Below are 69,257 nucleotides of genomic sequence, written 5' to 3'. Positions count from 1 at the left end.
CCTGGAACAGGCTGTCAAGTGTACACAAATGACTCAGTGCAGAGGAATTACCTGTTGTTTCCTAGGCGTGTTTGGGGCGACGTGGCTGTTGCTCTTACAACACCTGCCTGTCAAAACACGACAGCTGCTCCTCTCCCCGCATGGGGACGGTTTCATAGCTTTGATGCAGCCTCACCTCGCTGCTCCCTGGGCTCCTGCTGGCTCTGTGGGTGGTGGTGGCTCGATGAAAGCCTTTGGGAGTGTTTGGAGGGGGCCGGTGTGCACCCATAACAACGCACTGTGGGAAGCAGTGGCTGAAAGCACCTGGGGGCACATGAAACCTGGCACTGGAGAAGGGGGTTTTGAGGTTGTGCTTCTTTCTGATCCCCTCTCTCCTTGCAGGCCGCCAAGGAACTTGGACTCCAGAACCTTCATCACCATTGGAGACAAAGTATGTGTTGATGTTCTTGGTTCCAATTCTGCTTGCCTCCTGTATGGGAGTAGCATGGATCAGGCTGCCATGACAACTTGTCAGATTGGATCTTTGTGATCCCAAGCATCCTTTAAGCTCCAGTATGTCCTCCTGGTGCAGCCTCATGGGATGCATCTTTGGAGAGGGATAAGGTGTCCTCAAGCAGGGGACCTTTCCCCTGTTGGCTGTGGGTTTGTGCAAGTATTGAGATCAGGGAAATAGGCACGTGTGGGTTGAGGCTTTGCCCTTAGTGGGATCCTGCTTGCTTGGCAGCCTTCTCACTTTTACCCGGTCTGGCTGTGCCCTGCTGTCCCAGCCCACGTCCCCTTTGTCCCTGTTGCTGCTGGCATCCCACCAGAAGCTGGGCTCAGAGTTCCTCTCCAAATCCTTTCCAAGCTGCCTGATGAAAAACGCTGCTAGAAATAGCTGCCGCCTCCTTTTTATTTCATTCTCTTGTTACAGGCTCTCCTGGGGCTGCAAACAACCTAAAAACATGGGGTGTTGGGTCAGTCCCATCCTTGGTGCAAGGTTTTAGGTTTTTGAGGGGAGAGAAGCAGCCTGGGCTGGGTGCAGGGAGCAGCCCTGCTGCTGGTGTTGTGTTCTAGCTGTTGTGTGTATTAGTGGCTTGGGGAGAGACTATGTGCACAGTGTGCAATGGGAGAGCTGCAGCTCTGCAGGCTGTGCCCTTCCTGCAGTGCAGTTCTGAGGGGTTCTGCATCTGTGCTCTGCCTGCCCTGAGATGTGCAGCTCAGGTTTGCTCTGGGTGCTTCAGAGCAACGCAACATGGGATGGAGGAGTGGTGGGTGCAAGGGCAGCTTTGGGTTGTGAGATGAAGGGTGACTGTGGGTCCATCTGATCCATGCAGAGTAGAGGGTAACGGATGCAGTGTGGGGTTCGGTTCTGTTGGTTCTTCATCTCTGCAGCTGGGCAGGGCCATGCTGGTTCCCAGCGTGTGCTGGGAACTGCCAGTGTCTGGGGAAGCCTGCAGGTAAATGCCGGAAACAAAAACACAATGCCCTGGAACAGTCATAGAACATATGTCCTGAAAAGCACCACTGGGTCCTTCCTGGAGGCTCCTGCAGGAGCTGTAAACCTGCACTGTGCCTCTGCCCAGGGCAGCGAGGTGGGGGCTGCGTGAGTCCCATAGTCCCATTGGATCCACTTCCTTGTGCCATGCAGCATAGCTTCCTGCTGAGCTCAGCCCCAGACCTCCCTCAGCTGCCCACCATTCCCATCTGGCCCAAATTAGTGGGGCTGGTGGTTAGCATGGCCACCAGCCTGGTAGCCCTGACTCCCAGCACGCTGCTGCCCTTCTGCTCTGGGTGCAACACTGCTTCCAATGCTGTGCAGTGCTTTTCCCACCCTTTGCTGCTGCTGGGTCAGTTTGGCATCCCGGTGTTATTTTTGTTCCCTGGGACCAGAGGGAAGCTGCAGGCTGGATGAAGTCCTGCCTGGTTGAAAGGAGGTCTGTAACTTATTAAGAGCGATGAATGCAGCCTCCAAAAATAGCCCATGTCTCACTCCAGCAGTGTATGCCCTGCCCAGCAGAGCAGACAATTACAGGGCAACGTGTGCTGGGGGGAACTTGTCTGTGGGATGTGCAGAAACTCACTGGCAGAGAGGCACTGAGCTTTGGGCCTCTTCCAGTGACATTGTGCCCTTTGGCAAATCCCAATCTCTAGCTTAAAAGGGGTATTCAGTGAGCCCCAAGGGAGCCAAAAGTACATCCATCTGCTCTAAGCATGGTGGGCTGCTGGAATCCTGTAGGTGCTGGGGTTTAGGCATGCTCTGTGTGGCTGAAGTGCAAGCAGTGAACTTTGCCTTTACAGTAAGTGTGCTCCTGCCTGATTTTTTTTTTTTTTTTTTTAATTTTTTATATATATATTTTTATATATTTTCTCCTTACAGAACTTTGAGGTGGAAGCTGATGACCTGGTGACTATTTCAGAGCTGGGCCGGGGGGCCTATGGAGTGGTGGAGAAAGTGAGGCACGCTCAGAGTGGCACCATCATGGCTGTGAAGGTGAGGATGGCTTCCTCCTGGTGGGGCAGAGGGGCTGTGGGGCAGAATGGGGACAGAAATGGGGGGCTTGTTGATTTGGTACCCTCCTGTGTCCCCATACAGCCCAACGTTGCACTTAGGTGGTGTCATCCATTATGGTGTTGTTTGTAAGAGGTCATCTGGGCATCTCTGAGGTCTGTGCTGGCTACAGAACTCCACCTACATCAAAACCTTTTTTTTTCCTCAATATTTCTCAGAGGATTCGTGCCACAGTGAACACTCAGGAGCAGAAGAGACTGTTGATGGACTTGGATATCTCCATGAGGACAGTTGACTGCTTCTACACTGTCACTTTCTACGGAGCCCTATTCCGAGAGGTGAGAGGCTACTGTTACACAGCTCCTTGGGTCTGTGCATGTCCTCTGAATGCACAAAACTGTCTCAAACCACCTGTTTCCTACCGCCGAAGTGGGCTGGTTGAGGTGGTACAAAGCCCAGCTATTGCAGGAGGCAGCAGGTCCCTTTCCATGCTGCAGCTGCAGGTGCCCAAGCATGTTGGCGGTGGGCTGGGCTGGATTTCAAGCAGGACGCTCTTGGATGTGGCTGTTGGGAGTGCAATGGGTGGTACCCCAACATCAGTGCCCACTGTTATCAGGTGCAATGCTGGTATGTGGTCAGCAGTGGCTGCACCATGGGGATGTTGGATTGCCCTGGGTGGAAGCGTGGTGCCCCTGTCTGCCCCCACCTGTGTCCTTTGGCTCCTGGGGAGGGTTGGAGAATTTCCTATAGCGACTTTCTCTCCACCTGCAGGGTGATGTGTGGATCTGCATGGAGCTCATGGACACTTCCTTGGATAAATTCTACAAGAAAGTACTGGAGAAGAAAAAAACAATCCCTGAAGACATTCTGGGGAAAATGGCCGTGTCTGTGAGTGCTTGTGCCACCCCACCCCCCCTCGAGCTTTGTGCACTCCTCATGCTCTGTGGTTTGCACTCCTACTGGTGTTTGCTGAGTGCTGAGTTATGTGTGGCTAATGGTGCTCTCCTGCTCTGTTTGTCTGCAGATTGTACGAGCTCTGGAGCATCTGCACAGTAAACTGTCCGTAATCCACAGAGGTGGGTGCTCAGTGGGATTCATGTAGTGTGCTGCAATGCCAGCCTTGCAGTGTGTTATGGAAAGGCTCCTTCCAAGGAGATGTGTGATGTGTGCCTCTGGAACACCTGCAGTTGGGGTCTGGTGGCACTTGGGGCCGTGGTGGACATGCTTAGATGCCCCAGGCCTGTTTCAGTGGTGTATCCTTCATGCATCTGCTTATTTGATGTTCTCTTTCTCCTTTCTACATGAGGGGTTGGATATAATGACTGAATTCTTTGCTGTCTGTATTTCTGTAGGCATCTCTGTCTCTGAGTACTGAGATGCATTGCAGGCAGCACTTAAGGACGAAATCACATACCCTTCTTGGCTGGGTAGTTCTGGCAAGGGGAGAGATGAAAAAGATCTTGCAAATCACTGATGGGCATCATAACAGCCAGGTCCTGCTCTTCATCTTAACACAGTTTGTCATGTACTTGCACACAGGTCATGATGGGCCTGAGACGAGCAGTCCTGAGAGCTTGGTTGAGTTTTCAAGGCTGTCTTTGCTCCATAAATTGCTCCTGAGGAACTGCATGTTCTGTGTGAAGCTTAGTGTTTTATTTCAACTGCATAAGGGCCAGAGTAGGGGGGGGGTTGCTCCTGTTTTTTCCACCACCATCGCTCCCATTCCCTGTCACCAGGGAGTTCCTTATGCTATCCCAGGCTCCATGATACCTCTACAAAGGCCCCATCTGTTCTCACATGTTCTTTGTTGTAGATGTGAAACCTTCCAACGTGCTCATCAACAAGGAGGGACACGTGAAAATGTGTGACTTTGGGATCAGTGGCTACTTGGTGGACTCGGTGGCGAAGACAATGGATGCTGGCTGCAAACCATACATGGCTGTAAGTGTGCTTATGTGCAATCCATCCAGCCTCATCTTGAGAAGGCTGCTGCTGCTTAGAAACTGGTCTTGGCTCACCTCTGTGCTAAGGTTGAAAGTGTGTTCTGGGTTTCCTGACTCAGCAGTGCCCTACAAGGAGAGGATTCCCCTCCCTGTAAGCCCTACTGTTTTAATAGACTCATAGAATCATTAAGATCACTAATGCCAACCCATCCCACCATGACACCAAACTGTGTCCCTCAGTTCCTCATCTCCATGGCTCTGGAATACCTCCAGGGATGGGGACTCCACCACTGCCTTATTTGTGTCCATGTTGCAGCAGACTCTTCCTGTGCCCCCTTTCTTTCACAAAAGGGTGAAAGTCTGGCTGGTGCTGGTTGTGGTGGGTGGAATCATAGAATCGTTAAGGCTGGAGAAGATCACTAAAATCATCTAATCCAACCATCAACCCACCCTATTGGGTTGGAAAGCTGCTCTTGACTAGAAAATGCTGAGGCTTTCCTTGGTGGGATCATTTCATCCTCATTCCATGGCACTGGTGTGGGGGATCTCCTGCTCCTGGGGCAGGCACCCTCCTGCAGGGATGATATAGGGGAGGGGAGTGCCTGTGGAGGCGATGTGGAGTGGGACATGGCACTTGCTGGTACTTGCAGATGTAACCTCAAAACCTGCCTTTGTGAGGATGTGAGCTAGGGGAATCTACCCAACCTGGGTTTTGGAGCCAGAGATCAGCTGTGTGTGGTTTGCACTGTGAAAACGAGACAGAACTGTAACATCTTCCGTTTTGCTTTTGCAGCCAGAAAGAATAAATCCTGAGCTGAACCAGAAGGGCTACAATGTGAAGTCGGATGTCTGGAGTCTGGGGATCACAATGGTAATGCAGAGGGCGGGTGCCAGCACTGTGATGCTGGAAGTGGGCTGGGGTCTGTGCTGGGGGCTCCAACTTTGAGGTGGTGTGTGTGGTTAGCAGCAGCCTTGCCTGAGGGGCAGCTCACAGCAGCTAACAGGAAGGGGAAATGCTTTCAGTTCCAAAATTGCAGCTGCTCAGGATGGTTCCTCTGCCTCCTGCAAGAAATGGATCTGTCAGAAAGCAGCTGAAGTCTTCTGGCATGGGAGGACAAAGGAAATCACAGCTGCTGGCTCAAGGGGAATGCTGCCTGGGAACAGTTCTGCTTTCCAGGAGACTACATCTCTTGCTTAGACTATTCCCCTAAAGTTTTTCTGCACCTTTTTAGCTGTGACCTTTGTTTTGGACACTGTCTCCTTGCATCTGTGTGTGCTGCACAGATCTCTGACAAATATTCCCTCTTGGAATCTCTGTGCTGTGCAGAGCAGAGCTGTGCTTGCTGCAAAAGCAATCAGCTCCAGCTCTGATCTGAGGTGCGGGAAGCTGTGGGATGGGAAATTGTGGCAATGACGAAACCTGAGCTCTTCCAGCACTGGATGGGAGAGGGGATTTTACTGAAAGCCTGCCAGCCTGCAGCTGGATGGAGCCCCAACCTCATTCCCTCTAATATCTTCCTCCTGGGCTGGCTTCCTATTTTGTTTACTAATTTCTGGAGGGGTTTGATTGAAGACTAGCCCTACTTAGGGCTACTGAGCTGCAGGGCTGATCCTAGCTTTATTCATTTCTCACTTCCCATCCCTTGGCCTGAGATGCCCAAGAGCTGTGATGGACTTTTTCCTGCTGGAATGGATGATGGAGCAGGGTTAGCTGCAGCGGTTTGATAAACATCATCTTAAGTTATATTCTAAACTTGCTTTCACTTGGGCTCATGGATCTCTTTGTGCCTAGATCATACAGCCTGTGGTCCAGAGGGCAGCTTATGTTGAGAAGAGCACTCCAGAAGCCAGTGCAGAAGTGGCACCTATGCTGCTTTGATTATCTTTTTAAATAACCCTGTTTTACATATATTTGTCTGCTTCCTGTAAATGCATTAATTTGCTGAGCAGGCCTCAAAAGGAAATATTTTTTGCCTCTAGGTTTTTGTATTTAAAAAAAAAAAGAGGGGGGGAGAGGGGGGAAGTAGTATGACCCAAATTGAAAATGGTTTGTTAGGACGGAGGCTTTTCATCTTGAACCCGCACTCGTGCAGCCTCTGATGTGGGGCAGCCCTGGTGTCTCACAGTGTCCTTGTCCCCAGATCGAGTTGGCCATCCTCCGCTTCCCCTACGAGTCCTGGGGCACCCCGTTCCAGCAGCTCAAGCAGGTGGTGGAGGAACCCTCACCCCAGCTGCCTGCTGAGCGCTTCTCCAAGGAGTTCGTGGACTTCACGGCACAGTGGTGAGTGTGGCAGAGGCTGGGCTGAGCAAAGTGTGGGGCTGGGGTTGGCTTTGGAGCCTGTTTATCTCCTGCTTGTACTGAGCTGGTGTATCTGCTGCAGTGGGAATGGGTTTTGTTGCCCAAAGGGGTTTTGTTCTCAGTGTGACTCATCCAGGCTGCTTGGAAGGCAGAGGTTTCTCTTCCCGTTTTACCATTGGCGCTGCTCAAGTGTTGGTGGTTTCTGGCAGTGTGGTGATGGAACAGCCCTCTGGCAGCATCTGGGTGCCTCTGGGTGAACCTGGTTTGTGGTTTTGTGGGTTCAAGGAGCTGTTCCCCTCAAGTTCTCTCTGCTTCTGGCCTGTTTGGAGGTGCCACGAAGCCCTGGGATGGTTGGTGGGAAGCCACCTCCTCTCCTTCCCAGCAGGGCTGCTTGCTTCTGGGTTTGGCAATATCCCAAATCTGTCCTTGTGGTTCCCTTCTTGGGTGCTTCAGGGCCATGTGGTTCAGCTCAGAGGGAGAGGAGTGGGTGCTGCCTGCCCAAAGTGAGGTGTGATTGGGGAAGGGGAAGGGGAGGTCCCTTCTGATAGACCACAAATAGGGGGAAAAAAAAAGTAAGAAAAGATCCTATAGCATTTTTTCTTTTTTCTTTTTTTTTTTCCCCTTCAGTTTAAGGAAGAACCCCGCTGAGCGAATGAACTATTTAGAACTTATGGTAAGTTTGGGGCCATCTCTGCTGGCCTTCATCTGGTACATGAAATATGTTGGAATAAAAGGTCCTGGACAAATGGTACAGCAGGACGCAGGGGTGATTTCCAGGCACACGGTGGGATGGGCGTAGTGAGTCTAAGGTACAACAGTGTATTGAGTTTTGTGGGTGTTAAGGGGATTCAGTGGTCAAGGTCAAGCTTTCTAGATGTTTTCTCCTTCTGTCCCACCTGCTCTTGGAGAGTTTAGGTCAACCACCCCAAATGGTGGTAGTGCAGCTGGATTTTAACCTGGAAACACCAAACCCACAAGTGTTCAGCTTTAAGCTGATTTAGTGGAGGGTTGTTAAGGTAGAATGGTTAGATCATGGTTGGACTCGATGATCTTTGAGGTCTTTTCCAACCTGAGTGATTGTATGATTCTGTGACATCCATGGGAGTCTGCAGGGGATGCTGCTGCTCACTTGGCCAGTGCTGTGACACCCCTGGGGCTGCTTTTGGACTGCTCCCTGCTGGGCCATGACTGATGCCTTGCTTCTTGTTGACAGGAGCACCCCTTCTTCACCCTACATGACACCAAAGAGACTGACATGGCCTCCTTCGTGACAGAGATCCTCGGGGATGACTCTTAACTGGAGCCCCACTGTTCCGTGCAGTCCCCGCAGCGGAGCAGATGCGGACTTGAATTCGTGATGGTTTGCACAAATTGTGTTCCTCAGCCCACGGACAGCTCTGGGCACAGCCCCATCGCAGCCTCTTTTCTCTTTGCCTGAAATCTTCAAGGAAGAGCCTTGGAAGCCAACACCTTCACCCCTTCAAATGCTGGGGGCACGGGGTGGGGATGGTGCCCAACCTTGGCACGGTCTGTGGGGAACTTCTGCCTTTCTTCCCCTTTGCTGCCTGGGGCTGGCAAAGAGAAAATGCTGCTGTGCTTCTTCCCCCTCCTTATCTGTCCCCAGCCCCTCCCCCAGCATTTCACCTGATTCTCTGCCTCATGTTCCTGAGCAGCACTTCAGGAGGCTGCAGGGCTCCATGGATACACCGCTGTCCCCGCACAAAGCCATCTTGATGACAGCTGAGTGACCCTTCAACACAGCCCCAGGCCTGACACCCCCTTCACTGCGTGATCTACTGCTCCCCTGCAGAGGAATAAAAGCGTATTTCTCCCCAGTTCACCCCACCACGAGCAGCAGCCCTCCCTCTCTTGCTTCCTTCATGGACCTTCTCCTCTGTGCTCACCCTGGGGCTGCATGACACTGGAAGAGGTGGGGATGGCTGAGCATCTACCACCACTCCTCATCCTGCAGGAGGATGCTGCCCCAGCTCTCCGTCCTCTTCCCCCTTTGGGGCTCATGTAAGACCTCACACTGTGACCCCATCACTGCCTCCAGCTGTGGCCACAGCCGCCATCTCAGCCCCAACCCCCCACAGCCCAGTGCAGGGGCTGCTGCCAGTTGTACATTTTGTGTCTATATATAATGGACTTTGTAACATGTTTCTGGGTTTTACTGCACTTGCTATAAATTAAAGCCCTTCTGTGTGGGTGGGAGGAGGGAGGAGCGCTTCCTTCTCCCCTAAAGCATCTGCTGTGAGCCCCGCTGTATTCCATCCACGTGTGGGACTGCAGACTGAAGGCACCGCTGTGGGTTTTTTATTTTTAATAGATTGAGTTTTCAGAGGGATTTTTTTCCTTTTCTAATATATTTGTGTGTGTGTGCGTGCTATATATATTATATATTTTTAAATCAGTGATGATGGTGTGAATGTCTATGTGAGCAGCAGTTCTGCTGCCATGACCAGCAGTTTTCTGGCTAGATTTGGGGTAGTGGCTGAGGCTTTAGAAGACAGACTGCCCTGAGATTATTTCTTTTTTTAAGAAGAAATGCATCTATTTTTTAATCAAATCTTAAAAAACAAAAACAAAAAAAAAACACAAAACCAACATACTTTTCCTGAGCTTCCTCCCCTGGAGGTGTGGATGTGAGGGTGCATTCCTGTTATTCAGGGTCCTCCCCCTGCTGAAGCACAGCATTCAGTTGACCCCATCGGCCTGCACCTTTGTTATGGAGCCAGACTGGGCTGTGCCTGGGGGCATGGTACAGCTCCCAGGAGAAGAGCTTAGGGTAGCACAGGGTGACTTTCCCCTCTCTCACCCCATCTGCTCAGTGCATGAGCCTGTAGGAAACAGCACAGATGGACACAGCACAGTGAGCAAACCCTGCCCTGCTTCGGTCTAACCCTTAACCCCTATCCCACCTCCTTGTGCACGATGATGTGGCTGATGCTCTCCACATCCTCCCTTCAGTCCCACTCCCCAAAACATCCCGTGCTCCCTGAAATTGCACATCACCAGCCTGGTAGGACAGCTTGGCAGCTGAGGTGCTCACTTGTATGCTTTTCCATAGTTGGTCACTTTGGATTCCTTTTGATTTGCTGTTAAGCTTTTGTTTTTCCTCTTTCTCCTTGCTTTTCTTCTCCTGGAGAAAGTCCTGACTTAGCTCAGAGAGCACCTTCCCTTTCCCATACTAGGTGATATAATGGTGGGGGGGGGGGGTTGGGACCTACGGATGGGGCTTTGCTGCTCGGTTGGGTCCTGTCTGCCCTGTGTGCTGAAGTGGGTCCTGCTGCTTGTGCCCTCCTGCCATGCACAGGGATGATAGATCTGGTGCCCACCAGCTTGGTCTTAGGGTGGGAGAGAATATTAGGAAAAGTTTCTTCTCTGAGAGAATGGTGGTGTGTTGGAACTGCTGCCCAGGGAGTGGTGGGGTCACCATCCCTGGAGGTGTTCCAGAAGCACGGAGATGTGGCACTGAGGGATGTGGTTTGGTGTCGTGGTGGGGTTGGTTTGTGAATCTGAGAGGTCTTCTCCAACCTGAATGACTCTGTGGTTCTGATGCAGCCCAGAGTCCCTCCAGCCCTGTACTGAGCACAGTCTGTACCCACGAACCCCTCCTTGTTTTCAATAAAATTCACCCCGAAGCACCTGTGTGCCCTCTTCGTGTGATGGAGCATCCTCGTCGTGTCAGGTCCTCTCACGACACTCAGGTGCTTTATACTGCTTGCAGTACTGGGGGTAACCCCAGACTGCCGGCTGAAAGACCCCGCGGAGCATCACCCCGGGCCGGGACTCTGCGGGGCTCAGCGTGTCGGGCTCTCCCCCCGCTATCGGGGTGCTGCCGGCGGTGCGCGGTGCCCCCCCGTGTGGGGCAGCGGCTCTGGGGCTGTGCTGCAGCACAGGGTCGGGGGCGCCGTCCCAGGGCCGCCGCGAGGGGGAGGCAGCGGGCAGCGCCGGGGGTCTGCGGGGCCGCGGCTCCTTCAGCCTCAGCTGTGGGATGATGAGAAGCAGGGGGGCTCCATCCTATCCCATTCCCATTTTTTCCCCTATAAGCCCTACCTCGATAGGAGCGGGGGGACATGGGTGGGATGCGCGGGGGGCTGGGAAGCCCCCTGGTGTTGGCCCGGCGCGGGGTAGGAGGGGAGGGGGGGGGGGGGGTGGGCGGCTCAGCGCTGAGCTTGCGGGCTCTTCGTTTCAATTAGCAGCTTAATGGCTGCATCGAGACCCATTAAACATGTAGCAGTGCCTCCGAGGAGAGAACTTCAGCAGAAGCGGAAAATTCATCACACTGAGTTTCCCAATTGGGAGAAAAGTTTTTTGTTTTTTTCTTCCCCCCCCCCCCCCCCCAAATTGGCTCAAATACAAGCATAAAGAGGTTATTTCTGCCGGCACGCTTCCCTGCAGGGACATGGCAGGGTGCAAGCAGGCAGTGCCCAAAGCAGGACAACCCCTCAATGCAGACAGCACAACTCATCACACCTCAGCCAACCCAGGAGAGCAGACATGGCACCAGGGGGTGGCATCCAGCCCTGCCCTGTGCTCAGCTGGCTGTGATGGGTGCCCAGTCTCCCCATCAGCCCTCACTGGTCATACCGGGAGCTGGAGCTGGTGGTGCTCCTGGAGAGCAGATCGCAGGGAGTTCTCTGGGTTATTTATTTTGCTTGGTTTTTCTTTCTTTCATTCTTTTCTGAAGGTGGCTGGGGCTGTATGTAGGGCAGGGTTGGGTTTTTTTAGGTTCAGGCAGCACGTGGGCACCTTCAAGATCGATAGCATAAATCAGCACAGGGCACTGGGTTGTGTGAGATGTGTTCCATCCTCCCCTAATAGCTGTCTCAGCCCAGAAACTTCCAATGCTCCAGCTCTGGTAGCACCTAAGGGCTAATGAGCTGAAACTGCAGAATACCAATGAGACCTCAGCAATATGGATTACCCTCCCCACCCCCAGCCAGGCAGCTGAGCAGCCCTGAAATCATCCCAGTTGGCCCCTGGGGTGCCCAGTGCAGCCCATCGAGGAGGAATGGCCTCAAAGTGAAGTGCATGGGGGCTGGGAAGTTCAGTGCTGCCCATGGGAGCTGCCGTGGATGCATCACTTGGTACTGCTCTGTATGCAGAATGTGGGTGCTTTGTTTTGGGGTGAGCAGAGCTCTGGTTTAACCACGGACATCCAGGTGGTCTCCCTGATAATTGGCCATAATATAAATATGAGTTCACAAGTTTTGCACTATTTTCACCCCTGTCTTGGGTGAAGTACCTCCAACTCTCCTCTCTCCATCTGGTTTGCAAGCCCAGCCCACACACGGGCAGTGGGCCCAAATCCTGTACATTTCTGCAGCTGCTTTCTGCTGCGTGCCCTGGGACTTACAGTGGGGTCAACAGCAAATCCCCCATGTTGGGGTGCTGGGAAACCAGGGTGGCTTGCTGCACAGGACCCCAAAGAAAGGATAAGGAGAAGTCAGGTGGAAGCTCCCACCCTGCCCAGCAGGCGCTGCCCTCCTCTTGGCTCCACATTCCTGCTGCTTTTGCAGAGGTGGGGGTAACGTGGGGGCTGGAGGAGGAGAGCAGTGCAAAGCCTGAAAATACTGAGGATTGAAGCAAGCAGATCAGGGGGGTGCTGGGGTCCCCACGGAGGTCACCTCCCACGGAAGACCCTCCAGCTTTGCCCAGGGCTGCCCAGCCCCACGCAGTGCTCCTGGCCCCTTGCACGCTGCCTTACCCTTTCTGCACTCCCCACGCGGCGCTGGCACCGGCTGCTGCCTTCCAGGCACGTGGGCAGAGTGCTGCCGAGGAGCCCAGGTGGCTTTTGTGCTTGATTTGCATCTCGGAGCTGCTCTGGGGTGGAGGAGGTGGGAACCTTGATGAAACCAAAGCAGTTACCTCGATAGCAGCTTGGCTTTGCTCAGTATAACTCCTGGCTCAGGGATGATGAGATCACTTCTAGAGTGACGTATTCCTTTCTTCTTATGCAAAATGAGATTTTGTATGTGATTGCTTGAGATGAAAGCTGCAGCCTGAGTTTGAGGTGTGCAATGCTCAGAGGAGTGATGCAACAGGTTTGGAATTCCCTGGGTTGCACTGACCCTCACCAAAGCCCCTGTGCAGCATTTCTGCTTGCAACAGGTCTTGCATGGTCTTGGAGTTGAGGAATGAGCTGAATCTGTGCAATGGCAAATGTGCCAGAGAAAAGGAAAATTGCTTTAAAACGGCAGCACCAGAATCTTCTCCCTGGCTTTATTTGGATCCTGAAACCCACCAGCTTTCTGTGTGCACACCAGAGGTCTGAGTTGCAAGCAGGGGGTGATGGCCTGCTGAGGGCTCCTGTGGGACTGACGTGGCACTTTTCTCCCCTAAACCTCATTTACTGGTGACAGAGAACTCCCAGCCCTGGGCACATGGTTGCATGTCACACATCCAAGAATGCAACCCCAGTTCTGTGTATCAGGATGGTGTCCAAACCTCTCTCCTCTGGCTGTGGCTTCTGATGAAGGTTGGCTCTCGTCTTTTGGAAACACATTTTGTGGAGTCTTTGTGCTGCAGGAGTTTTGTCCAGCTGTGTTTCTGACACAGGTGCCCGAGCTTTGTGGCAGGGCCACAAAGTTCAGCTGTGGTGTTCAGCTGTGCTCCTCTCACACCTTCCTATCAAAGAAGCAGAGCAAAAGCTCAGGTTAATGGCACGTTGTTGCTCTCTGAGTGTGTGCTCAGAGCAGAGCTTCTGCTGAGAAGTGCTGCAAACCCTGCTGTGAGCAGGAACACACATTTCCAAACAAAACACAGCAAAGACAACTCACCAGGCAGCACTTCCTCCTTGCAGCATTTACAGCTCCGCTTCCAACCAACCCCATGTGGCTTTGATATGGCATTTCACACCCAGCATTATTGATCATTTCTGCTTCTCTGGGGGCTCTTATTGAACCAGCATTAACCCCTACTGCAATGAGTGCCCCCATCCTGGGCACAGCACCCACCCTGGCCCCACTGCTGCTCTGGAATGCAGCATGGAAGCAAAGCTTTCCACTAGCTCCAGCACCCACTGCATCATGTACCATAGGAACCCTCACCAGCCCCAGTTGCATTTTGCCATACATCAGAGCCAAATCAATAGGAATTTGGCTTTTGATGTATTTTTAACCAGGTGGGAGCTCACACTCTCTCTGCCTTTAAGTCTCACTGGGTGTCTGCAGCAGCTCAATCTGAGGCGTGCACAAAGGCTGCCCCATCCCCTCAACACTGAGTGTCCCAATGGGGTCAGAGCTCACCCTCCCCAGCCACAGCAGGATGCATCCCTCCCCACCATCCTGCCTCACCCTGAACTTGTTTAATTCAAGCTTTCAGAATTATTTCCCCCCTTATTCCCCCAAATCTTTTCCTTAATTAAAATCCTAATCTGGGCCAGTGAGAAGCAGCTGTTGCCTCTTTGCTGTGTGCTCGTGTCCATGTGTTGCTGCTAACCCAAATGCTGGTGGTATGGGAACAGCATAGGGAGAAACACTGCTGTCACCTGTCCTCTTGGCACCCAGGTAGGTCCCCCAAAAGAGGGACGTGGGACCCCATGGACACCCTGCTGAAGCAGTGCTGGCTGAGGATCGCTCTCGTTATTACCTTTATCAGATGATGTGTCTTTTTTAATGAAACTCCTGGGGGGAAAAAAAAAAAGTGCTGACAACTGATGTGTTATTTCACCTCTGATTTACCAGTGCATGCATTTTTCATTCATGGAAGCGTCTGATATGCAGATTTATTCAGAGCAAAACAGGTACAGCACTTGATGGATCGGTTCTTGCAGTGTGCTTGTGGGAAAGGGACCCAGCTGGGCATGGCACTGCTCCCTATGCAAGCCCCAGGTGTTGTCCCCAAAGTGGGCTAAAAGTCTGACCACCCTTTTTCCCAAGTGCCTGCTGCCCAGCCCCATGGCTCACCACTGTGGCTGTGCTGGGTTGGCTGCTCCCCTCTGTCCCATGGGTGCTGGCTCCTCAGTCCCCATCACTGTCCCCTACACCTCGAGGCTCAGTGCTCCCTGCAGGGTTGTGGGTTTGGCCCAGATATGCTGGAGTCCCTCTCCGTCCTGGAGCAGCACACTGTGGTTCTCTTCGTGTTGGAGGAGCCCAACTCTCAGGTGCAGGCAGAGTTTCAGCTCCATGCACCGATGAAACTGAATCCAAGAAAAATATTTGAGGTCTTTTTCCATCTCATTAGGAATGGAAGAAGGGAAACTTCTCTCTTCTGGGCACTATACAACCAGCATAAATTATTTAGGGCAAAGCGTCTCTTCAACAAATATTTTTTTTAATGTGTGGAGATGAAATCTGATTTTTTTTTTAATGTAATAACAAAAGCAATATCTCTCTCATAAGTCCTCATATTTCACTTGGTAAAGAAGTCCCAGCTTTCATTTCTGTATTGATCAGCAAATAGGTCCTTGTATAGATTTAGTTCACCTAACCTTGTTTAATTTTGGATTCACTGATTCAATGCAAAGATCTAGATGAAAAGCAAGTGGGCTGTTTCCAGTGCTGGTGATGCTATTTTTAAATAAATCTAGTGCATGCTAAAATAAATATGCAAAGCATTTTGTAAGTCCGTAGATGGGCGGGGAAGAGGAGACTGGATGCACTAAAATATTTAACAAACTTCTTCTCAAAACGCATGTGTTATTTGGTAAATACTGCTGCTATTCCCCATGACCCAACGCTTGCCCACTGAGCATTGGCAGCCAAAGGATGACATCGGTGCTGCATTGAAATGCAAAGCTTATTAAACACGTCTGGGATTTTTTGTTTGCTTCATTCTTTTGTTTTGTTTTGTTTTTCACATTCATTACAAGAGCAGAAGATGAAATACCCATCTACAATTCCCTTTCATCTCCAGGCATGTGTTTTTTTTTTCACCATTGCTCAGATGACAAAGTTTCTCCTTCAGATTTTTATTTGATTTCAGAAGATGAGAAAGAATTAAAAGCATCTCAGGGCAGGCTGGGCTCACATTACCTCACCTGGGATCCTCTACAAGGTGAGGTGCAATGCCTGGCCACATCCATCTCCATCACCCATGAGTGACCTCACCATGGAGCCCACCCTGCCGTCCTCCTCCAAACCCTCACCTTTCAATCCAGTCAAAACTAATTGAGTTGTGGTTTTGATCACATCTGATGGTGCCAGAGATCTTGTCAATAATCACATTTCCATGGATGACAAGAGGGAGGTGGGAGTGAGCTTGGCCTCGTGTCCTTGCATTTGGTTCCTGTGAGACACTGGAGAAGCTACACCATGGATTCACAGAACCATTCGGATTGGAGAAGACCTCAGAGATCCTCAAGTCCAACCCCAGCACATTCCTACCCTGACAGCAAATCACATCTCTCAGTGCCTCGTCTCCACTGCTCAGGAACACCTCTGGGGACGGTGACTCCACCACCTCCTTGGGCAGCAGTGCCAGCGCCCAAATGCTTTCTGAGAAGAAATTTTGGGGATCCCTGGAGCCTGGTAGGGCTGGTGGGCTAGAGGTGGGTTTTGTGTATGTAGGAACAGAGGCTGGACCAGAAGGAGTTGTGAGATGAGGATGTGCAGGTGGGCAGGTTTCCAGGCAGCAGTCTCTGCAGTGGTCTCTGCATCATTCAGGTTGAATATTAGGAAAGTCACCATCTTGGAGGTGTTCTGGAAATGGAGAGATGTGGCACTGAGGAACACAATCAGTGGACATGGTGGAGTGGGTTGGGGTTGAGCTTGGTGATCTGAGAGGGCTTTTCTGATCTTAATGATTCTATGGTTGAAGGATTCTATGATCAGGTGATATCCAACCCACAAAAATTAGAGTGATTCTTCTTCCCTTTGATGAAACCAACACTCTAGATCTCTTGTTTACACCAACTCATCAATGATTGATGCAAGGGGCTAGGAAGGAATGTTCAGCACAACCAACTCTACCCAAAGTCTCAGAAAAGAATTTTAGCTCAGCCCCCATAAGTCCCCAGCACCTGAGCAGTCAAGCCGTCCCAGGGACAACTGCTTATGTTACCCCTGGGAGCAGTTTGCTAATCATCCTGCTGGAGGGATACCTGAAAGCCTTGCAGCTTTTTGCATTTCCCAGGCTCTCAAGCAAGGAGCACTCAGCTGTTCTTTCTGCAAATAATTGGGACTCTGAGAAACAAGGGAATGGCAAAGACGAAGGGAATGGGAGAAGGAAACAGCATTATTGCAGTTCCTGGGGCTACTGGGGCACTCACCCCCTCTTGTTACCTGCAGTGCTGAGGAGAGGTGCCTGTCTGAAGGGCTGGGCAAAAAGGAGAGGAAAAGAAAGGAAGGAAAGTTCTCCCTTAAATTCATCCTATTTCTTTTTTTTTTTTTTTTCTTTTAATCTCATTTTGTATTTAAGGCTCTGGACTGAGGCTCAGTGTTGCTATTTTCACAGGCTTTCAGCTGCTTGCCTTTTATTGCTGATTGTTTCCTTTTCCCTTTCATACCTTTTCACAGCTTACTCCTTGAGAAGTGTCAAAATATTCAAATCGTTGGAAACACAACCAAGAAGCCCTGAGCCCTGCTTCCGTGCGGCTGCAGTTGGGGGATTCCAGGTTTCAGCAGATTTCTACCACGGCGGAGGCAATCAGAGCTGGTCTTTGCTTTCCAGTTTCTGACACTAATTGAGGGTGCCACCTCCTCTCTGTGGGCATGCGACTGTGCTTTAATATAACTAATCTCCTGGAATGCACTTGCTCGTGTTAATTACAGCAATACCTGTCAACAGCAATTCTACCACTGTGATTTTTTTTTTTTTTTTTTTTTGCTTAGCATTTTCTTCCCAGGTGACTTTTAGCACCCAGTTGCTCTGCCACCACCATCTCCTGTGACCTGGAGCTGCCCAGCCGAGCTGGTACAAAATGCATTGTGTCCATTGGCCTAGTGTTGTACTCTGGGTGTCTTGCAATCCAGAGAGGGGCTCTAATGCTTCCTGCTGGCCCTAACTCTGCAAAGCCATGGTCTTTCCTTGGCTACGAAGGTGACGATGGCACCCATGGCTACTTCAGACTGGAGCGGTTGGCATTGGCTTGGCCACATGCAGGTGAGCAGTGGCTTCCCACTGCTATTAGGATTTGGGTGGAAACAGCTAAAAAATACAGGAAGAGACCCATTGCACTGAGCTGCCAGAGGAGGGAGGGATTTGCTTGTGAGATCGGAGAGGAAACGAGAGGAGAGAGCCCCTGCAGGGACACTGCCAATGAAGATATTGCAGAAGCCAGCAGTAAGCCAAGAGATCTGAGTGTGGTGGCCAGAAAGACAGGAGGATGGTGCCAAGGCTCCATGCAGCCCAGAGGTGGGGCTGAAGGAAACCTGGGGACTCTGGAAGTGAAACAGTGAGGTTGAGAAACTGGAGGGTGAGGTAACCACTGGAGATAGAAGGCTTCAAGTGCCATTTGTGCTGGAGGTGTCACAGGGAAGGCGTGCAGAAATCCAGCCTGAAACAACACCTCCTTCTACTCAAGTCTTTCCCTTGGAGCTGGCACACAGAGTCCTAAGAGCTTCCTGGCGAGAGGCAGCGGGGCACTGCTGCCAGTCCACTGGTGTGGTTCAGATCACTAATGAGCTAATTAGTTGCCATGGAAATGTGATGTGGGAGAACTTTGGGGAGGAAAAATTATAGGTAATTTTTATTTGTTTGGGCCTAGTTCCTATAGCAACAGGAGAACTTGTCACTGACTACCAGTTGGTTTCCATGGAGTTGGCTGCTAGTTCTGGGTTATTAATGCCTCTGAGCATGAGGCAGTGCGACTCACCTAGCAGGGCTTGTGGGTCATCCTCCAATGATGGATGGGAGCCTTGCACTGGGCAGCCTCTTGGCCATGCCTTTGCCATGAAGTCAGCCTGCTTGCAGAGCCTGGGTAGGAGTGTACATCACAGCAGGTACAGTGCTGGAAGGATCCAGTAGATTCTCCCTTCTCTTGGCTTCAAGACGTACTGAAATGAATAATCCATCACTTCATAGCTTGTTTCAATTGCAGCACCACCTGATTTTTAATTGGATTTTCTCTGGGTTCCGTTTGCAGATGCTTGGCAGCGATCTGCCTTTCTCTGCTAAATTAAAAAGTCTTTTAGCACCTGGCAGTTTTGCTGCAAAAGGACTTACTGTAATTAAGTCCCTTCTCATCTCCCACCGCTGGCTGTCCTGGATGAATCTGTCTGTTGTCCTGCAGCCACACCATGTTGCAGTGTTTGCTTCTGTTCACTGCTGGATGAGAGGGACATAAGACCTCTCCAAACCCTGCAGACAGAGCGTTGGAGCCAGACCAAATGCTGAAGACTGTGGACTGAGGATAGAGATTGGTTTGATTCTGGGTTATAATATCCCTCCCACCAGCCAACTCTTTGCCTTTCTGCAGGTGGGAATTACCTGGTGGCAGCCAGAATCTCCAGTTTGCTCCCCGCTTCTCAACCCAAACTCCACTCTGAGTCCATCAGCCACTTCTCACCAACCAATTCCCAAATAACCACTGGAGGTGTTGGTGTAGCTGAACTAGCTGCCGCTCACCAAGAGGGATTTCACTCCGGCTTTGAAGGCAAATGAGGTGATCAGCATGCGGACAGACCTCTAATGACATTTGGCTGAGGGTACTGTGTGGTCAGGAGGGAGGCATGAAGTGAACCAGATTGCAAAGGCCAGCTCCTCCTAAGCAACCTTTTTCCCCTCTGATTTCTTGGCAAGCCGTGCCGCTGGCCTCACCATGCTCACGCTGTGCTCCCAGCTGCTCCTTCAGCATTGGATGGAGCAAACCCCAAATGCTTCAGTGTGGAGGTGGCTGGAGGATGTGGTGGGAAGGAAGGTGCTGGGCCTCTGAGATGGGGTCTGGCTGGTGAAGGTAAAGAAGCCAAGCTTCAAGAAGGAAAGATCCATGCAAGAACACAACAAGCTGTTGGGTGGGGTTGGAGAGGCACATCCAACATACCAGGAACCCAGCTGTAAGCTGGGGGAAAGATCCAGCTTGGGAATAAAGGATGGGGAGCCAGGAAATGAGAGCCCAGGACATGATCTGCTGGCAATGTATCCCATGGCTGGGGTCTTCCTGCCTCTCTCCATGTTTTGGCTGCAAATAACAGTGATGTTCTCAGTGGTCACCTCCAACCCAGCTGAAGCCTGTGATTCATGGCCTTCCTGTCCGTGCTACGGGGTCCTGAGAGGACTTTCATCCCAATCCCATAGATTTTAGGATTCACCAGATAGCATCGCATGTGTGCAAATGAGAGGATTCTGCTCCAGCGCTGCACAATCTGGCCAGTGTCCCACAAAGACAGGCAGCAGATGGTGCTCCATCCCTGGCTCACCTGGTCCTCCTCCTTTCCTTCCTCCACTCATGGCTGGCAAGAAATGCTTCCTGGCTTGGTCTGAACTGCAGCTCTCCCAAGCATGGTTTTGCTTCTCCCAGGCTGTCAGAACTCCTTGCAAAATCAGCACTTCCCCACATAATATCACATGTGTATGCTGGAAGGTACAGCTAATGGGGGCTGCCACCCCATGCTGTGCTGACCCACCCACATTAGACCCCATCTATTCCCCCAGCCCTTTAGGTTGGATGAAGGCCCACTAAAAGCACCATTGCTGTGCTGTGGAAGGAGTGGATGTGCTTGGGGTCACTGCTGGGGCTCAGGGCTCTAAAGATGCCAGCAGATAGAGGAGGACTCTGGGATCAACCCTGTTATCTTTTGAGTGCTCTTCTTGCCCAACACTCTTTCTTTGAGCTGAACATGTGTGTGTTGGTGGCTGGTACTATAGGAATAAGATCCCAAAGAACAATCACTTGGACTGTCCAGATCTCCTACTATGGGAGGAAATTATGACAAAACATCATTACAATAATGAGGTTCCTGTCAGAGACCCTAAACATCCTCCTGTAGACATCCTACAGACCCCTTGAGGACGTGATGGCACTTGTCATGTCCATCATCTCCTCCACCCCATGGGCATGCTGTGAGGGACATGGCAAGGCCACCCAGAGGTGTGACATAAAGGTGCTCCTGGCCACCAGAAGTGTGACGGAGCCCCGTGGCCAGAAGTGGCCGCACCACCCAGCTCGTGGTGCAGGTGGTGGCAGGAGGAAGCAGGCTCTGGTTTCATGACACACGTTTGGATGCTTTCCATCTGAGTAACCTTCTGCTGCCAGAGAAAGGAGCCTTCTGCTGCAGGCTCTTGGTTTAGGCAGGCTGTGGGGTATGAGTGCCAATATCCCAAAGCACAGCGGCTCCATCTAGCACCCAGCTGTGAGAGCTGGCCTTGGGCACAGAGGAGCTCTGTGGTGGTACAGGCCTGGGTGGCTGCACCTTGTCACCCAGCAGATCTGCCATCACCGGGACAGGCAGGTTTGGGTTGTTTTCTCCGGAGTAGGAGAGCCTCCCTCCACTCCCTGCCCACTGACTGCCTTGCCTTGCTCAGAACATGTCTGTCCAGCTGTGCAGGAGAAGGTGGTGCCATGGAGCCACTAACCAGCAGTTGGGCAAGCTTGAATGCAGGTTCTCCCACTTCGCCAAACCTTTCTCTGCTCTTCATCCATCCCTGGGAGAACACTGAGCTGATAACCCTGCTCCTCGGCCTCAGCTGAGGAGCAGGAAGACTGGTGGTGGTCGGAGAGCAGTGAGGTGAGGTCTCCTCCAGCAGTGCTTTGGGGGTGGGAGCAAAAGGAGAGCTCTGGGGTCTGTCTTAGAGGGTGGAGAAAGGAGGATCTGGGTGAGCATGTGTCAGCGTGGGTGAGTTTGAGTGCGATGGGTGAGTGCATGGCAGCTGTGCTCCGTGCTTGATCAGCCTCAGTGGTGGAGGAAGCCTCTTCATCTGCTAGGAGGGGTGTATGGGCATCCTGAGGAGTGACCCCCAGCAGTCCATGTCCTGCTACGAGGACTGGAATGCATTACAACATTACGGGGGTCAACTGATCTGCTGCGGGACATGGGAGGGCTGGGAGGAGTTTTATCAAGGTGTTTTCCTTCAGGGTTGGGCCTCCAACAGGGAAGGAAGAATGGCCTGGGGGTTATCTCAGTGTCTGTAGGGACATGGGGTGGTTTCTTGGCTCAGTCTCTGCGTGGGGATTTTATTTCTTGGCTGAGCAACAAGGCATCTGCTTCGGGGCAAGCATTTCTATGGAGGATTTCCCTTGCTCTGCTCTTTCCCCAGCTCACATGCAGCCCTGCCGTGCCCTTCTCCATACAACCCACATATAGGGTTATTTCTGATGAGACCACCTGGACTTACAGTGGTCAACAGAGATTTTTGCTCTGTGTACGGGCAAGTCACCTTGCAGCTCCTCAAACCTGCAGGGCAGGTTGTCCCGGGGCCGGTGGATCTCTGTGGATCCCAACAACTGCGTCAATGCCAATGAGATGCTTGCATTGCTGGGGAGCTCAGATTGAGGTGTGCTGCTATGGGGATCTGACTCTGGGAAGGATCCATGGGGCTGTGTCCCATCTCCAGGACGCTCTTCTCAGTGTCCTTTCTGTCTCCTGTTTAAACTTTCATGGCCAAATCAGCTTCTGCAGCAGAGCAAACATCCTCCTGTAAATAATCTGCGCAGATGGGGCTTTATTTGAACAAGCTGAGGTGTGCTGTGCAGCAGGGTGCTGGAGTGGGGGCACCTTGCTTGTCCCACAGCTGGGGGACACCTGGCACCTCCCAGCCCATGCTCAGGGCTGAGAGGTCCATGGGCATTGGCCCTGATGTGGCAAAATGGGTCTGGTGATGGTGTGTCTCCAATGGAGCTGGGGAAGAAGGGAAGCTCCTGATCCTCTCCAGGTGCTTCTCACCTTCACAACCAGTTTCTAAATGGAAAATGGTAATACTTGGCAAAGGTCTCACCTGGAAAATGTCAAAGCAAATGGGCACTTGTGCTTCCCAAGAAACACGAGCCTTTTAGAAGCACGGAAATGCTCCATCACCCTTGAATATTTTTGCCGTCTTTCTGATTATTTGTTTACTGTGTGCTGCATTGGCAAAGAGTTCCCCTTTCCCCAGAACCTCATTTTTTGGCTGCATCGCTGTTAGCTGACATTTCCCAGCTCTCTGACCTCACTGCATCCTGAGCCCATTCCCACCCTCCGGCCCAGCAGGGCCCTCCAGGACAGCATCTCCCCCCACCACGTGTGCTCCATGGGTGATGGATGTCACGGGCAGCTTCGTGTTTATAAATCACCGCAGAGCAGTGCTGCACTTATCAGCCATAAACCTCAGATCCTTTTCCATCCACCTGGCAGCCAGCCCTGAGCCTGAGCTGCCCTCAGCCCCTGGCCTGGGTTCTGCTGTGCTGCCGGCAGTCGAGGCTGGTGTTATTTTTAATAGAGCATTTCTAGACTACAGCAAGTGGCAGGAGAGTGATTTGTGACGTGTCAGGTTTCCTGCCCTTTCTCATATAGTCCCTGCTTACAGAAATATGCTCCCGCTGGGATTGCTCCGGTTACATCTTTGTTGGCCAGTGCAAATTCCTCTTCATTATTTGTACTGGGGATGTGCCTGGAGGGCTCGGGAAGGCTTCTGCCTCGTGGTACCACTATGGGAGGGCTGCTTCCACCCCAGGAGAAGACAGGAGGTATTTTGAGCATGCAGGAAGGAGTGAAGCCCTTTTTGGTGGTGCTAGGTGTGGGGCTGTGGGCACCAGAACCTCCACAGCACCCGGTGTGCTGTGGGACCAGGACTGATCTGCAGCACTGGCACCCAATGGCACCAAATCTCCGGAGTCCTTTGCAGCCATCACCAAATTAAGCTTTTAATGGGCAATCAAGGATGTCTTCGCTTCCCAGACAGGGAACCAGGAGGTTGTGGTGGAGCTGATCAGCCCCGTGGCAGAGCTGAGCCCAGCTGCAGCATGGCTGCAAATCCTCCTCTTAATCTCTGCTTTATTGAAGAGCACCGGGGGATTGTTAGTGGCTGTGTTTAGATTACTCATTCATTTCTCTCTCCTTAGTCCCTCTCCACCTCAGTGGAGTGGATTTCCTTTATTAGCTCTATTCTTCTGCTGCTGGAAGTCCCTTTCCTCTGCAGGCCAACCTCTTAAACACTAAGTAAACCATAGTTTGCTCACGCAACTGCATTTCCTAGTGGCCAAGGTGCCAGCTCATCCCACTGAATGGGAGCACTTCTAGCACTGTAAGGGTTACAGACCTCATTGATAGCTGAGTATTTCAGGGACCTTCATTAGGACATTAGCCCTGGCCGGGCTGGGCATGCAGATCACTGGCTGTAGCCTCAGGTTGGCTGCAGGGTGGAGGCTGGAGCTGGATGGAGCCCAGTGCTTTCAGCAGAGGGAGAAAATTGCCTGGCAGATGAACCAGTGAGAAGCAAAGCGCTTCTTGCTTGGGCAGGAAATGACCATCTCTCTCTGATCTCCCATAAAGGCACGGGGCAGGCATCCCCTTGGGCAGGGCTATGTAGACTGCAATGCCCATCATTGCCCAAGGAGCTCATAGAGACACTGGGGAACACAACGTGAGGCCATTGCCAAACCCAAGAGAATGGCACTGTGGTGCTTGCAGTGAAGCAGCATCCATCCTCCCTCACTGGCTGGCACCAAGTGTGGCCACGCAGCAGCATTTTGGGTGGCTGAGGCAATTTTGCAATGGCAGGGCTTGAATTTGGGTCTGATCCTGGTCTGGCAAAGCTCTGCTAATGCAGCTCATCTGGATGAGAGCCAGCTGAGCTGGGAGTGGAATTTCACCTTTATCCAGAGAGATGCTCAGAGCCTTGGATGTGTGCACACAGCAGCTCTCTTCTGCTCAGAAACTGCTTTGGTTCTCCATGCCAATGGCTTGGGAATTGCTTGCCCAGCAGAAGCTGCAGGGTGGTGGTGGCCCATGGGCCAGAAGCTCAATCTGAGTGTCCAAGCTGCATAGTTTACGTCAGCCCCTACTTTCTCCCTGCAGATAAAGGGGGTTAGCAGAAATGTTTGTGGGATGGAAGGGGTCTGGAGAGACTTTTCTCCAGGTTCGTGATGATGAATGACCCAGAAATGTCCCAAAACACCGTGACTAATCTAGGTGTCCCACAGCCTGTGGGGTGTGACACTGCAGTGGTGGGTGGCAGTGGCACAGGGGGAGCCTCTCTGATCCCTGTAGGAAGTCAGGACCCCAAAACAGCTTTCACTCCTGCTTAAGTGGAAGGAGAAAATAATAAAAGCACCGCGTTCCATCAAATATAATTAACAGAGCAAAAAGCAAAAAAAAGATTTTTCAAAGTTTGGGTCCTCAGAAGGGATGTTTTATTCATGGCCCAGCAGGGAAGTGCTCACAGTACCATTAATTATGGGAGCTGCTGGGTGCTGTGCCTGCTCCTGCCAGCTCAGCTCACCTTTGTCATCCTGACATGGAGAATGGGGCCGGGTGTGCAGGGTGAGGGCTGTGCACCCCCCTAGGTTCAGAGCTCCCCCAGAAGCATTGCAGACCTGAGTGTTTGCTGTGCTGGGAAATGGCCCCAGCAACTTTCCAGAGAGGTAATAAAATAGCTGGGATTAAGCAAACAAGAGCAGGTGCAGAAACAGCACTGGGGGGGAGAGAGATGCAGGAGTGGTCCCGAAGGGAGAAAGCTGCAGCAGGGCTGGGCTGAACGGGGCCAAGGAGAGGGAACGGTCTGGACACCACATTTATAATATCATGGGAAAACAAACAAGAACTTATCCCAGACTCTTTTTTGTAAGAGGAAAATGCTGAAACAAGGCTGAGAAGAAGTGGGACGAGCACCTGGGTGAGAAGCAGAGGTGACCGATAGCATCGTTAGCTCTGCAGCAGGGGCACGGATGTGCTCCCAGGCACCGCACAGAGCAAAATGGCTTTTGTGTGTCTGCAGTGCCTGAAAAGGCAGCTGACAAAGAGGGAGATGCTTTGAAAGGGCAGGAGCATCCTCCATGGAGCGAATGCTGGATTAATGAGAGAAATGCCTGCTGGCTGCCCGGCAAGGAGGGCCGGTCCCCAGCAGCATCACCCCGCAGTGCTCAGCGGTGGCCAGGGGACCTGGTGCCCATGGGGAGCTGAATGCAACCCTGGGGATCTGCTCTGCTAGGCACCGAGCGCTGCATTAACGCATCGTTTTTAATCAAGGTAATGCTCCCTTGTGCCCGAGCCCAGGCGGTGTCGCGGGGGAGGATTAATTGCTGAGCCATCGTGCTCCAAACCCTGACCACGGCTCTGCTCAGACAGCCCCACCGTCTGCCTGCCCTGACGCAAACTGCACGGCTCTTTTGCTGGAGATGCAGCAACCAAAGGGAATTCAAATGGCTGCATGGAAAATCACGACTTTTCCACAGGAGTTCAATGTCTGTGCATTGTTTTAGAGGTTTCGGGTTGCCAAGGTGTGCTGCAGCTCCCTCCTGCCACAGCACAGCTTCATAGAACAGAACCAGAGCGGGAAGGATCACTGAGTCCAACCCCTCATTCAGCCCCAGGCAGGAGGTGCCACAAGGCTAGTGATGGGGGTTCCATCCCCAGGTTTCTGAACCCCAATTGTTGCTGCTCCTCTCTGGAGCCCTCTCTGCTGCAGCAACATTCGAGAAGGAGCAATAATGTGCCTACAGGATTTTAGCCTCATCCTGCACTCAACAGCCTCACAATCCTCTAAACTGCAAAGAAACCCAAAGCCTGCAGCATCAGAGAAGCAGCATCAGCTACCCAACGGGATGCAATTAGCTTAATTGCTGAGAGCACCTGGGGGAGATGGTGAGCTCTGCCCAGCTGAGTCTAATGAGAGCAGAGGCACTCTGCTGCCCAACGTGCGGGATGGGTGGGTTATAAATAGGGGAAACGAGGGGGGGATGAATACTGGAGTGTCGTTTGGGGGTGTGGTGGTTGATGTCCACCCAGGGGGCACCCAGCAGTGGGATGAGTCGTGCCGGTGCTCAGCCCCTCAGCCGCTGCTCCTATGTGGGGTCCCGGCGCGGTGCTGCGGGGGAGGCAGCGTGGGGCAGTCTGTCACCGCGCTGGGCTGGCTTCCAGGATCATCGGCTCCATCTGCTCCTGCAGAATAGCTCTCCTGTTCAGCATCCCAGTCCAGCAAAGGTAACTCGTAACCCTTGCGCAGAGCCGGCTCTGTGCAGTGCTAGGCACTCTATAGAAAGCCGCTCTTCCTAGGGAGAAAATCTGCTCTGATTTTGAGAGGTAGCTAATACTGAGCGAGTATCCGCTGTGGTGTGGGATGGATGCTTGTGCAAAGCAGATCTGAAGAGTTCTGGGAACACGTGTGGTGCTGAAAGGGTCTGTCCACGGGGATGGATGGGCAGAGACCTGCGCTGTGCAGGGTTAATTAGTGGCACTGCTCCCTGAGCCTGCTGCCTCGCTCCTGACCTGTCAGCCCTGAAACTTTAATGTCTCCACGCTGGTGCTTCAATTATTAACCGGCATGGTAATGGAGATGCTGGGCTGGGAGAGGCTCAGGCGCTGTGCATGGCTCCGAGCATCCTGGGGCTGCTCAGTGCAGCTCAGCTGTCGCTTTGGACCCTGGCCTGCTTTAGTTACAGCCTCTGTACTTTAGGGAATTTCCCCCCTGCAGGAACTGAGGGGAGCCCCGCTATGTCGTGCTCTCTGCCTGGATTGTGTTTTTCTTGTGAAATTTGCCGGAGGGGACTGCTGTCCTCACGGGGCTGATGGCGATGTTTGTGAACCCTCTGCATTTAAATTGGTAACTGGGTTGTCTGCGACCTGAGGAACGTCTGCAGCTTTTTCCAGGGTCCTCCCCCGTGACACAAACAGTCTGATGGAGGCAGTGAGGTATGAATTTGCTGGGCAGAAAGTGAACGTATTCAGCGCAGGGATGGGGCTTATCTGCTGTGGCTGTGCTGGGGAAGAGCCTCCCTCTGGCTATAAAATGTGTTTGCCAAAAAAGCCTAAAACCCCTGTGCTAACAGGCTAATTAATTAATTACAGCTCATTAACAGCATTACAATCCCATCAGTACCTCGGATGATGGCTGGGAGGGGGAAACTGATCCTGGGAGGATGCAAGCAGGGGCATGGCAGGCTGCTGAGCCTCACTGTGTACATTGGGGTGCTTTGGGGCTGATCTGCAGGAAGAGGATCGTGCCTGGGCAGCCCCTCTTGGGAACCCCTAAATGACAGCTCTGCTTCTTGAGAAGCGTAAGTGGAAGTTGCTGCTGTCTTCCCAAAATGGAATGGCATTTCCTAGCCAACTGGGGTGTCGTACAGTGCTCCACCCCATCCGGCTCTCCCAGGTCCTTTTTTGGGGTTGGGTCACAAAATGTGATGTAAATGGAGGGAGAACAGATGATGGGGTCCTAGTGTTGGTCTCTCTTGGAGCAAGGTTCCCTCCTGCCCTACTTCTCCCCTTGAAATCTTATTAGCACTTCATTTATTCTTTGTTCTCATTGTTGTCACTCATCTCTTTAATCCCTTTCACTTATTTTTATTTCCTTTTTTTTTTTTTTCTTTCTTTTAAAATGGCTCCATCAGCAAGATGAGGTGAGCAGGGACCTCGGGGACTCAATATAGCAGAGAAATGTGCTGATCAAAGCACTGGTCTTAGGGGTGCATCTCTTAGGCCCCTTCTTCTGGCTCCCAGTGGCAGAAAGGAGTGCTGGGTCCTGTCCCATCCAGATAGTTGCTCCAGACCTTAAGCCCTGGCTGGAACAAGCCCCAAGTTTTCCCCTAATTTCTGCTCCCTGATGCTTAGGATCTGGGCGTTTCTGTCACGCAGCAGCAACACACCTCATGAATAAAGATTAAGTTGATTAAAAAGGAAAACCCGGAGCAAGGCAGAATAAAAGTGATTTGCAGAGATTAGACGCTCTGGCACATCAGGAGTTCCCTGAAGGGCTGAGCTAACATGTTCAAGCATTTAAACTCTTCTCCCTGTTTTGTAACTAATGGCTCTGGGTTGGGATGTTGAACTCTGATGTGATTGCCATCTCATGGGAGAGCAATGAGCCTGTGCTTTGAGATACCAGCCCAGCCCAGGATGCTGGTGTGCCTTGCCATCTTCATGGGATGGGTTTTGTGGTTGCACAAACAGCTCTGCCAGTGGGATGTTAGCTATGGCAGCAGCCAGATGGAGCAGAGGAACCCTGTGCAGATAAGGGTGTGAACCTTGCACAGCCTCTTCCATCTTCTTGCATCCTGAACCCCAGTCATTCCTTGCTATCAGGTGTCCGAAGAGCAGATTTTCGTGAATCAGTGTAATGGGAGAAAGAAATTAAAGTTCTTCCTGTCTGCAAACGTGAAGCTGAGAATGGAAGCACCTCCAAAAGATACTCCAGTGAGCAGCGCCCTGTCCCGCCTCAGCATGATGCAACCTAAATGATTTGTGTGAAGCCTCAGGGGTGACAAGTGTTGCAACCACAAGGAAGCAAAGGAGAAAAAAATGAAATACACGTTTCTGTCCCTGGGGTCTCTTTCCCAGGAGAGCCCTGAGGCTGCTGCCTTGTTGCTGTGCCCCTGGGGGTGAGTTCCCCAACCTACAATGGGGAACAAGCGTGGTGTTTTATTTAATGAAGTGGCAGGGAAAGGAATGTGCACATGTAATCCAGAAAATCCTCTGGCTGGGATTTACAGGGATGGCTATACGGGCAAAATTCAGCCCACTTCAGTTTCAGTGACTCAACCTCTGTCTTCATCCAAATATCTTTGCTCTCCGGTCTACAGAAACATCTTTACTTTGGGCCAGGACCTTGTCTCATTAAGCCCTGTTTGTATGAGCAAAGACCATCCCTGTACCCAGGAGATCATAAAGTAATTGGCCTTTTAATTCCAGCCTGACAACACCGTGCTCTATGCTGCAGTTTTTGCTCTGTTTTTGTTCCCCTCTAGAAATGCTGTCATGGAGTCAGCCCTGAGGCCGTGTATGCCCACATAGAGCTCTGCGTGCCCCAAAATATGGGGTGAACGTGGCCTTCCTGGGGTGGGTCTGCCTGGAGCAGAGCATCCTTGTGCTGTCGGGAGGGGGCAGCTGTGGAGCAGCAGATGCTGGCAGTGGGAGGGCAGCAAACGGAGCTCATTTTAAGATTTCCATGATAGATTTCCGAATTGGATTACGCGACGTGGCTGCCGGTGATGGCTGGGTCTGCAGCTGATGATTGAGGGCCCCTCTTTCCTCCTGCCTGTCCCTGCGTGACCCACAGGGCCTCAACTCCCACTGTAGTGCTTTCTATGCAAGCCAGATTCCATCACGGATAATCGCACCCCGTGTCTTTGAACTCCCCGGGGAGCAGAGATGTGATTTGCTTGTTCTCTCCTCACCAGAGCTGCGGCCCCGGCAAGCAAAAAGTGTTCTGCTCTGAGTTCCTGGAAGCTGATGGGAGCTCTGAAGGATGCCTTTGGAGCATAATTGTGGCCACATGCACCAGGCTGTGCTTGGATGCTGGATGTTGTGTCAAGAAAATGGGAAAAGCTGTGAATCCACAACTGCAGTTGACAGAGCAGCTCCTCCCTGCAGTCACAGCCATCCGTCCCCAGCAGTTGTATCCAGTATTTTGGCAGGAATGACCAATCCATCCAGACAGCTACTTCTTTTCACCCTGCAGTTCGGAAGGGAATAAGTATGAGCAATATAAATATCCCCCCCCTGGGGGGGGGGGGAGTTAGCAACTTGGCAATGGAAATGTTTGACCTACACCCTGTAGAGCACCAGCAAGGTCAGACAGAGCCATCTTTCTTACCAAAGTTCTGCCCAATGGAATTTTGGTATTGTGGCTCTTTCTTGTTGAGCGTGCCACCTGTTTCCTATGGAATATGAAGAGACTGGGGCCAGGGGGCTGTGGGGGGGCTGCACCCCCCCCATCACTGTAGGGGTGCTGGGATGCTCAGGTAGACAATCTGCTCTACAGCCTTGAGTATTTCTGAATATATTTACAGGACTATTCCTGCAAACACGGCGGGGAACAAGCAACTCTTTTTGTTCTGAGCAGAGCTTGTACGTGCTGAGAATCCTCGTCGGAACAGATGAGCGCTTCTTTCTTCTTCCAACAAACATCACTGATATATATTTCCTCCCTCTCTCTTTTTCACGTGTTGTTCACTCTGTTCTACAAACAATGTTCCCTTCTGCTCGGGCAGAAAACTCTATCTGTCTTCAGAGCATGATGTGATAGCAGAACGCAGCAACGTCCACTTGGCAATGAGATTAAGTGGAAGTCATTCATAAAGGTCTTCTGATCCTGAAGCAAGGGAGGGGTGGAACAAAACAAAACAAAAAAACTGTAAGAGCACTGTTTCATTTGGATGGCCAGGCATGCAGCTGGGATTACAGGGACAGCTCATAGACACCCCAGATCTGCTTGCACAAACCTCTGTGGTTTTCTGCAGCAGTGAGTGGGTGTTGATGCAGGAGGATCAACCTAAATGGTTCCGTGTCTGTGAGATGTGGAGCTGTGCAAAATCATGGAATGGTTTGGGAAGGAAGAGAACTTCAGGATTATCTGGTTCCAACCTCCCAGATCCACCCAGCTGGGCTGGCAGGAGGCTGCTGACCTCCCTGTCCCTCCCTTTCCTGGCCTCCAGGTGCTGTCTTGGAGGTGGAGCCCCAGGCCATCCTCATCCCCATTTCAATGCTCAAGCTGGAGCCCAATGCGAGTCTGATCCAGGTGGGATCACAGCTCCTGGTAAACACCCAACCCTGATGTTTCTGGGTCAGATGTAGGGCTCAGCCAGCAGGTTTATCCAATGGGAATGAGGTCCAGCTTTGGCGGAGGAGTTGCTGGCTGGGGAATCATTGGTTGCTGCTATGAGCTTGCTTTAGAGAGGTTCATCATTACTTTGTTTGCAATTTCGCTGCCTGTCGGAGTCCTGGTGGGCTGCCCTTGTCTCCCAAGGCTTTCTCCAGGTGGGCTTTGACAGCTCATTTTTATCAAGTATCACTGGCATTGCAGCCCGCAGCAAGCATCTCTTGCAAAGATATAAATGTCTTCAATTCTAGCAGCAGGGAGTGGGGAATTGCTGAGTTTGGGTAAATTTTTCGTTAGAGACAAAACAAATTCTCCAAGTTCTTCCCAGGGTAATGCATGACTTCAGAATAGCCAACACACACAACAGTCTGACTTGAAAGAAAAAGCGCAATTTTTCATTCAGCATATTTCCATGCTCTCTGGTTTTCTTTAGAAAATGAACTTCTGGCTAAACCTATTCAATCTTACAAAGCATTTCAGCTCTGATAGCAGTGCATATTCTGGAGGAACGTAGTTCCATCAGAGTTTCTTCAGCCAGCTCTAATCCCAAACACCTTGCTGTGACTAAACCTCATTTCTATGTTAAGTACCTTGGCTTGCCTGTAAGGACCAGGTAAAAACTCAATCAGTCAAGTAGCCTCCCTGCAGCTGTCTTGTTAAGCACTGGATTTTTAAAATGCTGTTTCCTCTCTTTCTTTAATGGAACAGTGGCAGAAGATCCCCAGGGAGAGGCACAGTTTGCTCCCTGACAAACAAACTCACAATTCTCCCTCACCATGGGGGAAGAGATGGATGTGCTGTGGGGAACAGCCACTTCTGCACACCCAGGACACCCCCTGGGGGTCAAGGCTCTAGGAAGCCTTCTGCTGCTTCGTCTTTTCTTATCCAACATCCAGAATGGAGGAAAAGAGAGGGGAAGGTTCTGTTCTGTGCTTGGGCAGTGCTGGGCTCAGTAGGTTTTATCTCCACATCCCACCCAGCTATTGAGTTCTGGAGGACAGAAAAATATGGGATGGAAAGGATTTGTCGCTATGACCCTCTTTCATATTTTTGTGCCATTGTAGGCTTTTCTCCATACCCTTGATTATCTCCTTCAGCAGAGCAGTGGAGATGGGTCACCAGGAGGTCCCGTGGCCGTGCAGTGGGTCTGCGTAGGAAAAGCAGCTTTTCCTCCAGACCCTTTGTGTCTCCCTGTGCAGGAGGACATCACGGGGCTGAACTGGATCCGACCCCATCCAGAGGTGGTTATATAAGATGCTTACTGTGTGTCCCAAAGACCGCGTTGGTTGGAAGCCAACGTGCTGATTAGGTGACGTCTGCTCAGGACAGGGTGGATTTTGTCCTTGCAGCAGCTGGTGGTCCATGGGGTGCTGTCCTGAGGCCGTTTATGTAAGGAAGCAGCTGCAGAGAGCCCTTTGGGAAAGCTTTTGGGTTGGTTTTGTTGGTTATTTTTTGGCTGCTGGCTCCCTGGGGTGCCTAGTCCTTGCTCTGCAATGAGCATCGTTGGTCACTGCAGCTCTTTGCTCCTTTCTGTCCTAAAATAATCTGTGCTGTGGGTGAGCAGAAGGGAGCTGAGCGATGGTGTTGTAGAGCACTGAGGGGATGGAGGGCTTTGCTTTTTGGGGCATTTGACAGCACAGAGATGTGCTTGTCCCTGCTGGTCCAGGGCATGAGCTAGAACTGGACTTACGCACGAGGTCTGGTGATCACAGCTGCTGCCCCAAATCCTCGCCCCCAACCACAGAAGGTTATGATAGCTGCAGATAAGCCTCTTGCTTTCTCCTGTATTTGCTGGGCAGGATCGTGGTGTGGCAAGACCCTTGTCCAGATCTCAGGATGTTGGTATGCCAAATAGGGATGCTTTCCCCAGAACGGCTCTTTTTCTGCTGTATATCTGCAGGTGAGGAGTAGGTTACCAACTCTCTGGGGTCTTCTCAAGCACTTATCCCACAGATGTGGCCTGAGCCTCTTTACAGGAACTCTGAAACAAGCTCTGGTGGGTCAGAGGAAGCTGATCACACAAGAGGGCTCATATTGGAGTGCTGAGATCAGTTGGGATGCTGTGTGATCCCATGGCAGGTGTAGGGGTGTAGAGAGAAGCAGCAGATCCCAGTGCCTGGTTTGCAGAACTTGAGCCCACAGCACAGGGCCAGCCCACCCTGGGGATGCCAGTGCTGCCTTTGGTGCTGGTGCTGGAGCTGGGGACAAATCCAGCTGGGAAGTGGATGGAGCAGTGCTTCATTAGCAGAATCTGCAGAGTTTTGCTGGCTACGAGCAGCACCCCGTTTTGTCAGCTGGTAGAAGGACTGATGTCTTTCTGCTGTGCTCAACATTGTGGGGTAGGAATGGTTTATCTGCTGCATGGCTCTTCATGGGACAGGCTCTTCACAATGACAGCTCCCGGATGCTCTGAATAGGGAGGCTGAATGTGAGCATCTGTCCATGTCCTCGTCTGCTCTCCCTGGTTGACACCCCAGTAAGACCCCATCCTTATTACATAAGTCTTCTGCAGCAGGTCAGCCCCCTATTGGGTGCCCTCACAGTGTTTGGAATGCTTAAAGCATGTTAATAGCATGGGCAATGGCTGTATTTATTTGGGGTGGGGAGGAACAGGGCTGGCACCCCATGGGGGCGTCCTGCAGCTCCTTGGTGCACTGGCACAACATCACTTTAAGGTTCCAGCCTGAATCTGGGGTGGATCCAGCAGATTGAGTTCCTCTGCAGCGTGTATTTGGGTACTCCCAGCCCTGCCCTGTGACCCCATGCCACCAGCAGGACGGGTGACTTAGCATGTTTCACAGCCCACTTCCCCCCCCCCCACCTCCTCCTCCAGGAGCCCTGACACTAATGCAGTGCAAGCACGGGATTTATGGGCAGCAGCCCTCCAACCAGCCCATCCGTCTTGATTAAATTAGCCCTAATGGCTCTGTGCTGACTCGCTGCTCATCACCTTGAGCAGCTGCAGTGCTGGTGCTCTGGGGTGGTGGGAAGGGGCTTCCAGGGAGGAGGGAGCTGCAGGGATCCCACTAGGGCATGCTGCACCCCTTCTCTCTCCATCTCTTTCTTTGATGGCTGGGAAGCTGGCATGGTTGTATCTGACCCCATGGTGCAGGGTGCTTGGCCACTTCTCAGCTGACCCTGAGGGTTGCAGACCCCAAAGGTGCATGTGGTTCCCCTTGTCCCTACATCCAAAGCATGTCCTGCTGGCTTCCTTCCTGGAAAAATGTTCTGCCCCAAGTGATGCCAGAGCACTGTTTCAGGACATGGGGAACCTGCAGCCTATTCTAAGGATGATGCCTTGCCCACCTCCCTGAAGCCAGTTTCCAGGCTAGATAAACTGTATTTGTTGCTGAAGGGTGCAAGGAACAGCAGGGTTAGCATGTGTTTAGCTGAGCATCACTTGGGGTTTGGGTGTGCAACTGCCTGAGCACCTCTTCCCATCCAGGCATTTTCAAAGTGTAGGTTAAAATTCAGTGTTTGTGGGGTTGGTGCAATAGGATGAGGTTAGAGCAATGTGGGGTGGAAAAGGGAAAGGAGGCAGTGTGGCAAGGTCTGGCTTCACGTCTGAGCTTGGGGGTGTTGGAGAGAGAAAGAAACAGCAACGGGAAATGTGAATGTCCTCGGGGCATGTCCATGGAGAGATGGGACCTGGGCAGAGGAGCAAGGGGGTGTAATGCCCAAGGGAGGAGGAGGGGGGATTGGTGATCTCAAAATGTAGGGGAGAGGAAGAATTGGGAGGTGGTCTGGGTCTTGTGGGCAACCAAACATAGAGGCAAATACAGCAAATATTCCAGCTGGGGGCTGCAGTGCATCTCGTGCTGGCTGGGGGCCAGCCTGGGTTGGAGCCCACCCTCTGCCCTCCCAGGGGAAGAAGCCAGAACTTTGACTCTTTCTGCAAAGGCCTTGTTATTATATGGACAGCGTGACCCAGAGACACCCACAGCCTCCCGTACGGCCTCAAATAATCACTCATCGCCATGAAATAAACTTGGATTCTGACCAGCCTTATATATATATATATATATATATATATATACACACACAATAAAACAATCCCCACCTGCCCTAAAAAGAAGCATCCTTTCAGCCTTGCCCCTAAAGCAGCCAAAAGCCAAGCAAAGGCTGTGGGGCAGCCGTCCCTGCCATTGATTTTTCGTGGAAGGAGCCCAGAAAGGGCAGCGATGGAGTGTGGGGCTGTGAGCCCCCCGGGGGGGGGGGGAGCTGAGCCGGGAGCATCGCTGCGGTGGGGCTGTGTTTAGTGAAAGCAAACGGAAGCATTGAGGTGTGGGAGAGGAAGAAGAAGGGCCGAAGGACTCGGGCGAAGCAGCCATTAGGAAAGTGCTGATGCAGAGGTTCACTTGTGTCTACGGGCTGAGTTGGAGGAGTTGCTGTTCGCGGACAAAGGCGGTAGGAGGGAGTGGAGCTTTGTAGAAGCCTGAGCCTGTCTCGCTGGGTGTCTGCGTTTCATTCCCTGTCAAGCTGCTGGGGAAAAGCAGGGGAGCGCCGAGCTGCAGCGCTGCTCAGGATCAGATAGCGAGGAAACCAATAGCAGAGGGGGAAAAGAAATAATTAAAAAAAAGAAATCAACAAACCACCAACCCAGCGAGCCACCCACCCCGCGCGCTGGGGCTGAGGCAGGCACATCCCTGCCAACTCCACAGCAGAGAAGTCGTCCCTCCATGGGCAGGAGCGGAGTTGAGCCCGAAGGATATTTGATGACACTTTGGCAGCGATGGGCCCCCCAGCATCTTCCAGAGCCCATCTGAGGGTGAAGGCTTTGAGAGCGCAGAGGGAGTTTGAAGCTAAATGCACCTGAGTCTGGATCTGTTGGCTGCTGGGATTTATCTCTTTCATTATTTTTCTCCGGGGGGGAACCAAAGCAACAAAAAAACGTGATATATTTTTTTCAAACTCCCTCTTTTTTTTTTTTTTTTTTTTTTTTTCCCCCCACCTCCTTTTTGAAGAAATTTTTTTTTTTTTTTTTTTTTTTTTGGATGATAGCAATGGAAGGGTTGGGTCTGTGCCTGAGAACCAGCAGCCGAACGCCAGCATTGGGAGGACGCGGCGCGGACGTGGGGTCCCCAGCCAGCTAACTCTGCAGGACCTGCACCTCAGGGCCGGGGGGGCTGGATGCAGTGAGAGGTAAGTGCTGGCCGCAGGCTGCTGAGCTCCCAGAGCTCTGATCCCGACTCGGAGATGAAAACAGCAGTCTCATAGTGAGTCAATCACTTCCACCTCTCACAGCCCTCACGGAGGAACAATAACACGGGGAAGTTTTGCGGCAGCAGCATCACTGATCAAGTTCTCACCTTCGCCCCCAACCCTATGGATGGCCGTGCCCGAAATGCTACGATGGGTTTGGTTTGAGGGAAAGAAAGTGGTGCCTGTGTCAATGCTGCGCCCCCCCCCCCCCCCCCCCAGTGCTGGAGGGTAAGGATTTCTGCTGCCTTTTGGGGAGCGCTGGTGCCACGTTCACCCCCCTGGGGGCAGCTCACCTTCTCAGCCCAAACTTTTGCACAGCGGTTGGGAGATGTCTGTGTGGGGTTGTGCCCTGTGCGTGCCCCTGTGTGATCCTCGTTCCTGGGGAGCTGGGGGGGACTCGAAGCAAACTGCAAAGCGCAGAGAGAAAGCGAAGCAATCCACCGGCAGCAGCAGGATTGCATCACTGTAACAGTATCGGCACCGAGCGAGCCAGGCTGCGAAAATCGTACAGAAAATGAGCTGTGCTGGAGTGCCTCAGTGAGCAGCACCTGCACGCCTTTCTGGGTGCATGAGGCTGTTTGTATTTTTAGAAGTCTCTCTTAATTATAGAGCAAGGGAGGGAGAAAATGGTGTGTATTTAGCAGCATTCATCCCCGGGCAGTTTTGCAGAGCACACAGTCACCAAATGGGGGTTCTTCTCCCCCCCGCCCCTGCAGTTCGGAACCACCTGTTTTGCAGTGGTGCTGGCGAATGAGGGTTTGATTTTTGCATTCCCGTTCTTAGAAAGCACAGCGGGGATTTGGTTTGCACGCGCCGTTCACCTCTGCTGTTGGGAAAGCTGTGGCACAATCCCTGAGCAGCGATTGCAGGGCAGCTTTACCCGTGGGGTCGATCCATCCCTGGGTGTTGCACCCGTGATGAGTGCTTGGCAGCGTGCGGAGTGATGGGAAGTGCTTCATGGCCCCAAATCAGAATGTGGGGACCTCATTGGGGTGGCCCCAATGGGGATAGGGACCCCGTGTGTCCCTCAGGCACTGAAGGACTGGGCTGTGGCACTGCTTGCTTCAAAATCAGCACCAGCTCCTCTGAGCTCCTTCCCCTTCATCCCCTGCTCTGAGCTGGAAAACTTTCCTGGTCCTTTTGTTCTGAGCAGCGGGTGAGATTCCCTTTGTGCATGCACAAAGCGTCAGAGCTGCCAGAAAATAATGAAAACAAGGCTGATATAATTATATATATATGTATATATATATGCATATAAAAGAAAAATCCCCGTCTGCTCCTTTCAGGCCTGGAATAACGCTGAGCGTTACCCTACGCGCCCAATAAACAGCAGCTGCTCTCCAGCGGACGCCTTAAGGGCCACTTTCCATCTCACCCCTCTGATCCATGACAGCCGGCGTTGTTTCTGCTGTTCTCTCCCCAAAAGGAGGCTTTCCCTATGAATGTAAGGTGGATTTTTTAGGAGCCCTGAGGTGACCCCACTGGAGCTGAATGCTGGTGGCACAGTGTGGGTGTACTGAGCAAAGGGCAGGCACAGCTGCAGCTTGGGGACAGCACGGAGGTCCCTGTCCTTCTGTAGGGGAACTTTGGAGGGACTCTGTAGGGAATGGCACCGTGAGCTTCAAAATGGTGTTTTCTCCTTGGAGGCAGACAGGATTGAGTGCCTCACCCATCCTCACCAGGGAGGAAATAGGACGTGTGAGTGGCTCTGTGTCTCTGGAAGGACTGGGGGAGCTGTCACTGTGTGTCACTGTGTGGAGAGAGGGGGAAGTATGGGTCTGGCCCCCTCTCCACTGTGCTGGGGCACGTGGCACACAGACACCTTATGTAAGCCCCATCCTGCTCCAGCACTGCTGTTCCTGCAGGGCCTTGGGCACCTCTCTGAGCTTTGAGTCCATTTGGGGGTCTTGATGAGTACAGGGTGCCATTGCATCACCATGAAGGTAGTGTAACCCCCTCAGAATTGGTCAGAAGGATGGAGAGAAGACAGGTGCAGCATGCTTAGGGCTTTTCACTGTCTTCTGCTGAGTTCATGCCTGCAGTTCTGCTGGGGTTTGCAGCCCCAGGAGGTGACGGAGGCTTCAGTCCACTTCTCTCTTCTGCCCCTCTCTGCTTGCAGCCAGCTGGGTTTGGACTCTCCACATGGGTGATGTGAGCTGACTCTCAGGGAGAAAGGAGAAAACAGCTCTGTTTCACCTATTCCCCATGTTGCTAAACCACTTTGAAGGAGCATCACCCAAGCATGGGGACAGCAGCTGGCAAAGGACTCGTTTCCCCATCTCACATCACGACCCTATCCATCTACCCTCCCCGTGGGTGAAACGCATCTCAGCACAGTGGGAGCTGTCTGCTCCACTGCAGCATCTGAGCTCAGGTGGGGGCAAGGAGAAAGGTGGGATCAGGGGCTGCAGGGAGCTGGGGTGGCCCCACAGCTCTGACTGTGTGCCTGTCACCCCATGGGGACATGCCCCGCTGTCACCGCTCCACTTCCCAGCTCACTCCTTCGCTCCCAGCTTGCAAAAGTGCCAGTGGGCGACGGATTTTTTTGCAGAGCTCTTTCAGATTCCCCCGTTGGACTTTTGAAGCATCTGGTATCACTATCTCAGCGTCATTATGAATTAATTAACATTAATTCCCCGTTCTGGTAGCTCCTATTGCCAGGAGCCTTAGCCTGAGATATTTTTTTTCCCTCCCCCTAAATGGAAGATCTAGACTGCTCCTGGTGGAAAGTCAGGAGGAGGACACACGGCTGGGGGCCATGGGGTCTCTTGTCACTGTCCCCATCCTTCATAACAAGTGCCACCGGGGTTGTGCCACAAGGGAAGAATTTCTTAGTTAGCTCTACGAAACCCTAATCCTGACTCCCCATACTGTGCTGGAAGTCCCAGGGATGCAGACCCCAGGGATGCCAAATGCCAAGAACAGTGTGGGGGTGCTCTCTGGGGGATGCTGATCCTAAGGATGTCCTCTGGAGTGTAGGCTGCAGGTATGCTGTGCCCACAGTTGCTGAACCAGGGATGCTGCACTCAGGAATGCTGGGATGCAGATGTGGCTGTAACAGGTGGAAGCAGGCTGGGAGTGAGGCTGGGATCCTTTGTCCTGGCTGATGTTCATCCTGCTCCCTGAATCACCTCGATGGACATGCAGCTCAGGAACTCCAGCCTGGCCACCAGCTCTGTCCCCTGCTGTCACTTGTGTGCTCGTGGCCAAGGGATTCAAAGGGGCTCAGTGGTATGTGGGCACAGTGCCCACCACCTGCCCCACTCCTTACCCCACAGTGACACAGCTCTCGTGCACACCCGTCCCCCCACTGCTGTCCCCTGCCACTACTGTCCATCCCATGGCAGGGCTACAGCAACCCCAAGCCCACCCTTGCCCCTCCGCACCCTTTGCACCACAGGCAAAGTTGGCAGTGGTCTCCACAAGCCCTGGCTCTGAAGTGGGCTGATGGTGACACCCCTGGGTGGGCTGGGGGACAAACTCCTGTGTCCTACATCCCTGGAGCAGCTTGGGCTTACGTAACGGCCGTGCTGCAGTCTGCTCTGCTCAGCCGCCAGTGCCACCGGCAGAGCTGCAGCACAGCCTGCATCCTTGGATTGGTGCTTTTTGGGGAGGGAGGGGGATGCTCTGGGCCCTGAGGGGGGGCAGCAGCCATACGAGAGTGGTGGCAGGGCTGGGTGAGTGGGCAGCTTCATCTTCTGACCTAGGGAGGTGAAATCCATCCAGGTGGCAGCACCCTGAAGAAGGAGGGGACAGGGAGGGGGAGAGAGGAAAGACCCTGTCCCGGTGTGAGGTGTTGGGTCAGGGGGGGGGGGTGGGCGTCTGCTGCTATCTGTGCTCACTTTTCTGCCTTCCTCAGAGAGCAAATCCCCACTGTGCAGGTGGGGAAACTGAGGCAGTCTGTGAGCAGTGGGATGAGACTTCCCATAGTAAGAATGAGCAGGTACTGGCTTCCTCCTGGATGGGGACATGGGACATTGCCTGCCCCTTGCATACCTTGGGTTTGAGATGCCCTGCTACAGGCTGAGCTCTGCGTGGGTCAGGGAGTCCGTGGCAATGTTGTGCAGCATCTTTGCAGCAAGATGCAGACTTGAGGCTTGCTGTACGTGCTGTGACCTGGGGGCACAGGGACAGGAGGGTGGTGGGGACAGCAGATTGGTCACAGCTCATTTCTTGCCCTCAGCTTCTGTGAGCTGCCCTGGATGGTGGCCCTGGTGCTCACGGTAGCATTCACCCAGTGTTCCCTTCTGGCTCTGCTTTGGCAGAGCTTGTGGGAGACAGGAGCAGGGTTTGGCTGTGGGATGTGCAGGGTCCCTCGCTCGGTTCTGAATGTATGGGGTCACTCAGTGCTGCAGGGATCTGGCAGGGCTCTGTCATGCCCCAGTGGTGGGGCAGGAGGCCACCACCCCTGGGTGCCACCTTTGGGGACAGCTGCCAGGGAGGACAGGAGATTGACTTAGGCTGGAAAAACGAGAGTGACACCAGTGCAAAAAACATGATGTCACCCGCCAGTGTCCCCTCAGGGACCACCTGTGACACCCCACAGTGACTGAGTTCATGTGGTGACTGTCCCCCATCCCTTCTGGTGCATGTGTCAGTGTTTGGACAGGATGGAGCCCAGGCGTCATCTGGAGCTGCCACTCATTGTCCCTCTCAGCTGTGTGACACAGGGAGCCCGTGCCTTGAAGCAGCAGGAACAAGGGCTCCTGTGATCGAATCCCTTCTGCCCGGGCTGGGAAAATCATTGCTTTGTCCTCACTGCAAAGGCCTTTGGTTCCCTTTTAGGACGTGCCTGGAAATGAGCCACCGAAACAAATGCCAGGAAAAATAAGCCTTGGGTAGAAGCTACTCCCTTTGCGTTAGTCTAGGCCTTCCCAAACGTGGGTCCCTCATCTTTGGGGGCCCTTCTGGGACCCCCAGGTGCTCGGTGTGCTGGGCTGAGAATGCCTTCCAACTCATCACACTCGGGGCCAACTGATCTCCATCTGACAGCATGTCATCCTTCCCTCTGCACGGAGGGCTGCAATGACAACGTACTTAAAGGGCTGATGAATTAAGTGCGTCTTACAAATGCATCAGATATTAAAATTCCCATATAATTACAGTGCAATGGATTATGTGTGGTGCTGAAGGGGAAGCAATTCAGCGCGGCAATGGAATTACAGTTACAAAGGAGAGGCAGAGAAGCGTAATTGTGTGCAGCTCCACTGCCATGGTGGAGCAGGGCTGGCTGGGAACTGCTGCAGGAGTGATGCTGGTGCTGGCACTGAGGGCTTGTCTGGTTGGCCCTGAAGGGTTAAAGGAGGAAAGGGACTGAGCTTTGCAGTAGGACAGGGGGGACATTGCTCCCCTGGGCTGGCACAGACCGGTGAGGTGCTGGGGGCTGTATCTGCTGCCTTCCCCTATCTTGCTGCTCTCTCTGCTCTGCGTGCACACGCACATGGTCCTGAGTGATATGGAAGTCAGCAGCCAGAACCTGAGCCAGAGTCTGAAGAAGAGAGAAACTGATCTTTCCCTCCCCTACCCCTTCCCTTTCCCTTGACACTCCCATTGCCAGCCCTTCTTGGGGACTTTTCTCCCCAGGGGCCACCTCTGCATCACCAAGACCCAAAAATGTAGAGGAATGAACACGTGAGCAGCTGACTTCCAACCAGTGAAATGTGTGCAGTGACATTACAGGTGGCATTACAGTTGACAATCCCTTCCTGGGATGGGGCACGCATGGATTCCAGGGGGCCAGGGACTTTGAATGTCTTGTGCCCACAACCCTGCTGTGCACTCCCTGTTATCCCAAAATCTCCTGTCCTCTGAGGGTCTCATCCTGCAGAGGGTTGGATATGATGGGCATTAGCCCCCTGCTCCCCGCTCTCCTTGCCACTGCTGTAGCTGGAGCAAAGCCTTTTGTGCAGCGAGCTGCTACTTTTTACTGTTAATTGTATGGAGCAGTGCCATCACCAGACAAATAAGCAGTGCTGACCCAGGCTGTAATAAGGGCACGGAACAAGCAGGGCATGGTGGCACACAGGAAGGCACGGGGATGTGTTAGGGGGTTACATGCTCCCTGCACCCACCTCGAGGCACCCACACATTGACACCCTTTGCAAACACCCACTAAAACCCTGAGAGCATCCCACAAGCTGTGAGCATCCCCCTCCTCCTCCCCAAAAGCACCGAGCCTCCCTGCTCGCCATGGGGCTGCTGCCCGCGCTCTGTCGCTAATTAGTGAAAGCTGGCAATGTGCACCATTCTCCTAGTCGTTAATTATTATTAATTAGTTGTTATGCAAATAAAGTTGAAGAGTGTAGCACTGGAAGCAGCACAAATGAAAACAGCCCCAGCTCTGCTTTATGTAACTGCTGCTGGGTGGGCACCGTGCAGCCCCTGGGAGCACATTGATGGCATCGGTGGTGATGGGCGCAATGGGGAAATGAGTGATTTCTGGGGATCCCAGCTGAGGAGGGAGATGGGGCACATGAGTGTGAAGGGGGAAAGGTGTCGAATGAAGGGGGTGGTGGAGGTGGAAGGGGCCACTGCTGAGGAACTGCCAAGGGAACTCAGAAAAATGGGAAATTAAAGAGAGGAAAGAATTAATAAGGATCCCGGCTCGACCACAATGGCTTTGTGTCAGGAGAGCCGATACCACACGCTCTCTAATGCCTGTCCTCTGAGGCCTTCGGGAAGAAGTGGGGTTTGGGAGCTGCTCAGGAGCAATTTTGGTGAATGTGAGCACATTTCAGAGCTGTGCTTGCTCTCTGTCCCAGCTGCCAGCAGCTCCATGCTGAGCTCTGGCCCTGGATGGGCTCCTATGCATCAGCAATGCACCCTTTATGTCCCTTCCTATTCCCTGGTGTCATTTGATTCCCAGGAATGCCTGTATAAACTTCAGTTCTGTTCTTCCTCCATCCTGGGGTGCTTGTCCTGGATGTTTCCTTTGGGATATTACAAGGCAGGGAAGGCAGAGGCTTTGCCCAAGCCACACTCAGAGCTGTGACCAACATCCCAGCAGAGATAGGGATTCGCAGAGGTTCCCTACCTGCCTTCTGTGCACTGGTGTGTGCTTGCAGCACGGCCATACTCAGAGCTGAAGGATGCTCCCAGTATTGAACCAGAGCCTTTTGCCCGTGAGTGGGGCTGGGGATCAGACATGGCAGCAGAGCACAGCAGGAAGGAAGTACTTGATGAGGGCGCAGCCAGCAGCGTGTGCACGTCCTTACATATGTGCTATTTTCAGCGTATGGGGAGCAGGCCAAGTTCTCCAACAGATTGAGTTGGGAACTGAAATCCTCCTTTCCTCCTCCCCCTGCCCAGCACCTGCTGCCCGCAGGCACGGCAAGTCCATGCCGGGCACCTCAACCACTAACTCATTATTCACGTCAGGAGTGCTCACGGCACTGCTTCTGCCAAACCCTGTGTTGCAGCAAGGCTGAGGATGGGGCATCTGTCCTTGCTTCCCCATTCAGGCAGCAGCACGAGCATCCCCCAAGCGCTCCAACAGGGCCACGCATCACCTCTTGTCCTTATGTTTGCACACTTATGCATGCTCCCATCTGCCCACTTCTCCCTAGTTCCAAAGCAGAAAAAAATCCCTCCTTCCACCCCACCTTATAACCCCATAATTCTCCCCAAACCTTTCCCCATACTGCTGTGACCCTTCCCCAGCACAGCTGTTTTTGCGGCCGTGTCTTCACCCTGCTTGAAATGCAGGAAGAAGCCCATGTTCAACACACTGCCATGGCACCCTGTAATCATTTTGTCAGCCAAAAAGCACTGTTGTCAAACCCCCACAGGCAAACCGTGAGGGGACGGGTTATGGAGAGGCACCTGACACCAGCCTGTGCTTTTCTTCCCCTCTTTTAGTCCTGGAGTTTGCTTTACGAGTGGGGTGAGCATTGGGTTTTCTTCTCCTTCCCACTTCTGGGTCCTTGGGTGGAGGGAAAGGGATAAGGAAAACTTGGCAGAATAGAGGCATGTGGAGAAGATGCATCACTGTGAGCTGGCTTTACGTAACAAAGTGCAATTACACAATGGGAGCAGAGTACTGAGACTTTGGGAATTTCCCATGGGGCCCAGTGGAGTGCCAGGCTCAGCCACCTTGTATGGCCCCAACGTGTCGCTGCCCCATTCTGATCTGTGGGGCATGAAGCATCCCCTCTGTGCCTCGTATGCGGCCTCCCTCAGGTCTCTCTCCAGTGGGAGGTTCACAAGATCCTTCTGCTCTGTCCCCACAGCACACAAAGCAGGTGGCAGCGGAGACATGGGGACGAGGTGTTTCCGAAGGGCTGCTCCATAACCTTTCTGCTAATGGGGAAGGGAACACTGGGGTAGGCTGTGGTGCTGGAAGATCATCCTGCTGGCATCTTCCTTCTGTTTTAGCAATGGTTTGGGGTGCAGATAGGCAGCGCACTGTCTGGGCATTGTGTCTGTGCTCTGTGCACATCTTGCGCCTGGGCTGGCAGCTCCGGCTGGGAATCGATCAGCCATAAGGAGAAGCAGTCATAGGTTAACGAAGCGGTGGTCATTAGCGAAGTCCTTGCATTTCACAGCCTTGTTCTCTCTGTCTTTATCATGTTTTTGGGTTTGCACCCTGAGAGCACTCCCAGGCAGGATTTGTGAAGGACGTGAGCACCGCCGTTCCCATAAAGCAGTGCTCGGACACAGAAAGACACCCAAAAGCCCACTTGTGACTCTTGTCTGCCTAATTAGTGCACCAGGAAAGACTCATCCATCCTTCCACATCCAGCTTGTCCTCAGCTGCCCACGTGAAATTTGGGCTATCAAAAACCCGCAGCCACCATCGCAGCACGGCGCTCCTGGCCGGAGACAGGTCCTTAAATCATCCCCAAGCACCGGGGAAATTGCAGACAGCTCGAGAGCAGAAAATGAAAAGGCGAAATGTCGTTCCTGGAGTTTTCTCCCTGAATTATTTGCTCAGCTTTAATAATAAGTTACACATAAGCAGAGCTGGAGCGGCTCAGCTGACTTTGCTGGGGGAAAGCAGCCAAGGGGATGCTGCAGAGCAGTACCTGGCGCCTTGCTCTGCTGGAAGCCTTGGGGCCGGGGACTGAAGAGGGGACAAAAAGAAGAAATAACCCCTCTGCAGTGCGTTTGGGTTGCTTGAGTGTGGCAACCTGCAATGGAGCGGATGCGGGGGTTGGAACTGGAGCTTTCCATTCATTTTTCTGGAGGTGGAAGGGAAGGTAACTGTGGGGCTGGGCTCTTCTGGTCCCATCTCTCCAGGCAGCAACTCTGGGCTGTCCTCTCTGTGCTATTCCAGGCTGGTTTGGCTAAATCCAGCTTGGTCAGGATGAATCACACCAGCACAGCCGGTGGTGACCCGCTGGCCACCATGCTTGCTGAGCCTCTGCAATTCCCCATTTATTGACAAAAAATGATAAGTTGCTTTTCTGCCTTTTTTTTTTTTTTTTTTTTTCCCTCCAGGATCACAGATTGCAAATAATGACAGCCTGAAGCACAGGCTATTTCACAGCCCACTGGCACTTGGGGATGGGATTGCTGTGTGTTCAGGGATGGTGACACCATGAACCAAATCTTCATCGGCGCGATCCATTAATTTAAGACTCCTCTTTCTCTTCATTATCTCCTTAATGAAGCAGAGCTGAGGCTCTGCCATGTACCATGTGCACTGCCCGGGGGTCAGGCTCTGTGCTGCTCAGTGCTGGGCTGGATCCTTCTCACTGCTGCCATGATGGAGCCCATTATCTGTGGTGCACCATGCAAGGGAGCATGGAGTGCCCATAGCTCAACCCATCTCCTGGATGCACTGCTTTCTGTATGCTGCTTTCCCTCCCAGTTCTGTGCCATGGGATATGTATAGCCACTGCTCCTTGCCCTCCTCTCCCCCACCCTCCCCAGGAGCCTGCTACCTGCATTTCAGGAGCTCCTTTCCAGAGCAGGAGCCGACAGCATTCTGCCCAGGGGGAAAATACAGGTGGAAAACTTCCAGGAGGAGCAATTTGCTGTGGAAATAGCACTGAGCTGGTCTGATGTGGTGGCTTTCTGGGCAGCAACTGGGAGCAGACTGTGGCGATCTCCCCTGCTTGCTTCTAGCTCCTCAATGAGGAGAGGTTGAACCGCTGATCCTTTATCCTCTGTACTGGAATGGGACCTGATTTGGGAATTTCTGGTGGTAGCCAAGCATCATTTTCCGCCGATTTCTCTCTTGGGAGCTCTGAGAAGCGTGCTGGTTTTGACCCCACAGAAGACAGGGAGGTTTCTGGGCACTGCAAGAATATCAATGCATCTGCCTGGCTGCAGGACTGAGCAACCTTTCCCCCAAATTGGAAGCATGCTTTTTTTTCCTCGTTGTTTTTGTTTTAAAATAAAGTAAAAGCAACAACCCAAGTCAGTAGGTGCACTGCCATCTGTGCCTGCAGCATGGCACAGCGGGGGGAGCAGACAGCCCTCGGAGCAGCGAGGTGGATGGCTCAGATGGGTGCCACAAGCTTTCCTCCTCCTTCCTCCTCCTCAGAGAGGAATGTCCTGCTTCTCCTGGGGTCTCTCTCTTTGGAAGCTTTGATCTCCTTTCCAATGGCAGCTCTCCAGCCCCAGCAGCGTGGCTTGGATATTTTCCTTTCTTCTGATCTTGATGTGAAGGAGGGTTGGAAATCTGTCCTGCAGACCTACCCGGAGTGAATGGCCAGACAGATGGATGGGGATGGTGTGTTGCCAGTTCGTTTTCTACCATGGGGTTTCAGAAAGTGATGGGCTGATGGGTTTTGTGCCTCAGGGGGGCAATTTCCCTGGCAGCATCCAAGTTGTGTCACCTCTCTGCTTGGCTCTGTGACGACAGTGTTGATTTGAATTCTTCCAACTTAAGGCTGATTTAAATGATGGTGAAGCTGGGGGGGTGGCATGTGGGAGTAGAGCACTGAGCGCTATTCTTTTTCGGTTGTCATATGCCTCCATAAAGACTTCTGCCTTGGGGATTTGCATAGATCCACGGTCCAGATTGCGCTGCAAAGCCCACCAGTGGTCGGCAGAACTATGGCAACGGCTCCTGAGTCGTGCAAAAAGTTGAAGGGTGTTTGTGAGTCTCATGCCGTGGCCATTTCTCTCACCTGGGGGGGCAACAGGAGCCCGCTTCCCACTTGTGACCCATAGCACTCCCCACTCTGCAGCCCCTGAGGGAAGCATGGTGTTCAAAAGCACTTTCTCTCTCTTTCAATTTGGCTTCATGAAATATCAGTGTTTGAGTGATAACCTCATGGAGAGGAGGCTGCAGAGCTGCCCTCCTACCAGCAAAACCGCAGGAGGCAGAAGGGGGAGAGCTTGCAAACGTCCCAGCCACGAGCAAAGCTTAATTTGGCAGTTGTAATCGCTGAGGACACGCACATCTGTAGGAAAGCAGGCTCCCTTCCTCGCAGTGTTCCCAGAAGGGCTTGTTTGTTTAATTTTATCTTGCAGAGAAAATTATAGAAGGGAAAAAAAAAAACTCACCAGAAATTCACAACCAACCACTCTGTGGTTTTGCTCAGCTGCAGCACCAAATGCCTCAGCAGAGCATGGAGAGCGGCGGGGAGTGCAGCCCTCACCCAATGCAGGTATTTGTGTTGGGAAATTGGGCACCTGGTGTGGCAGCAGCACAGGATGTCCTCAGTGCTGGACGTACACAGTGCTAGATGTCCCTGCTCCTGCTGGCACATGCTGCCCTCCCACATGGTGCTGGGTGAGAAGAGCTGCCCATGGCCATCCCCAAAGCTGCTGAAGTCTGGGCATCATGCTTATCACCCTGCTTAGAAGGCACTGTGGACAGCAAGCAGCTGTCCTGTGCCACCCGACTGTGAGCCAGAGACCCATACCTGGAGCACTGCATCCATAAAAAAAGGACATCTTCACCCTGCATCAGCTTTTGAGAAGATGGGGTTCACCAAGGAGCCCATCACAGCAGCTCATCCTGATGTGTAGCAAAAGTGAGCTTTGTGGTGGAACAGAAGTGGGCCATGTCTCATGTGGGGGTGAAACACTGGGGCTTTTTGAATGGTTGGTGCTTTGCAGGGCAAAACCCCCACCACAGGCATGGCTGGGCAGTGGTGGTGTAGCTGGGTGATGTGGGAATGCCTGCGCTCTGGTTTCAACTCATTTTCTTTGTTGTCATTAGCTGTCATTAGCTTGAATTTCCAAGGGAGCCTGTGCTTGACATCAGATGATGACATCCTTTAATTTAGCAAATGCAAAAATGGGACCTTTTCCAACCAGAGCAATTAGAAAAGTCCTGCTCCGCTCCCATCCGTGGTGCAGGATGCCGGCCAGGCATCGCCCCAATCCCCTTCTGCAGCAGAGACCGCCCACAATCATCACACCGCTGTGCCCCCCCTTCTCACCATCCCCACTCACTCTTCCAGTGAGCCAGCAAATCACACCAGAAAGGGCTGGATGCAGGGCAGGACCTCACATGGGGGCAAAGGGGCTGTGCCCCCCTCTGCCACCCTCCGGCACTGCTGCAATCCTGTCCCTGCACGGATGCCCCTTTGCCCTGCCAAGGCCCTTCTCCACCTCCAGGTTTGCGTCTAACGGCGCGTGTCCCCCCTAAGCTGCTTAATGAGGGTTAAGAGGCTAACAGGCTTATTACCAGCAATTATTTCCATAGCCCTGCAGGTGTCCCTGAAAATGGCAGAGCCTGTGGCTGGGAGCAACCCGCAGGCATCGCCACCAGCCTGTCGCGATGCTGAGCTTTTTTGTCCTTTTTTTTCACCAAAATCCGGGCTATATCTTTGGTTGGAGGGCAGAATTGGGGGGGGGGGTGCATCCCTATAGAAAGCTCCCCCACCCCGTTCCTTTAACTGTGCTTTGAGAGCAGCTCTGCAGCATCCCTGTGCCGGCAGTCGCCTGGAGACGGCCGCGGTGGGTTGCCACAGCGACGGAGCAGCGCTCAGCATCCTCCCTGCTCCGCTGCTGGGCCCAAGTTGGGTGAGGATCAGATACCCCAGGGAAGGGTACCTTGACAGCAGTGGGGCTGGGGAAACTGAGGCATGGCCGGTGGTGGTGGTGGAGGTGAAGGAGGAGGTTTTGGAAGATGTCATTGTCTGTGAAGGGGCAAAAAATAGTGGCAGTGGGGCTGGTATGGGTGCGTGGAGTTGCTGGGGGGGACTATCAGTGTTCAGAGGGGGCTGATGCTGGTGCATCATCTCAGCACAAAGGTCACCCAGCTCCCAGCCAAAGTCTGGGCTCCCCACCCCACTGTCCCCAGCTGGCTGCAATGCTACAAATGGCCCACTGGAGTTGGAGACCAGCAAGGTCATGGTGATGGCAAAGGTTGATATGCTCCCCCCAAGCTCTGGAGATGTCCTACAGTGAAGGAGAGGAAGGTGAAGACCTTTTGGGTGGTGGTCCTGATGCCTTCTCCAGCACTGCCACAGAGGTCCCCCCAACCAAGGGAGCCTATAATTGTAAATGACAGCAGCGGAGGGCAAGAGGAGGTTATGTAACTTTGGCATTTGGAAAATTCTTTCTGCTCCCTTATCGGCTTTATAAATACATCCAACTCGGCCCTGCCAGGCTGGGGGAAGGCGGTGGCATGGCCTGGTCCCTCTGCCATGCCCATCCAGCCCCTGTGCCTTAGTTTCCCTCTCCCTATGGACAGACACATCCCTGCTGCCGTGCTAGCAGAGGGCTCCTTGCTGCCAATGTGAATGCTGGGGGATTGATGCTTTTCAACCCCAGCAGCAAAGGAAGGTGGATTTTCTTCCACCCCTGGGAAAAGCATGAAGATGTTCTTTGAGTAATGCCCATCATTGAGCTGTGGGTTCAAAGAACCGTTCTCCTCCTGCCACCACTGACACTTCCCACCTCTGCATCCTTCAGGCAGATCCTTCACCTCCCCACTCCTGGGCCGTGCGTGTGCCTGCCGAATGCTGGGTGCGACCATCCCCGTCCTCCTCCCCCAGACCCACTGACACAGCCCACCCTGCTCAGCCCCAAGCATTGCCACTGCCCCGTGGAGGTCGGGAGCCCTCTGCTCGTGGGCGTTTTGCATTTACGCCAATGCACAGTTACCTCCCCGCGGGTGATGGAGGGCAGCCGGGGCCACATCAATATGCTGTTGTATAACTGCGTGGCTGCTCGCCGGGGGCATGTCCCTGCATCCCACCCACCACGATGCCACCAGGCCGGCTGCTGTCCCAGCTGCAGGGCACCCACTGCATGACATCTTCAAAAGATGGGCACAGCCAGGACCTTGGGGGTTAGGTAGGCTGTTTTGATATGTCATTGCTTTCGTTCCTAAAATCTTCCCGTTTTGATTTCACTTGCTGGGGGAGCGATACCCTGCACCTTGCAGAGCCACGCGTGCATGAAGAGTAGTGCGCAGTCTCACCAACATCAAACTTTGCCTTTGTTTATTGTAAGGATGCTGTTTTTTGTAGGATTGTCTGGAAGAGAAAAAAAAAGTACTCTGGCTTTCTGCTTATGTGATTGTGCTTATGTGAATGTGCTGATGTGATTGTGCTGATGTGATCGTGCAGTGTGAGTGCCACCCAAATGGTGACCTGGGCTTGCGTGCTTCCAGTATGGCAGATGCTGACATTGGGCAGAGCTTTGACGTCGTGCTGCCAAGGCCACCAGGCTGGTACCCATGGGCAGGGAATGAGGGGGATTAATGCAGCTGCTGATCCCTGATGGCTCAGAGGCCGGGGAGCAGTGAGCCTCCCCAGCGTTATGCAACTCTTGCATTAAATCTTCCTCGCATCAGATGAAGATGCTCTGTTGTGCCCCAAATACCGTGCCTTGCCTGGGTATTGGGGTATAGGGTCCTTCCTGCAGTTTGGGGGTGCCTAGCAATGGGAAAGGCAAAAAGGTGGCCCTGCTCAGTATTGCACCCTGCCCAGGTCCATGGGAAGGAGAGCTCCTCTGATGGGAAGAGCACTATAAGGGGAACCCTCTGAGGATGTGAAGGAGCAGGGGGAAAGACGGGAGTAGCCAAACTGTGCAAAGGCCTCTTTCATCTTGAAGATATCAGGCAACATCCTGTGTGTTTATCAGCCCCAGCGGAGGAGGAGGGTGATTTTCGTTCCTCTGAGAAAGCTTGGAGATGTTATTTGGGGCATGGCAATCATTAAATCACAGATTCAAAGATCCACTGTCCCGCCTTGGGCCACTGATTGCCTTGCCCCAGTCTGGGGTCCGATTCCCCAGTCTTGAATTTGTTGCATCCTTCATGCTGCTCCTTCCCCTCCCGAAAACCTCCGCAATCCCTTTCAAGCTGCTCCTCTCCCGCTCCCCTGAGACTCACTGCATCCTGGGCACATTCCCACTGAAATATCTCGGGCTTTCTACCACTGAAGTCTCCCACATCGCTTCGCTCCCTCCCGCTCACAGTCGCCCCGAAGGTGAGCGTCCCCTTTGCTGCCGCCGGCTCCCCATGGCCGCAGCCGAGGTGCCAGATCCTGGACATATAGGGAAGAGCAGCAGCTGTAATCTGAGCTCGCAGCAATTAGCTGGGAGCGCGGCGAAGTCCCCGCCGGCCGCTGCGTTGGGCTCAGCATCTGCGTCGTCCTCGGCCGCTCGTGCTGTAACCGTGGGGTAAGTAGGGCCCGGAGAGCCCAGCGCGGTGCGTCCTTGCCCATGTCCTCATCTTCCTGGGCTCGAGGAGTGTGGTTTGTGCTCTGGTGGCAATGTGATACTGAGAGGTGTTGGAAACGTGGTCGCTTCTTGGGTGGAAATTGCAGTTTTGTCCCGGCGTGGTAAAGGAGTCGGGAAAGGAGCTGTGGGGTGATGGAGATGGGCTGTGCTTCTAAACAGGGGGTGAGGAATTGCTGGTGCTTGGCTGGAGCAGGAGTGCTTGGGTGGAGGATGCTTATGGGAAAGTGGCGGTGCCTGGGTTGTGACAGTTCATAGCCACAACTTGCTCGTGTCTCCTCTCCATTTGCTCAAGTGATTTGAGCATCCCTGATCTGCTCTTGGAGCACGGAAAGGTAGAGATTTCCCACCAGGAACCCAATGCCAAGAAGCTCAAAGTTGTTCTCCCTGCAGTGGCAGCAGCTCTACCACTGTGGCCGACAGATCCATTGTGCCCAGTGGGATGGTCATGGCACCTTCCCTTGGCACATTCCAGTGGTGCCATCTTCCCCATGGCACCTTCTTCAGTACTCTGTGTTCAGAATAAACATTTCCTAGGTGTGGGTTCTGCCCACACTGATTTCCCTCAATCTGGTGATCGCTCCTGGAGTGATTCGCATTGGGTGAGAGCATGGGAAAATCCACCTTGGGCTTTCTCTTAATAGGATTTGAAAGAGACTTTGATGTGAGCCTGAGCTGGACCCTATGGCACAGGCAGTATCACACTGTGCAGTGGCTCTTAAGATAGTCTGTGCCCATGACAGCCTGCGTTGATAGAACCAGCAGCTCCTGCATGACCTCTAGATGAGCAGAGCCCATCAGCTCTGCATCCCATCTCCTTCTGCCAGTGATAGAAATCTGCTTGAAGGCAGTTGTCCTTTTGGTCCCATTGCTCCCTATTTTCCCATGGTGCTTTTTAGCAGCTGGGTGATCCTCCTGGGCCAGGGCAGGAGGGTCAGTGCTGTCCCTCTAAACCTCTTGGCACGGGCTGGATGAAAACACACCATCCTCCGATGGGAACTCATGTCACCAATGGGTCCCTGGGCAATGACACAACCGGGGCACGGGACAGGCAGAGTTGGGGCTGGATGATTTCACCCATGCCATTATCTGCCCCCAGTCCCACTGGTTTGGGGCACAGCCTGGCTCACACAATGCCCTGGCAAGGAGCCGGGCACGTATCTCGATTTGGGGACAGCGGCACGCGCTGGGCACGCGGGACTGATGGCTGCCACGTGGTAAAGGGGAGTGGATGGGGCGGCTGTGGAGACGCCCCAAGGTCACCTATCCAAACACACCCTCTGGCTCATAATGTCCAGGGAGGATTTTTTGGGGGAGGATGGAGACCATTGTGGCTGGGGATTTGTACATCCCACCAGGACCCCAAGCTGCCAGCACAGGTTGGATGGCTGCTATTGCATTTCATCTCCCAGTCATGAGTACCCAGAAAGGGGCTTGATCCAAAAGACACTGGGCAGAACCATCACCGCTGTCTCAGCTCCAGGGCTCTAGGAGCAATCCCAATGTGTTCTGCCTGCTGGATCAGATCCCTGAAATGGCTGAGCCCATCCTGCGGGATCAGATCCCTGTGGGACACATCATGCAGTATGCAGAGTGCTGAGTGGGGCTGGGGGCTTGATGGGCACGAGCAAGCTGGGAAACCTCCCCTCCCCCTGACTAAATCCCTTCCCTGGCGCAGGACAGTAGGTTATGGGACTCAAGCAGAGGTTGGATTTAAGGAGATTACAACTTCTCCCCCAGGATAATCTAGAAATTCAATTAAAACTCTCTGTCTCTCTCCTGGGCTGCAGCAGGGCCACGGGGCACCCTGCACCCTGCAGCCATGGCTGGGGAGCACTGGAGAGACCCCCCTAGGCTCAAGCCAGGTAAGGGCTGACCCTTTACCCCGTGGCTTTCCTAGGGAAGATTTACCAGGGGGGAATTAATCCCAGGATGGAGTAAGGGGGGTAGGGGGAGGGGCTGTGGGACCCCAGGGGTTTGTGTGTGGGTGCAGCCATCTGGATGCATCCCTGGGGTTTCATGTGTCCCTCAGTGCTTGTTCACCCTGCCAAAGCGTTCAGCACCCCCCACCACCACCACTTGCCCTCATCCTCACCCCTCACCATGCCCCTTGCTATCCGGCACTGCGGATGTGAGCAGACAGACAAACAGCTGAAATATCCCGGGAGATGGGATTTCAGACCCAGCAGGGTGGCTGCAAGCTGGGGGTCACCACGGGTGATGTGGCATTTCCTGACCCCCCCCTCTCCCCCCCCCCCGCATGCTACAGCAAGGCACTCCCAGGGCCCCCCATTCTGAGTATGGGTACTGTTGTGTGCCCCGGTCCCATAATGTCCTTGTGCCTCAGTTTCCCTTGTGTGTGCACCATTTAGGCTCATTGACAGCAACGTGAGGCTGTAGTGAGGTTGGTGAGAGAGGTATCATTTCCCCACCTTGTTCCTTCTGAAACCAAGCAGATATTTCTCATTAGGAATGCGCCGTTGTGGGAGATCCGCCCGTCCTCTCTGTCAGCACGGGGGATGCAGGGGGACATTTATCTTCGGGACTTTGTCAGGGCCTGGCTCGCCTCACATCAGCTCTTAATTAATTGGAAATGCGCAAAGATGGGATGGCAGCGAGGCGAATGATTCAGGCAGAATAATTCCCTCCCCCAGACTGACACCGGGCCCTGCAGGGGAGCCCTGTGACCCCACAGTTTTACAGATTCCCAGGGTTGGGTTTCCGCATCGGGACTCTTGCTTCACACTGACATTGCCACCCTGCTGCTGGGGCATGAAGGGCATTGCTGTGGGAGATAAAGACGTTATCTCCTGCTGCAGGGCAGGCAGCAGTGCCCGGAGTGACCTCCTTGTGCCATCCCATCCGCTCATGGGCTGTCACCTCTGCTGTGCCACGGGGACCTTCATGTCCTGGCTGCTCGTCAGGATAAGGTGTGATGCTAAATCTCAGCAGCTCACTCAGTTGCCTGTAGCCAACTTTTCCCCGTGCGCTCGCTGTCCGTTATTGTAACATTTAGGCCCCTTTTAAGAAAAATAAATAAAATTAGCAGTGCTGTCGGCGGGTTGCTCGAGACGCTCGGGCTCTGCGGGAAGCGGCTCTGCGGTGGGAGCTGGGTGGCTGCAGGCGTCGTTGCTCCTAATGTCAGCTAATGAGCTGGCGTCAGCCATTGCAGTACAGAGCCCATGGGGAGCTGGGGGCTGCCCCTCTTGCTGTTAGGGTACAGGAATCCTGTTGGGGTCTTTCCGTGTTAATTCTCTGCGGTCTGTGTTGAGGATGGGGCTCGCGGGTTCTGTTAAGGTGTGAGTTTCTTCCCAGGCTGGGATGCTCCGGCAGTCTCGATGCGGTTGCAGCACCAGCGTGGGTCTCAGTGTTCAAATTAAAAGCAAACTCAGCTTTCAGCGAACTCTGTGTTTCAAAACAAAACTGTGCTAAATAAAGTGAGAGCTGCGAGCGAGCGCGTGCTCCGGCACAGCCCCGCTGCGCTGCTCTGTGCAGCTGTGGTTTCCCCGGAGCTCTGCTGTTGTCCCCGGGGCTGGAGCTGCTCCCGGCTGTGGGTTTGTGTCCCCCCCCCCTCTCCCCCCCTCGATGCTTTGATCCCGCGTTGTTGTGGGGGGTTATGAGGGTTGGCAGTGCCACAAGAGCTGAGCCGGTCTGGGAAAAGTTGGGTGTCGTGGCATTGCTTGCTGCCACAGGGTGTCCCATAAACGGGTGGGGAGAAACGCTGTGGGATGTGGGGGGGGTGGGGGAGAGGAAAGGAAGGGAGGAAAAGGTGAGAGAGAAAGAAGGGGAGGGACGAAGAAAGGAATAAAAGAGAGAGGGAAAGAAAAGAAAGGAAGGAAGGAAAAAAAGAAGAAATGAGGGAGGGGGGGAGGGAAGGATGGAGGGAAGGAGGGAGGGAGGGAAGGAGTGAGGAAGGCAGGAAGGCAGGAAGGCAGGAAGGCAGGAAGGCAGGAAGGCAGGAAGGCAGGAAGGAAGGAAGGAAGGAAGGAAGGAAGGAAGGAAGGAGGAGAGTAAAAGAGAAAAGTGAAAAAAAAAAGGAAGAGAAAAAGGAAAAAAAAGGTGAAGGAAGAAAAAGAAAAAAATAAGAAAAAAGAAAGAAATAGAGAAGGAGGGACAGAAGAAAGAAAGATAGGAAGGAAAGGAGAGGACAGGAAGGAAGCAGGGACAAAGGATCAAAAGAGGAAGTAAGAAGGAGAATGGAGGGGCTGAAGCAGTGCCTCCACACCACCCGGGCACATCTTCCCCCAGCACTGCTAATCCAGCCCCAGCTAATCCTCTCACAGGTCACCGGGAGCTCATTGCATTTTGTCCACTGCTCAAATGCATCTAGAATTAATTAAAAAAAAAAAAAAAAAAGCAACAGTAAATTCATCCGGTGACAAAAGCATGTGACATGCTGCTTGGGGTGCTCGTACGAGGCTGTGGGGCGAGCTGGGGCGTGATGGAGGGCAGGCAGCCTGGTGTGTCTCCAAATGCTCAGTTCTGTGAAAAAGGAGGAGAGAAAGCCTATGTAGATGTAGGCAGTGTGGTCAGGAGGAGGACGTGAGCTGGGGACCAGGCTGTCTGAGCCACCTGCTCAGTCCTTTTAGCTTACAGTGTCCATGGGGTGGTTAATATTAATTGTCAATAGGAATTGCTAATGATAACCGTCAGTATTAACTCTTAATGTCTGTTTTTCTCTTTTCACGTTTGAGCATTCCCAGCAGCACAGCTGTGCTGAGTTTTACCTCCAGAGCCATTGCTCTGTTTGCTGATACCCCAAAGTGTGAGCAAGGTGCTTGAAAAATCAGCTTTGGGCATAAAACTGCTCATCTGGACAGCAGCAAGAGGAAATAAGGGACTTGGTGTACATGACGTAGGCGGGCATCAACCTTTTACCAGAACATAGGAAGTATGGGTAGTTTGTTGATTTTCCCGCTGGGCTTCTGCAGTTATCCTCAAGTTTCAGGATGGATTTGGGAAGAATTTATGTAAAAGGAAGCCCAGCAGATCGCTGCTATCCGGGCTGATGCAGCCCGAGGCAGGCAGTGCCTGGCAATGCTCCCTGCTGCTGGCAGTGATGCTGGGCTGGCCGCCCAGCCTGGCCTGTGTGTAATGGAAAGGGTATGCTTGTCCCTGCCTGTCCCCAGGGCTCTTGCTGATTGCAGGGATCGAGCGCATTGATCAGGCCAGCGGGTACAGAACAGAGAATACAGCCATGAGCTGGGCACCTCTGGGCTGGGGGAGTGGGGGTCTCAGGGGGGTACTGCTGGCAGCAAGGTGTCATCTCCCTTGACACATCCCACATCGTTAAATAATAGTGTTCATGATGGCAGAGGCAGTTTGGGAGGATGCTTGGGATGAAGCTTCTTGCAGTTGCTTTTGCAGCATGATGTGCCTCCTGTTGCCACTCCAGAGGTGCTAAGGGATAGCAGGATATGTTTGTCTTCCCACACCATGGGACAAGTGCAAGTCCTTAACCCTGCAGCTGGGCCATACAGATGGGATCAAACTAGTTCCTTGTCCCCTAGCACCACTTCTCCCTTCATTAGACTTGGACATTAAAGCCTATCTGTGACCATAGATGGTTCCATGTCCCAGTGGACACGTTGGGAAAATTGTTCGCCAGGACATCTGCTCCGAGTGAGTGCCTTCCCGGGGCCATCTCCAACCAGCTGCACGTTGGCTGTGTCCTCTCCCACCCCCGGGCCAGGGAATGGAGGATATATCCACATCTCTCTGTGTTTTCCCTCGACCCTAGAAGAGCTGGTGCTCAGGAGGTCGGGTGACTGCTGCTGTGATGTGCTGGGCAGCAGTCCATCTGGCATGGGCAATGTGAACTGATGGAGACGCTTTCAAGCGTACCTTTATTAATATCTCTGAGGAAGGAGAGCAGCTTGGCCTCTCTGCTCTCCTCTCCAGCAACCTGACCCTGCTCTGACAGCAGAACTCACAAGGAATGCGGAGGGGAACAGTTTTAAGAGAATCCAGTGCAGTCCAAGTTTTCTCATTTGCTGGTGTTGTTGTGGTTCTCAGAAATGCTATGTCTCCCTGCTGTACAAAAGAACAAAATTTAAGACGTCTTCCTTCCTCACATGTAATTCTGGGGAGCAGCCTTACTAGAGAAGCAAGGGAAAGGCAGTGAGGGAGGTCTCCGGCCAGCATGCAGCCACCACTTGGTGGACCCCATTTTTGCCATGAGACCTAATGGCCCTGTCTTTGTTTTCTCATTGCAGAGCCTCTCACGGGAAACTTGTGGTGACGTGGCTGCCAAGACGTGGAAGCCTGGGACTTCTCTTCCACCGCACCAGAATTTGGGGGGTGGGCAGGGGTGGGCCAGGGGGACACCGGGAGTCACAAGACCCTTCCCCTTCACTGTGGGCTTGGCTCAGGGATGACTGCAGGCAGGGTCAACCCTTACAGCATAGTGTCCTCCGAGGAAGACGGACTAAGGTTGACCACCATGCCAGGGATTAACGGCTTTGGCAATGGGAAAATCCACACCAGGAGGAAATGCAGGAACAGGTTTGTAAAGAAGAACGGTCAGTGCAATGTGGAGTTCACGAACATGGATGACAAGCCACAGAGGTACATTGCAGACATGTTCACCACGTGCGTTGACATCCGTTGGAGGTATATGCTCTTGCTCTTCTCCCTGGCATTTCTGGTATCCTGGTTATTGTTTGGGCTGATTTTCTGGCTAATTGCACTAATTCATGGAGATCTAGAAAACCCAGGTGGAGATGATACCTTCAAGCCTTGCGTTCTGCAGGTCAATGGCTTTGTGGCTGCTTTTCTGTTCTCCATTGAGACCCAAACAACTATTGGTTATGGCTTCCGCTGTGTGACAGAGGAGTGCCCGCTCGCGGTCTTCATGGTGGTGGTTCAGTCCATCGTGGGGTGTATAATCGACTCTTTCATGATTGGTGCAATAATGGCAAAGATGGCCAGGCCCAAAAAAAGGGCCCAGACGTTACTTTTCAGCCATAATGCAGTAGTGGCAATGAGAGATGGGAAACTCTGCCTGATGTGGAGAGTCGGGAATCTCCGGAAAAGCCACATAGTAGAAGCCCATGTACGAGCTCAATTAATTAAGCCCAGAATCACAGAAGAAGGGGAGTACATCCCACTCGACCAAATAGACATCGACGTGGGGTTTGATAAAGGCTTGGACCGTATCTTCTTGGTGTCCCCCATTACCATTCTCCATGAGATCAACGAAGACAGCCCGCTGTTCGGGATCAGCCGCCAGGACTTGGAGACGGACGACTTTGAGATTGTGGTCATCCTCGAAGGCATGGTAGAAGCCACTGCGATGACGACACAAGCTCGGAGCTCCTACCTGGCCAGCGAGATCCTGTGGGGCCACCGCTTCGAGCCTGTCTTGTTTGAGGAGAAAAACCAGTACAAAGTAGACTATTCCCACTTCCACAAAACATACGAGGTCCCGTCCACACCCCGCTGCAGCGCCAAGGACTTGGTGGAGAACAAATTCCTGCTGCCCAGCACCAACTCCTTCTGCTACGAGAACGAGCTGGCCTTCATGAGCCGTGATGAGGATGAGGAGGATGATGACAGCAGGGGTTTGGATGACCTGAGCCCAGACAACAGGCATGAGTTCGACCGGCTTCAAGCAACAATAGCGTTGGATCAGAGGTCATACCGGAGGGAGTCAGAAATATGACTCTAGGTCCTCTCGTTGACTTTTCCGAGGGTATTTTTTTTCCTCCTCTAATCTCTTCCCCTACAACCCGCTCAAATTATGCAGAACAATGCAAGTGCCATAGGAATGCTTGAGAAATTAGTCTTGTTCCTAGTTTTCAGTTTCATCGCAATAACCACTGAGCGGTCTGCAGGAGGGGACGGGGCAGGCACAGCGCTCCCCCCACCCTGGGGGAACGGGGGGGTCCCGGGACATGTGTGTCCCGTACTGGCTGTAGGGCTGGGCTCTCCCCATGGGGAAAGCGCGAGCGTCTTCTTGGAGCCGAGATCCAAATAGAGGAAATATCAGGAAACAAACCTTTATCTTTCTTTTTTTCCTTTTTTTTTAAATACAACTGAGCTGCAACAAAACAAAAATCGCTCTTTCTGGCAGGCAGTATGATTCAGTTGCACAAGAACAACACTTGAAATACCATGCAACGTTAACGTACTTCTTTTTAATTTGGGGAAAGGGGAGGGGAGGGAGGCAAGAAGGTTTTTAATTTTTTCAACATAACCTTTGGGAGACTGTTTACCAAAATAATAATAACAATAACATTAATATTAGTAATAATAATGATATTAAATCTGAAAGAAATGATTTGGTATTTTTTAAAAGCAAGCAAGGGAATGAATAAGCTGCAGGGGTCTCTTGAGTGGTGATTTGCTGGGTAGATGCAGGAGCTCAAAGCCAAGGCAGCATCTGATTTAGGGGTGGATTTTTTTTCCACTGGCACTGCTTCATAGGCAGAAAACAGATGTAAGTGGCTGCAGGTCCGTGGCAGTGAAAGCGAGTAGCGTAATTACCAGCAAAGTAGCTAATAAGGAAAAGCCAGACTGCTGTAGAGAGAACCCTTGTAAACACAATAATTAGCCACATTCTGGAAATATTGATCTTCAGGGTGGAAATTGGGCCTGGGGCGTCAGCTGCTGAAGTGCTGCGTCTCCAGTGGGGAATTCATAACTTCCACCAGAACTAGGATGAAAAAATGAAAAGCACAAAAGGCAGACTGGAAAGCTCTTGAATTCGGGTATTTTCCCATTCCACCCACCAATGTGGTATTTTCTCCTTCAAAAAATCATTTGAAATGTGGAGATCAAGGTGAAATGTGTCTTGCTGGGTTGCATCTCATGTAGCTCAGAAGTAGGACGTGAGCATTGTCCGTGCCGCCTCTGCCGGGCTGGGATTTGTGAATTCCCCATTCACTGGAGGGTTCTGTTTGGAGGCGGATTCTTTTCCAAAACCAACAGATGCCAGTCGGGAAACCAACCATGTCCTGCACATCACCCTGTCCCCATGTCCCAGCCTTGAGGTGGATTGTGCCTTAGAGATGCAAACTCACACGCGCTCATCCCACGCCCATCCCACGCCCATCCCACCCATTCCCATTGCTCTGTCCCATCTGCTGCCCTTTGGGCTGGTCTTGTTTGCACGCTGGTTTGCCTTTTACTAACATAGAATCACAGGATCATTAGTGTTGGAAAAGACCATTACGATCGCCAGTTCCAAACGCCAACCCATCTACCACCATGCCACCGAACCTTGTCCCTATTATGCCATGAGGCAAACTGTGCCGTGCATGGGAAGCCTTCTCTCCCTTTGCAAGGAGGGAAGTTGGGAAGATGTAGCTCACCGCTCCCCTCATGCTGGAGCTGAATATGGCTCTCTGTGCTGCAGGAAGGGCTAGGGTCCTGCACCCGGCTTCAGCCATAAGGGCTTGGAAGAGGGGTCTGCAGCAGTGCTTCAGCTCCGTGGGCTCCTGGCACTTTCCTCTCCCCATCCCACTGCAGGCAAGCCATGTCCAGGCGTGATAGCCTAGTCTAAATGCCAGCAGCACAGGTAGGATTTGTCCTCAACCCTCGTCCCTATCTCATTTTTGCAAAGAGTGTCCCAAATAGGGCTGTCCTTAAAATGGGGGACACACTGGGACTTGCCATTGGGCACCATCCACGACTTTCATCTTTCTGATGAAGTGACACATCGCCATCCCATCGCCGGTCCCTTTGCACCAACGGGGATGGTTTTGCCCCCCGTGTTTTGCCCCACAGCATCGAGGGGGGTGGGCAGGGCAACGGGGAGGGGGCAGAGAGATTTTGTGTGCGCACTACTTATTTATTTTTTTAAAGAAATGCTTTTAAGTGGTTTTAGGTTCTTTTGAATAAATAATAACTCTATTAAAAGGTGCACATCTTGCTGCTGTAGGATTCTCAGAGGGTTAATTTCTTTATAAATATATATATCTCACAGTAAATATTTGTACAAAAAAAAAAAAAAAGAGAAATAGAGATGTCTTTAAGTAAATTATTGCTTTTAAAGGAACTTATATGATTGTACAGTGTTACCTGAGAGAGTAGAATAATATATACAGAAGTATTTTTAAACTACTGCGTAGGGAGGTGGGGGGGTGAGCCCACAGAGGCCAATTTGGGGCTCTCCTCTGCTCGTGTGGATGCGTCCCTTCCCCAAAGCCCACTGTGAGGCTCTAGCTCTGGCGAGTTGTTGCACCTGCACGGTACAGTCCTTGTTCTGGACATGGGTGTGCTGGTACATGGTGTACAGATGTTATTTTTGCCTGTTGTGAGTGCTCAGATCTCCTGGTTGCTTTATGACCACCACAGAGCACAGCAGAGGCTGCCTCGGTTGGAGGTTTTATTGCGTGCGTTGTGAAAGAGAATTGGGGAAAAAAGGCAACAAAAAGCCCCAACGTGGCAGGTGCTCCAAGGAGTGGCTGAAATGCTCTCAGGGTCTGGGTTCTGGTGTGGGAGCCCCCAGAAGGGCTGCTCAGAGCTGAAATGGTGGACTCCCCAATCAATCCTTGTCAAGACCACGGAGTACAGCTGGCATTACACTGATCCTTGGAGGATGGGGGAGGTGAGGAAGGCACAGCCCCAGTCACCCTCCTGCAGCATTCCATGCTGCGTGCCCATAGCCCCCAGCAGCCCTGGGTCGGAGTGAGCCTTGGGTCCTCATAACCCAACAGAGTGCACTTCTCTGTCATTAGGGCTGGGACAATCATTGAGTGCTTCACCTCCCGCGATGCGGTGCCTGCTCAACCTTCAAACCTTTTGTAGGAAATGAATCCAGAGCCACCTTTTCTATCTTTAATAAGGCAGAACAGAAACATTTTATTTTTAAACCTGCTCTTTCCTTTCTTTGTGTGCTGACAACCAAAAGAACCCCCTCCCCCCCCGCCAGCCCCACTCCATTGCCCCATTTCTGTGCTTGAGTGCGTGGCCAGATTCTGCTCTGCCACCCCCCCCCCAATTCAGGGATGCTGCCACAGGGGGTGGGCGCAGGGCTGGGTCTGGACGCCCTCCAGCTGTGCACATCTGTCCCGCTGCCCCCATCCCCAGGGTGGGTACCACCTCGGAAAAGCCCCATCTTTCCTCTTTCACCCCTAAAACATGCACCTCAGGGCTCCCTCAGGCTCTGTCCCATGCAATGTGGGGACCGAGGCTGGCCCCAGTTTGACAACTGGGAGCACTGGTTTCCCAGGGGTAAAAGGCAGCATCAGTTTGCTGGGGACACAGTGACGTGCAGCGGTAGCAAAGTGATGGATGCAATGAAAGTCTCTGTACCTTCTCCACCTCCAGAGTTTCTCTGTCTCATTGCACATATATTTGAGATATATGTGACAGTGTATATATATATTTGTAAAATGTATTTCAAATGACAAAAAAAAAAAAAAAAAAAAGAAGGAAAAAAAAACTGGCCAATTTTATGTTATTTTAAATATATTATATATATATTATATATAAGAATCTCCAAAAAATATAAATAGAATAGAGAAAATAATATAAATATGTAATAAATGTATTTTGATCTATTTAAAATATCTCGCGTCATGCTGTGTATTTTAAAGACCATGGAGAACTGCCTGGCTGTAGAGTACTGGAAATGGGATTTGTAGGCTGTCTGTTGTTCTATCCTAAAGTATACATAGATTTTATATGTGCAGCAAACATTAAGCATGCCTTGGGGCCAGTGGGACTGCACTGCCCCAGGAGCTGGTTTGGATAAAAATGGGAGGCTTGTAGGAGTTTCTCGGCAAACATCCCTCTTGCTGCATCTAGGTAGGAGAAAGAAGCCAAATTTGAGTCTCAGTTGTTGCCAAAGGGAGATGATGGCTTGGAAATGCACTGGGCTGTGGGGTTACTGGGATGGGAAGGATGCTGAGGTTGGGTGTGATTTGGGGGAATGGGAAAACAGGGCTCTGTGGTGTTAAATCAGCACAGCCAAGCCCTAAAAGTGAGCTGTTCCATGCATCCAGCACTGGATGCTGCCCATGCAACCTGAAATCAGCTGCTGACACAGCACAGGGAGTGGATGGCAGCAGCTCAGCCGTGTGGGGAGCCTGAAGATGGAAGCCATGACCAGGCAGAAGGAGCACAGCCATCTGAGGCCGACCCACAAATCTTTCCCAAGCAACCTTGTCTGCCCTTGGGCTGCACGAGGATCTGCTTCCTAAGGGCACTGCCTCCTCCAGAGACACCAAGTGGCTGTTTAAACACCTCTAATGGGACATCCTGGCTACAGGAAGGCAGAGTGAGCATGCGGGATGCTCTGCTGGGGTTCATGGCAGGTGGGCAGGATGGGCAATATGAAGAAATTGTTAATCCAGATTTCTCCGGCTGGTCACACAATGTGGGACGGACAACAATTGACCACCGGCTCCCAGCCACTGCTGCTTGGCTGGACAGACCCATTCCTTCCCTCACGGAGAGATTTTTGCTCATAAAGTAGAAAAATCACTGCCAGCCACTCACTGCAATCAGCACAGGTAGGGCTGGCGCTGGGCGTGAGGTGGGAGCGCTGCACGTTTAATTTATCAGGGGGAGACTGAGAGGTGACTTGATTACAGCATTTGTCATGGGGAGAAAACATGAGTCCAAGGAGGTAACTTAATCTACCGGGGAAAGGCATAATAACAGCCTCTTCCTGGAAGCTGAAGCCAGACAAATCTGTCTTAGAAACAAGGAGCGATCTTTTAATAATGATTAGCTATTAGAACAAGCCACCAATCTCTGTCTCTTAATGCCTTTAAATCTGTACCAGATGCTTTTCTGGAATCTTTTTTCTCACTGAGGAGCAGAGAAGGAGCGGTTGGGGAAGGTAATGAGAAACCTCCCCAGAACACGGGCTGCAGATTGGCTGCAAATTGCCCCAGGAAGGGCACAGGGAGGCCCTGCAGGGCCCTGCTGGAGATGGGAACCTTGCTCCAGCTTCTGCTCTCATGCAGCGTTGACTCTTCCTGCAGCCGACAAACTCATGGTTTTAGTTGTGGAAGCATTTAATGATTCAGGAGTTGGCAGCTCCCCTAGGGACGGTTTGCACTGCCTTGGTAATTCCTCCCTCAGTGGCTGCTGGTGGCAGAAATCCCCAGGGAGCTGAGCTGAGGCTGCTGCCACAGGGAATTATCCCAGAGTGTTCAGTCCTTGCTTTGTTTCTTCTCTGGCAATCCTCACTGTCAGAGCAGGAGCAGGCAGGGATGTCAGCCATCCTGCAGGGATCCCCAGTGGGCTGGGAAGGATGCTGTGCAGCCAGCAGGAAGGATGGGGCTGGTTCTTAGATGGCAACCTCCACTTCTAATACTCAAGTTGTCTTTAATCGGTAAAACCCTCTCTTCTCTCACCACTATACTGCCTTTCTGCCTCTTCCCTTTAAGTTCTGAGCACTTAGGAAGTTCTCTATGCCATGCAGAGATTTTTGGTCTTTCAGTCTGTGCAGGCAGGGGTGTTGGTGAGGCTCTGCCAGCTCTGGGTTCACACTGGGATGGGACTGAAGTCAGTGCGCTGCGTGCAGGGAAGGACTAGGGGTGCAAGGTCAGCCCCATTGCTCCTTCGCCCAGGCAGAGATCTGTTGAATGGGCTCTGTTGTCTGGCAGCAGCATTACTGCAGCTTCTTGGCTCCTTTGAGTCAGGCCAGCACCAGCCACAAACTCTCTGAACCAAATTCTTGAATTCCCTATTGCATCCTTCCCAGCAGCGCTAAGATGCCACGTTTTGGAGAGCTTTGCCCTGACCCCACTACTAACACATCTCCTGCACACAGCCTGGATGCATCCTCCCTCCTGGCTGCCTTACGGAGCTCAGCCCCCCCAAACTCCTCTGCATTTGCTCCATCACCCACCCAAACTGCCCCTTCACCGGCGCAGGCAGCCAGGAGCAGCTCGGGTACCACAGGGCGATACCCAGGGATGCTCGCTTGTAACCATAGCAACGGAGCAGCATCTCTGCTCTCCTGCCAACAATTTGCTTTTTCATCCTGCATTAAGGTGGACCCTCTCTAACTCCTTCCTCCGGCACTGAAAGCTCTCCCCGTGAGGGATGTGCTCTCTGTCTCCTTGCACGTTTCTCTCCATCCCACACTGTTTTATCCCCCTGTATAACAGGGGGGAACAGCCCCCAGCATCCTGCAGGGAGACCAGAAGCACAGCACCCGGAGTTTCTCCTTAACACACATTTATGAGTGTCAGTGGGACAAAATAAAGCGTTTCCTTACACTTGTTGTTAAAAGGTCACTGTCAAGGTTAAAATCTTAAATACCGTTTTTTTATTATTATTTCTTAAATGGCCTCTTTTAGCAATAACACACTGGCTTCTTAATACAGCCTGAATGTAATTACCACCCATTAAGTACTTTGTTCACCTTTCACATTTCTCCCCGCTCGGGGAAGGCAAACACATGAGTCAGCGTCCCTTTTTCTGTCGGTTTTAGGCAGTTTCTGTGTGACAAGCTGTCGTGAATCAGCACAACTCTGCCAAGTTCAGGTCACAACCAACTCAGCTCCTGGAGGGACTGAAGGAGAGACCCCCAGCTTAGGGGAACAAACCCCACATGAGCACATTTGGAGGCAAATCAGGCACAGTGGTGCTGCTTTAAGGGAAGAAACATGGAAAGGCTGCAGAAGGGATGCGAAGGGAAGAGGAGCTACGTCCGGAGCCCCTTCCCCAGACATTTGATGCTTTCCTCTTCTTCCGGCTGGCACATTTATTTTGGCAATATTCATCGGTGTGTAATGAAGCCCTCCCTTCCTTTGCTGCCTGATGACCTCGTGCAACTTGCTTGGGGCTGTCCCCTTCCAGAGCAGTACTCCTGCATGCTGGGCTGCACCACCCATCAGAGGACATTAGGGACAGCATCGGGGTGCCAGCAATGGGGTGACCCCACCACCCCACTCCCTGGGGGCTGCCCCCCACCTGGTGGGCTCGCTGTCCATTTGGGTTCGTGGCTGACTCAGCCCCAGATGGCTGCTGTGAGCTCTTATATAACGGCGTGTTTTGGTGGGGGACGTGGTGAGGAGGTGGGTGTGGGGGCGAGGGAGGGAACAGCGCTAAAGATAAGCCTGGCAATGCTGGCACTGCTTTGCCAGGGGAAAGGCACTGGGGATCAGCATCCCTCTGCCACCACCCCAAATCTGCTCCCAGGTGCCCACCGCCACCACCGCTCGCTCTGGTGCAGGGTTGCCTCCCTAAAGCCATCCTCAAACATCACAGAAACCAACACTCTTCCTTAAAATCTTGTATTCTTTTATTTATTTATTATTATCATCTTTTATTCCGTTGTTTCCTTACCAGGGAGCACAGGAAAATGGTTTTGACTGCAGGGCTGCACCAAACGGCATAGAACATCCTTCATCCCCACCTCATCCTTCATCTCCACCTCACCCTTCATCCCCACCTTTCCCCTCCCTCACCCTCGGCTGTACTGCTGACCAGCACCACAGTGTGCAACTGTACCAGAAATGCCATGTTTATTTTTCTTAAAGGGATGCTTTGGGTGACCTTTCACCTCTGCAGAAGTCTTCCTCTTTTGATCAGTTTATAAATTCAATGTAAATGCAGAGATGACCCTTTGGTTTGGTGGGGTTTTTTTTTGTTTGTTTGTTTGGTCTTTTTTCCTTTTTGAGGGGGGGAAATTTATTTTAGTGCTCTGGGCATTTGCTAAATAAAAAACGATTCTAACAGGAAGGATGTGCAGGGTGATGGCTTTTCTCATGCAGGTGCCCGGGGGGCTTGGGATGTGTAATCAATCTGCAGCCCAATGCACCATGCTGGGTGCAGGTCCCATCCCCCAGCACTGAGGCTGACTATCACCTAGGGGTGGTTCTGATCTGGGTGGAACTGCCTTTCCCCAATCCCAATGGGGACGGTCCTGTGTTTGTTCCCCAGGGCAGACCCTGAGATGGGTTCCCACTGCGAGAGGGTCCCCTGGAGCAGCCCTCTGCCAGACACTGCCCACTGATCATCCATCAGCACCGCAACGATGCTGTGCGGAGGCGACGGCGAGAACAGGCGCTGGGTATCAGCAGGAGGCAGTGCTCAGATGGTGGGGGGAAGTCCACTGCTCCTGATAATTAGGAGAAAGACTAAATAAATCTCATTGTGAAGACAATGTGGGGGGTGGGGGGAAGGAAGCTCAGAGCTGAGCTCCTGCCAGTGATGTGTTTGCAGCACGCTCCATCCCATGTTGAATAAGAAGAAAGGGGCCTTGTCCCCTGGCCAGGTCATGCTAACCAGGCTGTGGCATTGCTGACCACTGCAGGGCACTCAGGCTGTGTGTTTGGTGTCCGAGTGCCCCCTCCCATGCTGGCCCCAGCATTGCTTCCCAGGGCAGGTATCTATCCCGCAGCCCCCAGCACAGATACAGTTTTACACAGAGCAAGAATCTGGGGATTATGCTGCCAGAGTCTGACCAGCCAAAAATTGTTAAAAATCAGAATATCCGTCGCTGAAATCCAGCTTAAGAGTCAAACCAATCATCCATACCATCTGCCTCGCCACTGAAGATAATACTACTTTTATTGTTTCCGTAAGCTGCTAAGCAGCTTTTCAGCAAGAAAAACCCTCTCTGCTGGGACATTGGCTGCTATGGGATGGATCCACAGCCTGAGCAGGGCATTGTGCAGTGACATTGGGATGCAGTGCATAGCGGGGAGCCTGGAGTGGTGGTGGGCAATGGGGAACTTCTTTTGCTCAGCTGCTGTCACCTTCCCAGAAAATGGACTGCAACACCAGCTCTCCTCCAAGACATCCCCAAATGTCTCCGGAGGCTCTGGCAGCCAAAGGTGATGTGTGCCAGCCCTGTAACAGGAGCTGCCCCACTGCTACCCACCTGACCTTCTCCCTGAGGTATTCTTAGCCCAGGCACGGCCACCAGCTTTCCATCTGCAAGCTGTCCTCAGCCTTGGGCCAGGGGCAGGGAGAAAAAGGGACCTGTGTGTGATCATCCTGCTTCCCAGCGTGCTAGAGGCTTCCATTGCTCTGCTCCTGGAACATGTCCATGCCCCACAGAGTGCAGCCTCTTCCATGGACGCAGCTGCTGCACAGGTTTCCCACTCCCAAACCCTTCCCCTTTCCCCAGGCCTCCCCTCCTGCAGCCTCTCAGGATGAGGGCTCTATTCCCATCATTGACACAAGCATCTTTTATTGTACC

General features: G+C 52.5%; 2 protein-coding genes and 1 long non-coding RNA gene across 7 annotated transcripts in view; all 3 read left to right on the top strand.

Moving 5' to 3' along the window:
- MAP2K3 (mitogen-activated protein kinase kinase 3) overlaps nt 1–10,380 on the top strand; it is a 21,625-nt gene extending 11,245 nt beyond the window's left edge. For all 3 annotated transcript variants that reach the window (XM_042864547.1, XM_042864548.1, XM_042864546.1), the window contains exons 4-13: nt 382–430; nt 2,360–2,473; nt 2,710–2,829; nt 3,263–3,379; nt 3,516–3,567; nt 4,305–4,432; nt 5,228–5,305; nt 6,576–6,715; nt 7,361–7,406; nt 7,947–10,380. In XM_042864547.1, the coding sequence (XP_042720481.1) occupies nt 382–430; nt 2,360–2,473; nt 2,710–2,829; nt 3,263–3,379; nt 3,516–3,567; nt 4,305–4,432; nt 5,228–5,305; nt 6,576–6,715; nt 7,361–7,406; nt 7,947–8,030 (928 nt within the window). In that variant the 3' untranslated portion in view covers nt 8,031–10,380. The remainder of the gene's footprint in view (nt 1–381; nt 431–2,359; nt 2,474–2,709; nt 2,830–3,262; nt 3,380–3,515; nt 3,568–4,304; nt 4,433–5,227; nt 5,306–6,575; nt 6,716–7,360; nt 7,407–7,946) is intronic.
- Nucleotides 10,381–26,665: 16,285 nt separating this feature from the next.
- LOC122176376 lies at nt 26,666–30,651 on the top strand. The gene is made up of 3 exons (XR_006177705.1): nt 26,666–26,733; nt 29,925–30,220; nt 30,537–30,651. It is a non-coding gene; the product is annotated as an uncharacterized LOC122176376 (long non-coding RNA).
- A 5,673-nt stretch (nt 30,652–36,324) lies between these two features.
- On the top strand, nt 36,325–62,103 carry LOC122176042 (ATP-sensitive inward rectifier potassium channel 12). Of its 3 annotated transcripts, none has more exons than XM_042864240.1 (2): nt 36,325–36,487; nt 58,357–62,103. In XM_042864240.1, the coding sequence occupies exon 2, from the start codon at nt 58,515–58,517 to the stop codon at nt 59,802–59,804; it is 1,290 nt and encodes a 429-aa protein (XP_042720174.1). In that variant the 5' UTR covers nt 36,325–36,487; nt 58,357–58,514; the 3' UTR covers nt 59,805–62,103. The 3 variants fall into 3 exon arrangements, with proteins under 3 accessions (XP_042720174.1, XP_042720173.1, XP_042720175.1); XM_042864239.1 differs by lacking the exon at nt 36,325–36,487 and adding an exon at nt 51,980–52,084; XM_042864241.1 differs by lacking the exon at nt 36,325–36,487 and adding an exon at nt 52,121–54,006.
- The last annotated feature ends 7,154 nt before the right edge of the window (nt 62,104–69,257 follow it).

Source organism: Lagopus leucura, unplaced genomic scaffold (assembly GCF_019238085.1).
Source record: "Lagopus leucura isolate 7727_CA_CO unplaced genomic scaffold, USGS_WTPT01 Super-Scaffold_760, whole genome shotgun sequence".
Lineage (NCBI taxonomy): Eukaryota > Metazoa > Chordata > Aves > Galliformes > Phasianidae > Lagopus > Lagopus leucura.
The sequence above is the reverse complement of the archived record's forward strand: the minus strand, read 5'-3'. Positions and strand labels throughout refer to the sequence as shown.

Bases quoted from the DNA above. Each gene is read 5' to 3' on its own strand.
- LOC122176042 (XM_042864240.1), top strand. From the start codon at position 58,515: ATGACTGCAGGCAGGGTCAACCCTTACAGCATAGTGTCCTCCGAGGAA.